Consider the following 72,089-nt stretch of genomic DNA (forward strand, 5'->3'; position numbering starts at 1 on the left):
ATTATGTTATTATTATATAGAGGAGAGAGCTCTGTATAGTGATATATGAGGAAGAATAAGACAGCTCCTAGCACACACTGTGTATTATATACATATTATATTATGTTATTATTATATAGAGAAGAGGCAGGGCCGGATTTACCGCTATGCAACCTAGGCAACTGCCTAGGGCCCAGAGGGCCCTCCCAGGGCCGGCGGTTAGTGGGATAGGCGCCCCTCCGCCTGCCATCCCCCTCTATCCGCTGGCATAATAAAACAAATTGCGGATGGAAATAAATGTTAAAAAAAACAGAAGAACAGACAGAGAGATGATGATGAACGGACAGAGAGGTGATGATGAAGGGGCACAGAGGTGATGAGAATGGGCACAGAGGTGATGATAAAGGGGCACAGAGGTGATGTGAATGGGCACAGAGTTGATGAGAATGGATACAGAGGTGATGTGAATGGGCACAGTGTTGATGAGAATGGACACAGGTGATGATGAAGGGGCACAGAGGTGATTGTGAAGAGGCACAGAGGTGATGTGAATGGGCACAGAGGTGATGATGAAGGGGTACAGAGGTGATGTGAAGGGGCACAGAGGCGATGTGAAGGGGCATAGAGTTGATGACAATGGACACAAAGGTGATGTGAAGGGGCACAGAGGTGATGATAAAGGGGCACAGAAGTGATGATGAAGGGGCACAGAGTTGATGACAATGGACACAGGTGATAATGAAGGGACACAGGTGATGATGAAGGGACACAGAGTTGATGAGAATGGACACAAAGGTGATGTGAATGGGCACAGAGGTGATGTGAAGGGGCACAGAGGTGATGTGAAGGGACACAGAGTTGATGAGAATGGACACAAAGGTGATGTGAATGGGCACAGAGGTGATGTGAAGGGGCACAGAGGTGATGTGAAGGGGCACAGAGGTGATGGTAAAGAGGCACAGAGGTGATGTGAATGGGCACAGAGGTGATAATGAAGGCGTACAGAGGTGATGTAAAGGGGCACAGAGGTGATGGTGAAGGTGCACAGAGGTGATGATGAAGGAGCACAGAGGTGATGTGAATGGGCACAGAAGTGATGATAAAGGGGCAGAGAGGTGATGATGAAGGGGCACAGAGGTGATGGTGAAGGGGCACAGAGGTGATGATGAAGGGGCACAGAGGTGATGAGAATGGGAACAGAAGTGATGATGAAGGGGCACAGAGGTGATGGTGAAGGGGCACAGAGGTGTTGTGAAGTTGCACAGAGGTGATGGTGAGGTGGCACAGAGGTGATGGTGAAGGAGCACAGAGGTGATGGTGAAGGAGCACAGAGGTGATGATGAAGGGGCACAGAGGTGATGGTGTAGGGGCACATAGGTGATGATGAAGAAGCACAGAGATGATGATGAAGGGGCACAGGTGATGTGAATGGGCACAGAGTTGATGGCAATGGACACAGAGGTGATAATGAAGGGGCACAGAGGTGATGGTGTAGGGGCACATAGGTGATGGTGAAGGGGCACAGAGGTAATCATTAAGTAGCACAGAGCTGATGATGAAGGAGCACAGAGGTGATGATGAAGGGGCACAGAGGGGATGTGAATGGGCACAGAGGTGATGATGAAGGGGCACGGAGGTGATGATGAAGGAGCACAGAGGTGATGATGAAGGGGCACAGAGGTGATTTCAATGTGCATAGAGTTGATAGCAATGGACACAGAGGTGATAATGAAGGGGCACAGATTAGATGACAATGGACACAGAGGTGATGTGAATGGACACAAAGTTGATGAGAATGGACACAGGTGATGATGAAGGGGCACAGAGGTGATGTGTATGGGCACAGAGGTGATGATGAAGGGGCACAGAGGTGATGTGAATGGGCACAGAGTTGATGAGAATGGATACAGAGGTGATGTGAATGGGCACAGTGTTGATGAGAATGGACACAGGTGATGATGAAGGGGCACAGAGGTGATTGTGAAGAGGCACAGAGGTGATGTGAATGGGCACAGAGGTGATGATGAAGGGGTACAGAGGTGATGTGAAGGGGCACAGAGGTGATGTAAAGGTGCACCGAGGCGATGTGAAGGGGCACAGAGTTGATGAGAATGGACACAAAGGTGATGTGAAGGGGCACAGAGGTGATGTGAAGGGGCACAGAGGTGATGATAAAGGGGCACAGAAGTGATGATGAAGGGGCACAGAGGTGATGTTAATGGGCACAGAGTTGATGACAATGGACACAGGTGATAATGAAGGGACACAGGTGATGATGAAGGGACACAGAGTTGATGAGAATGGACACAGAGTTGATGAGAATGGACACAGGTGATAATGAAGGGGCACAGAGGTGATGGTAAAGAGGCACAGAGGTGATGTGATTGGGCACAGAGGTGATAATGAAGGCGTACAGAGGTGATGTGAAGAGGCACAGAGGTGATGATAAAGGGGCACATAGGTGATGGTGAAGGGGCACATAGGTGATGGTGAAGGGGCACAGAGGTGATGATGAAGGAGCACAGAGGTGATGTGAATGGGCACAGAGGTGATGATAAAGGGGCACAGAGGTGATGGTGAAGGGGCAGAGAGGTGATGGTGAAGGGGCACAGAGGTGATGTGAATGGACACAGAGGTGATGATGAAGGGGCACAGAGGTGATGAAGGTGCACAGAGGTGATGAGAATGGGAACAGAAGTGATGATGAAGGGGCACAGAGGTGATGGTGAAGGGGCACAGAGGTGATGTGTATGGGCACAGAGGTGATGATGAAGGGGCACAGAGGTGATGTGAATGGGCACAGAGTTGATGAGAATGGATACAGAGGTGATGTGAATGGGCACAGTGTTGATGAGAATGGACACAGGTGATGATGAAGGGGCACAGAGGTGATTGTGAAGAGGCACAGAGGTGATGTGAATGGGCACAGAGGTGATGTGATTGGGCACAGAGGTGATAATGAAGGCGTACAGAGGTGATGTAAAGGGGCACAGAGGTGATGTGAAGAGGCACAGAGGTGATGATAAAGGGGCACATAGGTGATGGTGAAGGGGCACATAGGTGATGGTGAAGGGGCACATAGGTGATGGTGAAGGGGCACATAGGTGATGGTGAAGGGGCACATAGGTGATGGTGAAGGAGCACAGAGGTGATGTGAATGGGCAGAGAGGTGATGGTGAAGGGGCACAGAGGTGATGTGAATGGACACAGAGGTGATGATGAAGGGGCACAGAGGTGATGAAGGTGCACAGAGGTGATGAGAATGGGAACAGAAGTGATGATGAAGGGGCACAGAGGTGATGGTGAAGGGGCACAGAGGTGATGGTGAGGTGGCACAGAGGTGATGGTGAAGGAGCACAGAGGTGATGATGAAGGGGCACAGAGGTGATGATAAAGGGGCACAGAGGTGATGGTGTAGGGGCACATAGGTGATGATGAAGAAGCACAGAGCTGATGATGAAGGAGCACAGAGGTGATGTGAATGGGCACAGAGTTGATGGCAATGGACACAGAGGTGATAATGAAGGGGCACAGAGGTAATCATTAAGTAGCACAGAGCTGATGATGAAGGAGCACAGGTGATGATGAAGGGGCACAGAGGTGATGTGAATGGGCACAGAGGTGAGGATGAAGGGGCACAGAGGTGATGATGAAGGAGCACAGAGGTGATGATGAAGGGGCACAGAGGTGATTTCAATGTGCATAGAGTTGATAGCAATGGACACAAAGGTGATAATGAAGGGGCACAGATTAGATGACAATGGACACAGAGGTGATGTGAATGGACACAAAGTTGATGAGAATGGACACAGAGGTGATGTGTATGGGCACAGAGGTGATAATGAAGGGGTACAGAGGTGATGTGAAGGGGCACAGAGTTGATGAGAATGGACACAAAGGTGATGTGAAGGGGCACAGAGGTGATGTGAAGGGGCACAGAGGTGATGATGAAGGGGCACAGAGGTGATGTGAATGGGCACAGAGTTGATGACAATGGACACAGAGGTGATAATGAAGGCACAGAGGTGATGGTGAAGGGGCACAGAGTTGATGACAATGGACACAGAGGTGATAATGAAGGCACAGAGGTGATGTGAAGGGGCACAGAGGTGATGGTGAAGGTGCACAGAGGTGATGATGAAGGGGCACAGAGGTGATGGTGAAGGGGCACAGAGGTGATGGTGAAGGGGCACAGAGGTGATGATGAAGGGGCACAGAGGTGATTTGAATGGGGACAGAGTTTATGGCAATGGACACAGGTGATAATGAAGGGGCACAGAGGTGATGGTGAAGGGGCACAGATTAGATGACAATGGACACAGGTGATGTGAATGGACACAGAGGTGATGAGAATGGGCACAGAGGTGATGAAGGGGCACAGAGGTGATGAAGGGGCACAGAGGTGATGGTGAAGGGGCACAGAGGTGATGATGAAGGTGCACAGAGGTGATGATAAAGGGGCACAGAGGTGATGGTGTAGGGGCACATAGGTGATGGTGAAGGGGCACATAGGTGATGGTGAAGGGGCACAGAGGTGATGAAAATGGGCACAGAAGTGATGTGAATGTGCACAGAGGTGATGATGAAGGGGCACAGAGGTGATGATGAAGGGCACGGAGGTGATGATGAAGGGGCACAGAGTTGATGAGAATGGATCCAGAGGTGATGATGAAGGGGCACAGAGTTGATGAGAATGGATCCAGAGGTGATGATGAAGGGGCACATAGGTGATGATGAAGGGGCACAGAGTTGATGATGAAGGGGCACAGAGTTGATGATGAAGGAGCACAGAGGTGATGATGAAGCGACACAGAGATGATAATGAAGGGGCACAGAGGTGAAGATGAAGGTGCACAGAGGTGAAGATGAAGGGACACAGAGGTGATGATGAAGGGGCACAGAGGTGATGAAGCTTCACAGGTGATGATGAAGGGACACAGATGTGATGATGAAGGAACACAGAGGTGCTGATGAAGGGGCACAGAGGTGATGAAGGGACACAGGTGATGATGAAGGTACACAGGTGATGATGAAGGAACACAGGTGATGATGAAGGGGCACAGAGTTGATGAGAATGGACACAGAGGTGATGTAAATGGGCACATAGGTGATGATGAAGGGGCACAGAGTTGATGATGAAGGAGCACAGAGGTGATGAGAATGGGCACAGAGGTGATGTGAATGGGCACAGAGGTGATGATGAAGGGGCACAGAGGTGATGTGAATGGGCACATAGGTGATGATGAAGGGGCACAGAGTTGATGATGAAGGAGCACAGAGGTGATGATGAAGGGGCACAGAGGTGATGATGAAGGAGCATACAGGTGATGATGAGGGAGCACAGAGGTGATGAGAATGGGCACAGAGGTGATGATGAAGGGGCACAGAGGTGATGTGAATGGGCACAGAGGTGATGATGAAGGGGCACAGAGGTGATGATGAAGGGGCACAGAGTTGATGAGAATGGACACAGAGTTGATGTGAAGGGACACAGAGGTGATAATGAAGGGGCACAGAGTTGAAGATGAAGGGAGACAGAGGTGATGAAGCTTCACAGGTGATGATGAAGGGACACAGAGGTGATTATGAAGGGACACAGAGGTGATGATGAAGGGGCACAGAGGTGATGAAGGGATAAAGAGGTGATGATGAAGGGGCACAGAGGTGATGATGAAGGAGCACAGAGGTGATAATGAAGGGGCACAGAGGTGATGAAGGGGCACAGAGGTGATGATGAAGGGACACAGAGGTCATGATGAAGGGGCACAGAGGTGATGAAGGGACACAGAGGTGATGATGAAGGGGCACAGAGGTGATGAAGGGGCACAGAGGTGATGATGAAGGGACACAGAGGTCATGATGAAGGGGCACAGAGGTGATGAAGGGACACAGAGGTCATGATGAAGGGGCACAGAGGTGATGAAGGGACACAGAGGTGATGATGAAGGGGCACAGAGGTGAATGTGATATTGTGAAGGGGCAAAAGTGACAATGAACGGGCATAGTGTGATGATAGAGGGACAAAAGTGACAAGAGCACATTCTTGAATTTATGTGTACTATTTTTGCAAACAACTTAATAAGTATTTCTGCCGTGTTTTGTTTTGACCCAATTACTTAAAAAACAGGACTGCTCGGTATAGATTTAGGGGTGTCTTTTTCTGTATGAGGGTGGACTAGCTCTTTTCACATCTTAGGTACGCCCCCAATGACGCAAGCCACGCCCACAATGGTATGGCCACACCTCCTTTGGCAGCGCGCCGCCGCTGCACATACTTTCACTTCTGCTTAACTATAGGGGTATATGGTATGCTACAAAAATATAGTGCTATGGATTGTTTCAGGAAGGGGGGCCCCAAACCAGTATCCTAGGCAAGATATTGGTTTGGGGCCCCCCCCAGCCCCGCGCACACGCCCCCCCAGCCCCCCACATGCCCCCCGCCTCCCTGAAACAATCCATAGCACTATATTTTTTTAACACCGCATATACTCCTATAGTTAAGTAGAAGGGTAAGCTATGTGCCGCCGCACATCACGCTGCTCCTCCTGCATCACCATGCGGCCCCTCATTACTGTCCCTCTCATCACTCATGCCCCCTGTGCCCTGCATCTTCCATCACACATGCCCCCTGTGCCCTGCATCTTCCATCATAATACATGCCCCCTGTAGTAATATGGTAGAGTATTAGCGCTCAAAATTGTCTTATAACGAAAATAATTAGTTGTAATGCAATTAGGTAGGAATATGTAGAGAAGATGGGTGACAGCATGGGGGTAAAAACAAAAAACATTTAATGTTTACATACAAATAATACAAATGAATGTCCACAATTGCCATATGAATGGCAGTCTGACACTGCAATTGTTACAATAGTAATTGGTCAAACAGCCATGGTCTGCGAGTTCCAAGTAAAGGGGAACAGTGGAGGCTGCTAGAGAGAGCTCTGTTGGAAAGATGGTATATCCTTATTACAGTCCAACCAGGTCAAGGGAACATAGTATGGGGCAATGAGGTCCAATTAGAGAACAGTCATAGACCAACCTCATACAGTCCAGCAGTCAAATGGAGTCCAAGGAGTCCTATGGTGATGACAAGATCCAGGGATCCCCGTTATGATGAACAGCGCTAATCATGCTCACGAAGCAGATCCTCAGTGATGGTACAATGCTGATTTGCGGGAGAGAGACGGCGTGCGTTCCACAGTGGAACGCACGTCACTTCCGGATGGTGTCATACATTCTGACACCATCCGGAAGTGACGTGCGTTCCACTGTGGAACGCACGCTGTCTCTCTCCCGCGAATCGGCATTGTACCATCACTGTGGACCTGCTTTGTGAGCGCGATTAGCGTTGTTCATCGTAACGGGGATGCCTGCATCTTGTCGCGAGTCGGGGAAGGGGCCGAAAATTATTATTATTATTTTTTTCTGTTTTGTACCCCCCATTTGGGCCCCCAGAGAGCCGCTAGGCCCTAGGCATGTGCCTAGGTTGCGTAGCGGGAAATCCGGCCCTGATCCTGTCTAGGGCCCCATGAGTTCTAAATCCAGCTCTGGTTATATACACCCAAAGACAAGAGCTCCATTGCTACTTGTCATTGCTGAAATACAAATATGAGGGCTAGCAGGCTTGTCTTATGAATTTGAAGGCAAATTCTACTGCGCTATATAGGTAATAGACAAATTGGAGTGCTTTATTGCTAATAGTCATTGCTGAAATACAAAAAGAAGGGCTAGCAGGCTTGTCTTCTGAATTTGCAGGCAAATTCTACTGCGTTATATAGGTAACAGACAAAGAGGACAGGAGGGGTGACATTGTTGTTGTCACTCTCCAGTCTCACGCATGATGATACTAATCCCTCTACCTCATGTGCTAAAGTCTATGTTCAAGTGCATAGTAGTTTTAAGTCAGGGAAACAAAAATGTAAATAAAAAGCTTGTACCTTTTTAAAGAAAAAAAAGCCTCTCTAAAAAAGGTGAAAGTTTACTGTAGAAAAACATAAAATTGCCAAGATGCCATTCTACCCAAAATATTAACAGGCATACCAGCATTAGGTAGCTCCCTTCTCTTAGCTAGATTTCAGCACTTGCAATCTGCACTGTCATCATATTCACCCTCATCATTGTGTACATCTTACTCAAACAATACAAATTCATCCCCGCTGGAATCCACCATCACAGAAGTCTGTGTACTTTCATGTAATTGCCGATAGTGACCTTCCTCATGGAATGTGTAGTTCATTTTATGGCAGAGCTGTCACAATTTTTGGGCAATTCTTTTAGAGCAGAGAAAATGTCAAAATGTTGTGCTGACTCATCTGCATCACCACTGGGTGTCTTGTGAAAGCTAAGTTTTATCCTAGAACCAGTTGCCAGAGAAACTGAAGGAGGAGACGCATTACAAGATGTTGATAGGTCTTTGATCCTGGCGAAGTGAATTAAGTACTTAATCTACAATTACAAACAATATAGTTAGCGGATTTGTTTAGTTTAATTTCCTCTTTCAATTTCTATAGCTGCTTCTCAAAAACTATAATTAAGGCAATCACTTGACTCAAGCTAACTGTGTCTGCAGGTGACTACTTCGCTGGACTAAAGTACATTCCCCCTCAAATTCTAGTCGTCTTGCAGCTGCTGCATTCTACTACATGCTGTTGCACATTCCCGAAAATGACCCAAAATTTTTCAGGACACAAACAGCATCTCCTGCATGTCATTGTAATTTATTAAAAAGTTCTGTGCCACCAAGTTGATTGTGTGAGCAAAACAGGAAATGTGATGGAATTCCCCCCGCTGTAATGCTCTAACAATACTGGTAGTGTTATAAGAAATCATATATCCTCACGCGAGTCGAAGCAGGATAAACCATGTTGCAATGACATCCCTTAGTTTTTGTAACAGATTGTCAGCTATATGCCACTTAGTGAAGCCGGTGATACACAGAGTAGCCTGCCTCTGACAAATGTGACATACTTGGGTACTTGCTGCTGCTGTTCCTGCTGGTGAAGGCAAATCACCAACCCAGTGGGCTATCACAGTCATATAATCTTTAGTTTGCCCAGTTCCGCTTGTCCCCATATCTGTGGTTAAGTGTACAGTGGGTAGAATGGCATTTTGTAGCGCAATAATTACATTTTTAAGAACCTTCTGGTAGAGGTGAGGAATAGCTTTTCTAGTAAAATGGTGTGATGGAATTTGGTAACGGGGACAGAAGAACACAAGTAACTGTCTAAAAGCAGCTGCATTAATAGTGGATATTGGACGCTGATCTAATACTAGCATAGTCCCCATGGCGTCTGTGATCTGCTTTGCGACTGGGTGACAGCTTTCTTACTTTCTTCCTCTAGCAAAGGATTGTTTATCAGTCAATTGTTGTAAACTACTAGTAGTTCTTCTTCTGGGATGAAGATCCACCCCCAGCAGCAGCAGCAGTGGGACTAACGCTCAATAATTATTCAGAGGAATCATGGTTAGTGGAGGACTCATCTAGCCTTAGCAACTTGGATGCAGCACTAACTCCCATCACTTGTGAGGATATTGATGATGAAGATGTTGGGGGTGTAGATTGCAGGTGCTGGGATCTAGCTGAGAGAAGGGAGGTAGCTGATGCAGGACTGCTTGTTATTTTTTTAACCTAAGGTTCTGATTTTCCCATCAGCTTTCCATGAACTTGCTTCAAATTCCGTAACATGGATGAGGATCCTAGATGGTTAAGGTCCCTACCTCTACTGACTGTGGCTTTAAAAACGCTACAAATGGCTAGACAACTGTTGTCAGAATTTGTGTAAAAATAATTGCACACATAAGAGGTGGATTTTTGGTCTTATGCCCAGCCATGACAATGGCCTTCTTCTTATCACTGGCAAGAACTGCTGCAGTCTTAGTTTGAAAGTGTATGAAAATAATATTGTGACCTGTGAGGTGGTCAAAATTGACTGCAAATGACTTGAAATTAGTGTTATTGAGGTTAATAATAATGTAGGAACAAAAAAGAGCAAAATGATGTGATTTTAGCATATTTTTGCAATTTCTCTCAAAAATACAGATCCAAAACAAAAACACACGAGGGTGGTTTTGCCAAAACACGAAGCTAATCCAGATCCAAAACTAAAACCGCTTCACGGGGGTCAGTGAGCATCTCTAGTATAAGCCCAGAAGACCAGTGAGACACTGACAGGCTCATGACCTGCTATGTGAGGAGTGGCATAGCTGCAGCACTGCCGAGGGAAAGGATAGATTGGAAGGGTGGTAATTTATGGGCTGGAGAGGTATCGGTGATGGTTTGGGGCAGACAGCAGAATTTGGTTGGTCAGGCAGATGAGAGCAGGGGAACAGTGTGTGGAGAAACCACTGGACAGATGGGAGGAAACTGGATTGGAGAAACTTGCCTGTGGAAGAAGAGCATGAAAAGATGAGACAGATGGAGAGTCCGAGCCAGGCTGTATATTGTGATGCAGTCAGATGTATGAAGGGGAGATGCAGGAGAGGTCTTTGTAGGTGAGGTGGAGCACTGTGAATAGAATTCTGGAGGGAATGAGGAGCCAGTGAAGTGATTTGCAGAGTGGTGCGGCAAAAGAGGAAGATTAGACTCACCTCTTCACTTCATATTGAATGTAGTGGGGAAAGGCGGGTGATGCAGGGCCATCTTTCCACATTGCCACACTGGGCAAATGCCTGGGGGCCCCAGGAGCATACAGGCCCCATAGATGGGCCTGAAAGAAATAAGGAATTTTTTTTTTTATCCGTTCGCAGAAGCAATCCAGCTTTCTCTCTCTACCCCTCCTCCCTGCTTTGCCCGCTCTAAATATATGGCATGACGTCATCACACAGAGATTCCTACCATAATGACTGTAAAGTGGTGCATCTGAACATCGAGGCGTTGTTCAGCGACACCTCGTCCCGAATTGAATCTCCCCCTATGCAGGGTAATTCAATTAACCGCGTTACTTAAAAAAGTAACACGGCTTGCGCACTATTACCGTTATTACAGTACTTTTAACCCGAAATTTCAGCTCGCAGCTCTTGGAGCTGCGAGCAAAAAGCCGGCGTTGAAAGTACCGTAATAACGGTAATAGTGCGCAAGCCGTGTTACTTTTTTAAGTAACGCGGCTAATTGAATTCCCCCCTATGCGTTTGATTACCTCTTCAGGAAAAACAAGTCTGTTACAAATCTGTATCATCTACGAAGTCTTCAAAAACTTTCCAATCATGCTTCACTCAGACCACTCCCCTATCAAGAGAGCTAAATACCCCCACATGAACAACCTATGCTCCTTCATATTCCCCTACACATTATGTTTTAGGATACCTACCATCTCTCATTACAACTTCTGCTTCATTATCTATTCTAGGATTTGCCCTTGGTGTAAATTGTATGTTGTGAGAACTATGGTTGAAGTATGGATGAGAGATGACCTTACAAGGAAAAAGTAGGGATTATATACATAGTATAGCGGCAGATGAGAGCAGGGGTGAACGTGGACAGTCTGCATATAAATACAAGCTACACCCCCTGTCTCCATCTCTTATTGGTTGACTGGTATACAGTGTATTCTTCTAGACTGAGCTGTCTTCTGATTAGGATTCTACAATGGATCCATTTTTTATATATTAATGTACATTTGAAAAGAAATGCCTACTTTTAATATAATAATTGAATTTACTGGTACAAACACATTCAGAATTACTGTGTCCTTATTGTTAGGTTTACGTGTGTCTTTATTCTAATTTATTTGATTGATTAAGCTGCTGAAAGTTTACAGATAAGTTAAATCGAAGGGGACTATTGGGGAAACAGACCTGTAGATAGCCTATCATGGACAAGGTTAGAAATTAAGTTACCGAAGTTTATTACATTTCACCTTTGAGATCATCTGCCTACTGACTGGAGAAGTGAGGTATTCTGGGAATGTCACAGTGACATCACTCCTGTCTCTAGTAAGAAAGTAGGGATTTGAATGCAGAAGTCATTCATTCTGGGAATGTAACATCATGGATCTCTATTTCTTTATTTGAGTCAGAGATGAGGTGCTTCCAATGACCCACAGACTATGTATGCAAGGGACTTGGGTATTATACGCCCATCCCCCGAAGCCATAAGGCCTCTAAGGATAAGGATCTATAGGACCCCCACCCTTTGCTGAAGCTAGGGCGACTCCTTTAATCGCTAACCTCCGGAGCCAAAAGACCAGTGAGGGGGTCACAGGTTCTCAGGCCAACCTCTGCTGCAAGGCTTGCGTGCACCTCTCTCTCCCCGAATTCTACCAAAGCTGGAAGAAGGGAGCCTCTGAAAACTTGGGGAGAGGGCTGCCCTTAAGGGTTTCACCCAAACCGCTGAAAAACATGACATGTGCAGTGTCACGAACACCCAGCCTGTCCCAGATACACTTAGCAATGAATACACCTTTTCTGCCACCACAAAGGATTGATTATGGTGTCCTTACGTTCACCAAAACCACTTATGAACGTTTCACACTTAAATCACATACACATGTAGCGTGAGCCTCCCTGGACTTCGTAAGATCAAAGAGTCACGGAGAACATACTAGATTAAATGTATTTAATCTGAAAAATGGTTCCAAGGCTTCGTTACAAGAATTAACAATAAGACATACAATATATTTGCACAAATGAGTTTCAGAAAATAAGATAGAAAATAAAATCAGTCACTACTTACTAGTTAAGACCTGGTGTGTGAGGGAACACAATTGAGGCAAATGGGACATTTCAGTCTTGATAGACTCCCTCATGAAAATACACATGTTATTGTCTAAGTCATTAGACTTTAAACCTTTTTTTCCCTCATAGCTCTCATCCCACACCTTTGGAGTTTAGCTGTGAATAGGGACTGATTGATCTCCCATATGTCACAGGGCTTTCGAAGTGAGCTAGGGATGTCCTGAGATTGGAAATGTTCACAGGACCTTGAATTCTCACCTCTGCTCGGTCTGCTTGAGTGGCTATATGGTTTACAACTTTGGGACTTCAAACTCCTCCAAAATCCTCTCTCTCCCTGGTCTAGCTATTTTCAACAGATTAATGACACTTGCATAAGTTCAAACTCATGTCATCGTGTCACTCATGTCAAGCACACGTTGAGATTACATTACAAGGTTACATAAAATATTTACATTGTCATACATGAATTCAACAGAAAATAAAAATCAGTCATTAGATAAAAAAGATAATTTGGAACTAGAAAGGTTTCAGAGAAGGGCGACAAAATTGATAAAGGTTATGGAGTCATTAAGTTATTAGGAAAGGTTAGCCAGTTTAGGCATGTTTACTTTAGAAAAGAGGCATCTAAGAGGAGATAAGATACTATGTACAAATACATTAAGGGTCAATACAGAGAAGTTTTGTGGGAACTTTTTACCCCAAGGACTATACACAGGACATGCGGGCACCCACTAAGGTTAGAGGAGAGGAAATTTCACAACCAGCAAAGGAAGGAGTTCTCTATAGTAAGGTCAGTCAAGATATGGAATCCACTGCCAGGGAAGGTTGTGATGGCAGATTCGATAGATATGTTTAAGAAAGGGTTAGACAAATTTTTAGCAGAAAAGTATATGCAGGGATACGACCGTTAATTAAAATGAAGGATAGTAGTGGATATAGGGTAAAAATAGGACTGCAATATTGGGTCTGGGGGGATTTTCACAATTGAAACAGATTGGCGGTTGCTTAATCTGGATCAATTTCAAATATAAGTGAGGGATCGCAGGAGATCCAAAATAGGTTGAACTTGATGGACTGGTGTCTTTTTTCAGCCTCATCAACTATGTAAAGACATACTACATAATCATCACATTGTCAGGGTTTCCAAGGTAAGACCACAGAGAGAGGATAAGTGAATGAAGTGGTTTATTAGAAAACACAGATAAAACTGGTTCAAGATGCAGGCACAGATAGTGGAACGGATAACAGTAGTCAATGATGCGGGTAGATTAGATGACAAGTGTAGCATTTACCACGAGTAGTGGAACATCTCTGCAGAGAAAGGAAATCCAATACACAGCAGTAATGAATAACAGTTCACCACAGATTATGGAACAGGTATGTAGAGCTGAGGGAAATCCAATACACAGCAGAAATGATTAGCAGTTTACCACAGATAGTGGCACAGGTATGCAGAGATGAGAGGAATCCAATATACAGCAGTGTTGAACTCACAGCAAAGAGGAGTAGCACATACTTACCAACTTGACAAAGTTGGTTTCCAGGAGAGGTGGGCGTGATGGGGGCGGGGCTCCAAAATGAGTGTCATTTTGGACCCGCCCCTCCGTGACATAATGACGCAAACGCAACATTTGACAGCGGGGGCGGGGCCAAATGCCGCGATTCACCGGGAATTGCGGCGTTTGGGAGCTAATTCTGCCCACTTCACTAGGAAGTGGGCACTTCCTAGGGAAGTGGGCAGATCCGGGATATTGCCACACTCTCCCGGGAGTCCGGGAGACTCTCGCAAAATGCGGGAGTCTCCCGGACATTCCAGGAGAGTTGGCAAGTATGGAGTAGCAGTTTATCACGAATTATGGCACAGGTATGCAGAGATGGGAGGAATCCAATATACAGCAGAGATGACTACCCAGGAATAAAGAATAGCTTCTCGTCCGATAAAGTGACCTGATGATCTGGCAAAGGCTGCTTGGAACAGACAGGCTTATATAGGCCAGAAGCAGGTGTAAAGCTCCCAGCAATAATGAGGCAGGTAAGAGCAGTCCAATTAGCACAGTGACCACTTTGGTGGGCAGTGGTACTACAGGCAGGATAAATAGTCCAAGTAGCACAGTGGCCCCTTTGGTGGGCAGTGGTACTACAGGCAGGACAAATATATGCAAAAGATCCAACAAGGTACCTGCAGACGAGCTGCAGAATGCAAGTCGTGACACACATGCAGTATGTTAAATAAATAAATAAATATGTGCCATAAGGCCCCAGCCCTTTGGCCTGATGTATAAAAATTGACCTTGCCCCTGACAAAAGACTATGGCAAAGGAAGAATGTAGGTATCAAAAGCATATAAAATTACAAAATTCCTAGAGTCGTAATATTTCATACATTTCTATATAAAATCACAGGAACAATTATTTAAAATGAACCATTAAACATAAATCAGTTAATCAGGTTTGATTAGTCATAGGACTATGATGTATACAGAATGTAAGTGTCCAGTTGGTGTTTGACCACCGTGAATTGTGTAGCCGGCCGGCTTATTGATATATCTGATGTTATAATAGTCACAGGTAATTAGCAACTTAGCTCAATTTTATTCAAAGTATCTTTCTGGCTTGAAATAATACTGGGAATCCAATTAGCAGTAAAATGAAAGCATGAGTGTGATGAAGCTGCCCCAGTTCTCAATGTTTAAAGCACATTAAGTTCTGTACATAAGTCACTTAATAGTGGGCGATCACTAGCACATATGACCATAGAGTGATTTGATAATTACTATCCTCAGGAAGCGAAAGAATTACATTAACTCCGTCATTGGTGCAGTCTATTTAAACAATCACAACTTCCTTGACCCTCCGCTCGTTAATGACGTTGAATCCCAGAAGAATACAAAACAAATGATCCCTGAGGCTTCCCGATGTGTTTCTCCAGCAGTTAGTCTGGATTCCTCCGAGTAATGTCTGCAGTGTGCACAGATATTTATATATAGCCTACCCAAACTGTACATATATGGTGTTAAATACTTCAAATCATAATAATAAAAATAATTCAACTAAGATATACTTTCAACTGTCTTGGGAGGAAAAGTGTTAAAACATGATTTCATACTGACTTTATTAAAATTTATGCGTGGCTCAGCTTTTATGTGGGCAGCCTAACTAGTAGCTGCTAAAGTTCCACTGGCAGATAATTACATCTAGAGAGTATATGTATGTTCAACAAAGATGGGAGAAGAGGAGGGGGACTCGGAGGCCAAACACTTTATTAATATAGAGGGAAAAGGGCGAGTAGAGGTGAAAATAGTCATCGTCTTTATCGGGAATTTCCAGGAAAAACCAAGGCTTATTCCAGTTGTAAGGGAAGGAGCTGTTCCACTAGTCCAGCCGAGGCAACTCCAGAGGAGTAGAAGGAAAAGTGAGCACTTGTTCCTCTCACAAATAGTGCTGCGGATGCAGTTTGAAATGAAGAAGGCTTGCATTATGGTAGGGATATCTGGGATCAGGGTTGGACTGGCGGGGAGCCGGGCTATCACCCGGTAAGCCCCGACCCTGATCGCTCCCCTCTTTGTTGGTGGGGGGAGAGCGGACACTTTAAAACAAAAAAAAACATTCACGTAATTGCGGTGCCGGCACCCCTCCACCTTCCTCTCTGCTCCGACCGCACTGAATGTCGGACGTGACGTCATCATGCCCGACGTTCAGTGAAGAGCGACGCAGAGAGGAGTCACAAGAAGAAAGAACACAGTAGAAGAAAAGAGAAGAACGAAGCCAATAAATAAGGTAAAGCAGCATGCTGCTTTGAAGGTGGGCCAAAGCAGCATGGCAGAGTGTGAAGGGGAGCCAAAGCAGCATGGTAGAGTGTGAAGGGGGACCAAAGCAGCATGGCAGACTGTGAAGGGGGAGCAAAACAGCATGGCACAGGGTGGTGAAGGGCCAGGAGAAAGGGGGAGCAAAAGCAGCATGGCACAGGGTGATGAAGGGGGGCCCTGAGAACTGGGGAGCAAAAGCAGCATGGCACAGGGTGATGAAGGGGGGCCAAGGCAGCATGGCACAGTGTGATGAAGGGGGGCCAGGAGAAGGGGGGAGCAAAAGCAGCATGGAGGACACAGTGTGATCATAAGAGGGCACAGCATGGTGATGAAGGGGCACAGTAATGTGTGTCTGTGTGTGTGATGGCACAGTGAGCTTGTGGTAATGTAATGTGTGGTGGATAACTAATGGGTGCTATTTTGTTTGTGAGATGATGGTGGGGCAATTTGATTTTATAGTGTGGACTATTAATTTAAGATGGGGTGTTTTGGGGACTATTAATTGAATGTGGGGCTGAGTTTGAGGAGCATGAGGTCTATTTATTAAATGTGAATATGAATTATTTAATGGCAGTGACGGTTGCGGGAAATAGGTATATTTATTATTGGTAAATGCTATTAATCTATTGCTGGGGCTGTTTTGAGGGAGGGAAATAGGTTTATTTATTAAATGGGAATACTATTTGTTAATGTTGGGGCTGGAGAAAGGCCTAAGTATTAATCGTGGGTCCTATTTATTTAACGCCGGGGTTGGTTGGAATTTTTTAAATGCACCCATTTTTTTCCCAAATAGGGCCCCCAACATTCCAGGATCCAGACAAGCCACAACTAAAGAAACCAGCAGCCACAGGTGGTGAAAATGGCAAGAAAAGCTAGGACAGTCTGTCAAATGTTCTGATTCTAGTGTTATAATCTCGATGATGGCAGGCCACAACCCCCTCTGGTGGGCCCCTAGCGGTGCAGTCCCCCGGTGGGCCCTTCATGCCCCAGTCCGACAATGTCTGGGATCCCTTTCCCACCTTTAGGGGGCTCCTTATACATAACAGCCCCCATTACTCTGTCCATTTTAGAGCCCCAGATGAAGTGAAATACTACCTTTGTGATGCACCTGCAATCTGCAGTCAGAGGTGGCCAGACCTGGACTGTGTACTGCAGAAGTATGAACTCTGAGGCTCCATAGTCCAATCTTTTGTCATACCGTCACCATTCTATCACTTATGGGCCACAACCTATCCACTAAACCAGGTTCTCAAGATCTTAATAAGTTCAGCGTGATGGTGAAGGGTAATGGTGAAGTTGATGGATGCCACTGCCCAAAGAGCATTGTGTCTGACTTCTCATGGTTGACTATTGCCACAGAAGCTTGGCCAAAGTCCTTGCAGGTGACAAATGCTGTCACGAAATGCTGATCTGTGCAGAAGACAGTGATGTCATCCATGTAGAGCGGGCACTGTGTTTCGTAGGCCAGGTTTCTCTTTGGTCTCTGGATTCTGTCTGATGCACACAGTGAAGAACTGTATACAGAAAAACAAAATGCAGAGGTGAAAGGGGAGCCTTGTCTCACCCCAGACACAACAGGAAAGAGGTCAGTCTTACAGCCCTTCCCCAGCACTAAGCTGTAAATATCAAGTTATATCAGGTTAACATACGAACAAAACATTTCTCCCAACTCATGTTCTTTTAATCAAGGGTGACCAGGGCCACATGCATGTGATTCTTGATGTAATGGCCAATGAGATCCTACTGTGCTACATAGAGCTCACCTGGGAGACCATCACTGCCTGGCATCCTACTCTGCCTGAAGGATCTAGCGACTGTGTGCAGCTCCTCCAGTCCCAGGGGAGCGTCTGTGACTGCTTTATCTGTAGAATCAATAGTGTCATTGATACCTTACAAGAACATATCAAGACTATAGTTTGGATCAAGCTCCACAGTGGGTGGCAGAATTAAAACTTATGCAGAAAAATGGATGCTCACCACTAGTCATTTTGAGAATTATTATTTATTATTATTATCTTTGACTTATAAGGCGCCACAAAGGGTCCGCAGCGCCGTCCATTTCATATACAGAAAACAGAACCAAGACACAACATGATACAAATATATACAAACACAGGTGACGGTAAAGCAAATCAGATTATATCTGACAGATAGAGAAAGGGATAGTAGAAATCAGCAAGAAGAAGGCCGAAGATTAATAAAACAGGGAAAACAGGGCTAGCGAAGCAGGCCAAGAGGTACAGAGGGTGAAGGAACTGTAGAAGGAGCACACAAGGAAAGAGGGCCCTGCTCATGAGAGCTAACAACCTAGAGGGAGGGGGAGACACATAAATGGGGGTACTAACTAGGGGAGAGAGCCAGGACAAGAAAGTTAGGAGGACTGATAGACTTGAATAAAATAATGAGTCTTAAGGGCACGCTTGAAACCTTTGAGAGTAAATGCTAACCTGATGGAACGTGGAAGATCGTTCCACAGCAGGGGAGCAGCCCGGGCAAAGTCCTGAAGACGAGAGTGAGAGGAGGTGATCAGTGAAGTAGTGAGGCGGTGGTCAGAGGCAGAGCGGAGGGAGCGGGTAGGAGTGTAGGTAGAGATGAGATTGGAGATGTAGAGAGGGGAAGATTGACTAAGAGCTTTAAAGGTGAGAGGTTAGAATGACACAACTATTATTTTTCACAAAGTCTGCTGCCTCAGTTTTTATGATGCCAATTTTCATATACTCCAGAATTTCATAAAGAGTGACTAAATGAATTGCATTTAATTTCAAAGTTTCTCTTTGCCATGACAATGAACTTTATCCCTAAAACAACATTTCCACTGCATTTCAGCACTATCACAAAAGGACCAGCTGACATCAGGTCAGTGATTGTCTCGTTAACACAGGTGAGTGTTGTTGAGGACAAGGCTGGAGATCACTCTGTCATGCTGATTGAGTTAGAATAACAGACTGGAAGCTTTAAAAGGAGGGTGGTGCTTGAAATCATTGTTCTTTCTCTGTTAACCATGGTTACCTGCAAGGAAACACGTGCAGTCATCGTTGCTTTGCACAAAAAGAGCTTGACAGGCAATAATATTGCTGCTAGTAAGATTGCACCTAAATCAGCCATTTATTGGATCATCAAGAACTTCAAGGAGAGAGGTTCAATAGTTGTGAAGAAGGCTTCAGGGCACCCAAGAACGTCCAGCAAGTGACAGGAACTTCTCCTAAAGTTGATTCAGCTGCGGGATCAGGGCATCACCAGTGCAGAGTTTGCTCAGGAATGGCAGCAGGCAGGTGTGAGTGTATCTACATGCACAGTGAGGCGAAGACTATTTGTGGATGGCCTGGTGTCAAGAATGCCAGCAAAGAAGCCACTTCTCTCTAGGAAAATCATCAGGGACAGTCTGATATTCTGGAAATGGTACAGGGATTGGACTGGTAAGGACTGGGATAAAGTAATTTTCTCTGATGAATCCCCTTTCAGATTGTTTGGGGCTGCTTTTTCTTGGTAACAAGAAAGTCAAAACACATTGCTAGATACAAAAAAAGCATGAAGTGTCCCTCTTGGAATTAGAATGGTTTGTGAAGACCACAGACTTCATCTCCAGTGGGTGGGGTTCTCAAAGACATGCAAAAGTGGTACAAGGAGCCTGGCTACAGAACTAAAGACATCTGCATGCAAATATTCTACAATTGAGGGTAGTATGGCATAAAAATTCAGCATTTTCAATTCCTCTTAAGACACAAGCATCTCAAAGTATTCTTTGACAATCAGACATTGATTGATTTTTCTATGCCATCAAGATGGCATAAGAAACAGGACCCTGAAGGTGGAAGTATCCACAATTATGTTCTGGGCAACAAAATAATTGAATAACCCTCTCTGCATTGCAAGTAGCAGGCAAAGACAACATGATAGCAGTCAATATTAAGACCATCCAGGCGAACGGGCTTTACACAAGGAATTCTTTCAACTCCTAGTACAGAAGTATGGGATACCTTAAATAGGTCTGATGGCTACATCCTTAATGTCACGACTTAGTATAGCGTACCTACTATCGTTGGCACTACTCGAAGGAAGGTGCGGAATCTAACGTGCCCCTGGTGTTCACCAGGGACCACCGCAAGGAGGTTTGGACTCAGCTGCAGGAAACACGCAGGTCGCGGTCCTTCAACGAGTCAGATAGCGAAGCACGAGAAGAATTGTCAGACAGGCCGGTTCGGCAACGGTGCGGGCAAGGCAGGTACACAAGGAGAATCCAAAGGGATGGTGAGTCAAGCCGAGTCGGTAGCGTTCTGGCAGCGCGGTACAAAGGGAGATCCACAGGGGTAGTCAAAGGCAATCTGGGTCAAAAAGGTCACAGGCAGATAGGCAATAATCAGGAGACAGGCAATAAATCAAGAGACAGGCAGTAACAGGGACACTGAGGGAAAACGCTGGAGACAGGAATGGACCTGAAACTCTGGCACTGGTGATGGGACCAGGAGAGGTTTAAATACTACTGATTGCCAATAAGGATTCAGCGCCACCGCACTGTCATATTTTAGCGTCATGGCGCTTTCCAAGAGTAGCGTCCCGTTGCCTAGCAACGGGAACGCTTTTGAGACTTGTAGCTAGCGGCCGAGCCTAGCAACCAGACGCGCTACTGCAGAAGTACAGGCGGCCGCCCTAGGAGTTACGAGCGGCGCCTGACACTTAAACAGCAAGATAACTCAATTTTATTCCCATCACAGGGACATCAGAACCAGGGGAATATATGCACTATCAATTCCATAGACCTTCTAACTATAGTATGTGCTCCCTCCTTTTTCCTCTCTCTCTCTCTCTCTCTCTCTCTCTCTCTTCTCTGCGAAAGATAAAGAGAGAAGCAGTGAAAGTCACAGCAGTACTGCCACTTTGGCCATGCTACCTTTGGTTTGCTGTGGCTTGGAGAATGCTCCTGGAACAGCCTTGTCCTTGGTCAGATCTTCTACATCAAGGACTGATGCTACATCCAATCCAAATGCTCAGATAAAGTAATTGAAGTATTCCTCAAAGCTAGAAAGCAAAAATCTTAATTTACTTCATAAAGGATTTGGAATACATTCATTATCTGGTGCACAGCTAAGTTGTTGGATCCTGATTCTACTATCATTTCACAGATTCTGGACTTTCTTCAGGATGAACTGTACATAGGTCTTGCTCTCAAAACCCTTAACGTTCAAGTATTATCAAGTAGAATTTTTCTGGCATCAGATAAAGTTATTGGGGGGAATTCAGTTAGCCACGAAGTGTCTCAAGGGCATTCCAGAGACACTTTGCAGTGCAGATTTCACAGAAAGCTCGACTCTATGGGGTGCGAGCAAAAATGAGCGGAGATTTCTACCGTAATTGCAGACAATGTGTGCGGCGCATCGTCGCCAATTGAATTCCCCCCATTATGTTATTCTTTCAGGTAGTTAAAGGAATCAGACCTTGTATCAAACCTTTTGTGACACCTTGAGATCTTAATATAGCGTTAAAAGTGTCAGGTGCCGTCCCCGCACTGTGCATACGTGCCGGGCACGGACGCCTGCCTCTCTGATGCCGGGTACCACAGCATGCGCATGCGCAGTAGGTCCGCGTCCCGTTGTTAGGCAACAAGACTCCTCTCTCCTCCAACATGTCAGCAGTCAGGTACATCTTACCACCAAAATCTCCCTTCACCTGTCAGGGGACATGTTAGGGTATATCTGGCACCTCTTCCCAACAATCTGGTGCCAAAGTATTGGTTCTCCAGTCTTCAGCGTTCCAGTGTCCTGTTCCTGTTTGCTCATTTCCATTGCTGACTTTTGACTTGTTTGCTGACTATCCCTTGGCTTTGTGATTCTGTAACTCTAGTTCAACAAGTTCCTGACCTCGGCTTTCTCTGACCATTCTCCTTGCAATTTCCTTTTGTACCTCAAAAGGAAATTCCTTTTGCACTCGCTAACCTGCCATCATGTGTGTGCTCCATTGCACTGGTGACTAGTTGGGAGAGCCGCGACCTGGACACCTCACGCAGCCAATCCCATACCTCCTTGCGGGGGTGCCTGGTGAATACTGGAGGTGTTGTTAGACTCCATGCCTTCCAATCTAGTTGTGCCAATACCAGTCAGTCTTCAGTATTACTAACGTGACAAAAAGTTCAAATGTCTGAACCCATTAAAACAGGTTTCACTTAAGTGTTCTGCCTGTCTTCCCATTGAGATGGAGAATTACATGCCTTGTGGTGTAAAGAATCTTTTGTCTACAACCAACCAGTAATAGGAAAAGCAGTTACATACCCTAATCAGGCCATTTTCTGTATTTATTTCCAGAACAAAATAAATCAGGAAAACGGACCAACTGTTTGTTCTTCCTATAGGATAGACTATTGCAAGATATGATTGTGAAGGTCTACAAGGAGAATGAACATAAGGAGCCAGAAGTAATAATGACACATTCTACAAGATCATTGCCAACCTCCTGAACGTGCAGGGCCCAGGCTTCAACAGAGGATTTATGCAAAGCAGGATGGTCATCCTGCTTTGTATAAGACATTATCTTCTGCATATGTTCAGTTTAGAAAGGATATCCTTCATACAATTGTTCAATGAAGTCTTTCTCTTGTAACCATCTCCAACCCACCCTCTGTTCATATATTATTCGGGTACTTGGCCATGGAGTGAAAAGTAAAATAACAAATTATTACCACTGAGTTCTTTTTCTTGAATATTCCATAGCATCCATAATATCTTACCCATGAGAGGAAAGTAATGTATACTGTCCTGTATATAGAAAATGGTTACATAGGATAGGGCAGTGATTTCCAAACTGTGCGACTAGGCACCCTGGGGTGCCTTGGCAATCTCACAGGGGTGCCTTGGCCAGGGTCAGTGATAAGCAAAGCCAAGGACTACTTGGTAATTATTTTGGCTTAGGGGTGCCTTGAAAAATTATGGAGACCCTAAAGGTGCCTTGAACTGAAAAAGTTTGGGATCCACTGTAAAATACACTGTTGTAATATTTGCACAATTAACCCCTTAAAAAAACAACCAAAATGGTCAATTTACCTTTTTATTAATATCTCTCTCAGTACACAGTAGTGAAGAATACACCCGGAGAGCGTGTGACATACAGCAGCCATCCCCGTGTGTCAGGAGGATTTAGCAGGACCCAGATCCCCATCACGTCTCCACCTCACTCACTGATACATGACAGGAACGATGACCAGAAGATCCTGCGTCAACAAGATCATCCAGCCAGCAGTTGTAGCATTGTAGAAATCAATCAAAAGCAAAAACTCAGTGACTGTCTTTATAGCTAAAATCACCTCTGTACTCTGCTATGAATTATGTCACACAGACACATGTATCTCACAGTAATGTGTGGTAATTTAATCCTGTACTACAGCTTTATAGTACTAACTGATGATTTATTGTTATTATCGTAGATTTGTAAGGCGCCACAGTGCTCTGCAGCGCCGTACAGTAGGGAAAACAGTACATACATAAATAAGGACATACAAATTAGACATAATATGTGTAGAAGAGGCTGATCAACAGTATCAAAAGCAGCAGAGAGGTCTAGGAGAATGAGTATGGAAAAATTACCATTAGATTTTGCAGTAAGTAGATCATTGGTCACTTTTGTGAGAGCCAGAGCCGGATTTAGACCTCATAGGGCCCTAGGCAGGATACTGTTTTTGGGCCCCCTCCCTGAAACAATCCATAGCACTATATTTTTGCAGCCTACCATATACCCCTATAGTTACGTAGAAGTGAAAGCATGTGCCGCCGCGCAGCAAAAGGAGGTGAGGGCGTGGCTTGCATCTTTGGGGGCGTACCTAACATGTGAAAAGAGCAAGGCCACCCTGCTGCAGAAAAAGGCACCCCTAAATAATTACCAAGCAGTCCCGTTTTTTTAAGTAGTTGGGTCAAAACAACTTAATAAATAATGAAGTCAGGGCAGAAATACTTACTTTAAGTTGTTTGCAAAAATAATACGCATAAATCCAAATATGTGCTCTTGTCACTTTTGTCCCTCTATCATCACACTGTGCCCCTTCATTGTCACTTTTGCCCCTTCACAATATCACATGTGCCCTTTCACCATCAGCTCTGTGCCCATCACCATCACCACCTCTGTGCCAATCACCATCACCACCTCTGTGCCAATCACTATCTCTGTGCCCATCACCACCTCTGTGCCCTTCACCATCACCACTTCTGTGCCAATCACCATCACCACCTCTGTGCCTCTTCACCATCACCACCTCTGTGCCCTTCACCATCACCACTTCTGTGCCAATCACCATCACCACCTCTGTGCCCATCACCACCTCTGTGCCTCTTCACCATCACCACCTCTGTTCCCTTCACCATCACCACCTCTGTGCCAATCACCATCACCACCTCTGTGCCAATCACCATCACCAATTCTGTGCCCCTTCACCATCACTACCTCTGTGCCCTTCACCATCACCACTTCTCTGCCAATCACCATCACCACTTCTGTGCCAATCACCATCTCTGTGCCCTTCACCATCACCACCTCTGTGCCCTTCACCATCACCACCTCTGTGCCCTTCACCATCACCACCTCTGCGCCCTTCACCATCACCACCTCTGTGCCCTTCACCATCACCACCTCTGTGCCCTTCACCATCACCACCTCTGCGCCCACCACCACCTCTGTGCCCATCACCAATTCTGTGCCCCTTCACCATCACCACCTCTGTGCCCTTCACCATCACCACCTTTGTGCCAATCACTATCACCAATTCTGTGCCCCTTCACCATCACCACCTCTGTGCCCTTAACCATCACCACTTCTGTGCCAATCAGCATCTCTGTGCCCTTCACCATCACCACCTCTGTGTCCATCACCACCTCTGTGCCCATCACCATCACCACTTCTGTGCCCATCACCACTTCTGTGCCCCTTCACCATCACCACCTCTGTCCCTCCGTTGTTTTACTTACCTTTCTATTGCCTTTCTTCTCCGGCGCGCTGCTCCTCCTCGGTCAGTCCAGATTTTAAAAAAAAAGTCACGTGATCGCTGGTCGGGTCCCGGCAGCCTCTCCTCCTCTCTCTATCACTGAGACACTGAGAGGAGAAGAGGCTGCCGGGACCCGATTCGCGGCACCCGACCCCCCTCCCCCGACTCGCGGCATGCCCCCCCCCACACGAGTCGCGGGGGGGAGGGGGTGCCGCGAGTCGGGGGAGGGGGGGGTCGGGTGATGGAGTCTTTCGTCCTGCTCCTCTGGGCGGCAACTCCTCGTCCGTGGGCGGGTCTTCTTCCACGCGACACGTCCTTGCCGGCAACAACAATATGCAGAGAGACGCGTCTCGACTCTCTGTAAGTAAAATCACTTGGGACGAGCGGTCCACTGCTGCTCCGCAACACCAACGAATCCGGCGGGGCTATCAAGCGTCAGGGTCCACCAGGGAATACCCCGAGGGGCCAGTCCAACGCTGGGTAGTAGATAAAGTGGTGTCATGCCTGGATAATGCCATGTAGGGATAGTAAGAAAAACAATTTGTACAACATTGTAGTAAATTGAGAATAACTGACAGGAGACTAAAGGATATAGACAAAGGAAACAGAGAAAGAAACTAAAGATAACATTAGCAAGTTACTTCATCTTGAGATAAGAAGTGCAGTGTCAGGCTGCAGCAGAAGATTGTGTCTGGTTGTCCTTGGATGTTGTTAATTGTTCAACTGTGAAACACTGAGTGGGACATGGCTGGTGCTGGGGTCTCCAGTACCCCTTGCCGGAGTTTGCACATGCCGCACTCCCCCTACTGCTGCACTTATTCCAATCCCTGCTCTGCCCATGGGAGCACAGTGCCAGCGCCGGCAGGATGGGCTTATCATGTCCCGTCGGTGTTGTAGGTACTGAACATCGTCACGTGAGGGTCTGATGAAACATCTGCAGGAATCTAATTGGCCCCTTAGTGAGGCATACACCATGTCTGCCCCCTTAGACTGACTGCTAAGATATGGTGAGGCTGATTTAGATAAAAACTGCATCTGAGCTAAATGGTCGTCTAATGAAAAGGAATACACATGTGCTGTGTCAGGGATAACGAGAATCAGGCTAGAATGGTGTCTAAATATCTACTTCGCTAATCAATAGTTTTAACACCGGTAAAAACCATTGCTGACAAATTGCAGTTACATAATTTGACTAAAGCACCAATTTCACAGAGATGAGACAGAAATAGAGATGAGGATATAGTAATCAAGAATGTCTTATACGTGTTAGGAACCCCTCTAGCCGGTACAACACAACCCGGTGTCTGCTCTGGCAGTCGGGTGTTCACTGGAGCCCCTAGTGGTGGGGACAGAATTGCCCGCAGACTAGCAGAGGGTCGTGAAGTGCGTACCGACTAGGGAGAACCCGGGAAAGCGGAGTGAAGTCCAGGCAAGGGTCGAGGGCCGGCAGCAGACAGGGAATCCAATACACAAGCTGAGGTCAAGGGTCACAGGCACGGTAGCAAGGTCCAGATACAGGCAGGAAGGTCAGGGTCACAAGCAAACAGGCAGGGTCCAAATCCAGGCAAGGGGTCATACACAGGAAATCCAGTAGAGTGTCCACAGGACAGGGACAGGAACAAGGGCAGGTACAGGAAACAAGCAGGTCAGCAGGACTGTGGCAGCGAAACTATAACCGGCAGTGAGGCTGCAGACCTCACTGCCCTAAATACCCAGGCAGACCAATCAGGGCCAGAGTACACACGTGCAGGCTAATTGCCTGCCATGCTGCCAAACGAATCAGAGCTTGCCCCAGGACCTACACTCAGGTGTAGGTTAATGACATAATATGTCCTGGTAGTCAGCCCATAGGCTGCGGGGAGGTTCAGCGCACGCGCCCAGCTATACAGCCTGCCGGAGCGCATAGAGATCACTTTCGGCGTCCGGCCGTTACCCTGGCAAATGCCGGCCCGAATCCAGGAAGTGACGTCCCGGTCATCATGGTGACGGCTGGGACGTCGGAGGGAGCAGGAAGCGAGCCGCGGCGGCTGTGAGTACCGCCACGGCTCGTGACAATACGTCAACATTTGTCTGGTACATTTGACACCAGCTTCTCTCAAGATCCTTCAGCTCAGATGGAATTACAGAGGGTAGGTTAAGGGACATGTAAAATTATATAGTACATAATATATAAATGGTGTATAATATGGTTTATATTATATAATGGTGTATTATATGGTACATAATATATAACGATGTCTTATATGGTACATAATATATAATGGCGTATTGTATGGCACATAATATATAATGATGTATTTATATATTATATAATAGTCAGTGGCACACGCAGGGGGGTTTTCTGAGTCTCCAGAAACCCCCCCCCCCCGCGCTAACTAAGTGGCCGCCGTAGTGGCACTATCATATACAGCAGCCGCGGCGCTGTCAAAGAAGCGTCCGCGGCGGACGCTTCTTTGACAGCGCCGCGACTGCTGTATAGGACAGCACTGCCGATACGGAGTTGCTGCGCATGCGCAGCAGCTCGCACTCGTGTTTATTTTTTTTGGGGGGGGTCAGGGGGGGAAACTCCCCCCTGACTATCCTGCGTGCGCCCCTGAATAGTGTATTATATGGTAATACTATATAACAATGCCTTATATGATATATTATGGTGTATAAAATAAAGTACAGTACAGACATACATCATAGTTGCCTACTCTCCTGGAATGTCCAGGAGACTCCCAAATTTTTGGGAGTACTCCCAGACTCCAGAGAAAGCAGGCAAACATCCCAGATGCAGCTATCTCCGTTGTTGAAGAGGGTGGGGCTAAACGTGGCATCGTGGTCCCGCCCTCTGCTGCGATTGGCTGAAAATGTCTAAGATTGACAGGGGCGGGGCCTGACGGGGTGCAGCGCATGGCCACGCCCTCTCGACGACCCCCTCCCGGCCAGCAAGTATGATATACATACAAGTGTATAGGTAGGAACAGGGCCGTCTCTTCCATTGGGCACAATGGGAAGGTACCCGGGGGCCCTGCGGGCAAGGTGGCCCGTTCGAGGGAGCGCTAAAAAAAAAATCCTGCAAAAAAAGAAAAAAAAAGAAGAAAATACTTACCTTCATGTCAGCTGGCGATCCGGCTCCATCCCTGGTCCCCTCTTCCGTGCTGTGCTCGCAGTGAATGTTGGGCGTAAGGTTACGCCCAACATTCACTGCAAGCACAGCACGGAGGACCGCAGAAGAGACTCAAAATAAGAGAAGGGGATCGGACTTAAGGTAAGTTAAGGGGGCCTCTATATATGTATATAAAAAAAAGTGATTATATTATTATTATTATTATTATTAATAATTTTTATTTATGCTGCGCCACTAGGTGTCCGTAGCACCGAACAGGGATCAGTGGTGGATCCAGGGGGGGGGGGGGGTGATCGGGGCAATCGCCCCCCCTAGCAGGGACTTGCTGACGACGGCTGCACAGTATGTGCAGGTCCGTTTGGCAGTGACAGTGTGCTGCCCGGCTGCTCTGATTGTGTTTTAAACACACATAGTGTGCAGCCGCCGGCAGCCTTAGATGTCAGAAAGGGGGCGGGGCCTAAACCGCCCGGGGTATAGCAATTTTCTAGATCCGCCCCTGACAGGGACAAACGAAATTACAATACGAGGTGAGACAGCACAGTACAGTAAACAATAATCACAGTAACTCAGTGAGCTCAAGGCACAGCTACAGAGGCGGGGGAGGGGAGAGGGGAAGGTCCGCCAACAGCGTCACCTAAGAGGGAGGGCACGGACGAAAGGGAGACCCCCAGGGGGAAGAGGAGGGAGCGAGAGGGGACGGGGGGAAGAGGGTCCTCGAGGAGGAGGGCTAGGTAGCTGGCGAGCAGAGTTAAAAGTGGTGAAGACAAGAGGAGAGAAGACCCTGCTCAAAGGAGTGTACAATCTAAGGGGTGCGGTAGACAGACAGAGAGACACGGGGGAGAGAAGGAGGAATGGAGGATAAGGGTAAGGGAAGGGGAATGAAGGGGAAGAGTCAGAAGAAAAGGTAGAAAGTTAAGTTGGAGACTGGAAGGCTTTAAGAAAAATGTGGGTTTTTAAAGCCCGTTTGAAACTGGACAGATTAGGGGAACTTCTGATGGAGGAAGGGAGCTTGTTCCAGTGGAGGGGGGAAGCGAGGGCGAAGTCTTGGATACGCGCGTGGGAGGAGGTGATCAGGGGGGAAGAGAGGCGACGGTCATCGGCCGATCGGAGAGGGCGGTATGGAGCATGAATAGAGAGGAGGGAGAAGATGTAGGGTGCTGTGGAGTTGGCGAGGGCCTTGTATGTAAGAGTGAGGAGCTTAAACAGGATTCTGTAGGGGAAGGGGAGCCAGTGAAGGGATTGGTAGAGGGGGGAGACAGAAGAGGAGCAGCGAGAAAGGAGCATGTATTATATATATATATATATACAAGTTAACCCGTGCATGATACTCATGCATTCTAGTCAAATCAAGCTACTTAAGGTGTTAAAAAGGTTCTTGTCATGCATTTGGGCCATAGCCCAGGCCTCAACCACTCCCCACTGTCACCCTCGGCAACCACCAACCACTCCCCACTGTCACTTCTCCTTCAAGGAATATATATTTTTTTTTTTTAAATCTTTATAAACACTTTTAACAATTAACAAATTAAATTAACAAATTAAAAACATCTTAGTATACCAAATTTCAGCCCTTTCTTAAATTTTTTTTCCACACACACTAAGAATTTAGTAGGTCAGTGTATAACTCCGCCCAGCAGGTGGCGCTGCAGCTTGGTTTTATTTTTTCCACACACACACACACACACACACAGACAGACTAACACATGCCACTAGACATTTATATTATAGATATATATATATATATATACATGCCAACTCTCCCAGAATGCCCGGGAGACTCCCGAAATTAAGGTCAGTCTCACGGACTCCCGGGAGAGCTGGTAAATCTCCTGCATCCCACTACAGCCACCACTAAATGACGTGATTTGCGGTGAATCGTGTCATTTTGTCCCGACCCCCGTAACAAAACAACATATCCGTCACGGGGCCAAAATGACGCAATTCACCGCGCCCCACCCACTCCCGCCCCTTTCCAGGAAAAAGATTCTTCAAAGTAGGTAAGTATGATGTATATAATCACTTTTTTTACATACATTTTTTTTTTTTTTACACACGCACACACACACACTATATATATATATGTGTATATATTTTTATATATATACATTTACATGTATATTTATATATATATTTACATGTATATATATATATATTATATATATATTGTTATATATATTTATATATATATGCCCGGGAGCCCATAATGTAGTTAAGGTGGCCCTGGGTAGGAATTACCATGTATATATAATAGGAACACTATTCATTTAACATACATTACATAGGAAGAAGGATATACTGTGTATAAGACAGAGCTATGAGCTCAACGCTCCATAAATAATGTAAACAGTACAGGAAATATAACTTAAGACGTTATGTGTCCTCAGTATAGAAGAGCGGCGGCCATTTTGTTGTAGTACAGATTAGTTATCCGATAGTGGGAAAATACACACGACGTCTTGTAAACAGGAGAAACTATAATTAATGGGAAAAACGTAGAGTAAAATAGCATCTTAAAATGTGTCCTTACTTCTGATGCGCGGCGGCCATTTTGTCATAGTCTTCTAGACACCGGATAGTTTCACAACTTATCTTCTGGTTTTATCAGATGACTCTGAGGAAGGGCGTAGTCACTACAGTACTACAGTCCCCAGACGGCGTTATATCTTGTGATAACGGTAAATATTTGCAGATAATGTATAATATTCAAATTATACAGTGTTATTGTTATATAGAGCGGAGAAATAAGATCTCCCAGCACACACTGTGTATTATATCCATATTATATTATATTATTATTATTATATAGAGGAGAGGGGTCTGTACAGTGATATATGAGGAGGAATAAGACAGCTCCCAGCACACACTGTGTATTATATCCATATTATATTATTATATAGAGGAGAGGGGTCTGTACAGTGATATATGAGGAGGAATAAGACAGCTCCCAGCACACACTGTGTATTATATCCATATTATATTATATTATTATTATTATTATATAGAGGGGAGGGGTCTGTACAGTTATATATGAGGAGGAATAAGACAGATCCCAGCACACACTGCATATTATATCCATATTATATTATATTATTATTATTATTATATAGAGGGGAGGGGTCTGTACAGTTATATATGAGGAGGAATAAGACAGATCCCAGCACACACTGCATATTATAGCCATATGATATTATGTTACTATTATATAGAGAAGAGGGGTCTGTACAGTTATATATGAGGAGGAATAAGACAGATCCCAGCACACACTGCATATTATAGCCATATGATATTATGTTACTATTATATAGAGAAGAGGGGTCTGTACAGTGATATATGAGGAGGAATAAGACAGATCCCAGCACACACTGTGTATTATATCCATATTATATTATGTTATTATTATATAGAGGAGAGGGTTCTGTACAGTGATATATGCATACTTACCAACTTTACAATGTTGGTATCCGGGAGCCTGCGGGGGAGGTGGGCGTCATGGGGGGGCGGGCCTCCAAAATCCGTGTCATTTTGGACCCGCCCCCATGACGGCATGACGCAAAATGCGTCATTTGACAGAGGGGGCGGGGCCAAACGCCGCGATTCACCAGGAATCGCGGCGTTTGTGACCTAATTCTGCCCACTTCACTAGGAAGTGGGCAGATCCGGGATTTTGCCACACTCGCCCGGGAGTCCGGGAGACTCTCTCAAAATGCGGGAGTCTCCCGGACATTCCGGGAGAGTTGGCAAGTATGGATATATGAGGAGGAACAAGACAGCTCTCAGCACACACTGTGTATTATATTATGTTATTATTATATAGAGGGGTCTGTACAGTGATATATGAGGAGGAATAAGACAGATCCCAGCACACACTGTGTATTATATCCATGTTATATTATGTTATTATTATATAGAGGAGAGGGGTCTGTACAGTGATATATGAGGAGGAATAAGACAGCTCCCATCACACACTGTGTATTATATCCATATTATATTATGTTATTATTATATAGAGGAGAGGGGTCTGTACAGTAATATATGAGGTGGAATAAGACATCTCCCAGCACACACTGTGTATTATATCCATATTATATTATATTATTATTATATAGAGGAGAGGGGTCTGTACAGGGATATATGAGGAGGAATAATACAGCTCCCAGCACACACTGTGTATTATATCCATATCATATTATATTATTATTATTATTATTATTATTATATAGAGGAGATGGGTCTGTACAGTGATATATGAGGAGGAATAAGACAGCTCCCAGCACACATTGTGTATTATATCCATATTATTTTATGTTATTATTATATAGAGAAGAGGGGTCTGTACAGTGATATATGAGGAGGAATAAGACAGCTCCCAGCACACATTGTGTATTATATCCATATTATATTATGTTATTATTATATAGAGGAGAGGGGTCTGTACAGTGATATATGAGGAGGAATAAGACAGCTCCCAGCACTGTGTATTATATCCATATTATATTATGTTATTATTATTTAGAGGCGAGGGGTCTGTACAGTGATATATGAAGAGGAATAAGACAGCTCCCAGCACACATTGTGTATTATATCCATATTATTTTATGTTATTATTATTTAGAGGGGAGGGGTCTGTACAGTGATATTTGAGGAGGAATAAGACAGATCCCAGCACACACTGTGTATTATATCCATATTATATTATTTTATTATTATATAGAGGAGAGGGGTCTGTACAGTGATATATGAGGAGGAATAAGACAGATCCCAGCACACACTGTGTATTATATCCATATTATATTATTTTATTATTATATAGAGGAGAGGGGTCTGTACAGTGATATATGAGGAGGAATAAGACAGATTCCAGCACACACTGTGTATTATATCCATATTATATTATTTTATTATTATATAGAGGAGAGGGGTCTGTACAGTGATATATGAGGAGGAATAAGACAGATCCCAGCACACACTGTGTATTATATCCATATTATATTATGTTATTATTATATAGAGGAGAGGGTTCTGTACAGTGATATATGAGGAGGAACAAGACAGCTCTCAGCACACACTGTGTATTATATTATGTTATTATTATATAGAGGGGTCTGTACAGTGATATATGAGGAGGAATAAGACAGATCCCAGCACACACTGTGTATTATATCCATGTTATATTATGTTATTATTATATAGAGGAGAGGGGTCTGTACAGTGATATATGAGGAGGAATAAGACAGCTCCCATCACACACTGTGTATTATATCCATATTATATTATGTTATTATTATATAGAGGAGAGGGGTCTGTACAGTAATATATGAGGTGGAATAAGACATCTCCCAGCACACACTGTGTATTATATCCATATTATATTATATTATTATTATATAGAGGAGAGGGGTCTGTACAGGGATATATGAGGAGGAATAATACAGCTCCCAGCACACACTGTGTATTATATCCATATCATATTATATTATTATTATTATTATTATTATTATATAGAGGAGAGGGGTCTGTACAGTGATATATGAGGAGGAATAAGACAGCTCCCAGCACACATTGTGTATTATATCCATATTATTTTATGTTATTATTATATAGAGAAGAGGGGTCTGTACAGTGATATATGAGGAGGAATAAGACAGCTCCCAGCACACATTGTGTATTATATCCATATTATATTATGTTATTATTATATAGAGGAGAGGGGTCTGTACAGTGATATATGAGGAGGAATAAGACAGCTCCCAGCACTGTGTATTATATCCATATTATATTATGTTATTATTATTTAGAGGAGAGGGGTCTATACAGTGATATATGAAGAGGAATAAGACAGCTCCCAGCACACATTGTGTATTATATCCATATTATTTTATGTTATTATTATTTAGAGGGGAGGGGTCTGTACAGTGATATTTGAGGAGGAATAAGACAGCTCCCAGCACACACTGTGTATTATATCCATATTATATTATGTTATTATTATTATATAGAGGAGAGGGTTCTGTACAGTGATATATGAGGAGGAACAAGACAGCTCTCAGCACACACTGTATTATATACATATTATATTATGTTATTATTATTATATAGAGGAGGGGTCTGTACAGTGATATATGAGGAGGAATAAGACAGCTCCCAGCACACACTGTGTATTATATCCATATAATATTATTATATAGAGGAGAGGGGTCTGTACAGTGATATATGAGGAGGAATAAGACAGCTCCCAGCACACACTGTTTATTATATCCATATTCTATTATGTTATTATTATATAGAGGAGAGGGGTCTGTACAGTGATATATGAGGAGGAATAAGACAGCTCCCAGCACACACTGTGTATTATATACATATTATATTATGTTATTACTATATAGAGGGGTCTGTACAGTGATATATGAGGAGGAATAAGACAGCTCCCAGCACACACTGTATAATATCCATATTATATTATGTTATTATTATATAGAGGAGAGGGGTCTGTACAGTGATATATGAAGAGGAATAAGACAGCTCCCAGCACACATTGTGTATTATATCCATATTATTTTATGTTATTATTATATAGAGAAGAGGGGTCTGTACAGTGATATATGAGGAGGAATAAGACAGATCCCAGCACACACTGTGTATTATATCCATATTATATTATGTTATTATTATATAGAGGGGAGGGGTCTGTACAGTGATATATGAGGAGGAATAAGACAGCTCCCAGCACACACTGTGTATTATATTATATTATTATTATATAGAGGGGTCTGTACAGTGATATATGAGGAGGAATAAGACAGATCCCAGCACACACTGTGTATTATATCCATGTTATATTATGTTATTATTATATAGAGGAGAGGGGTCTGTACAGTGATATATGAAGAGGAATAAGACAGCTCCCAGCACACATTGTGTATTATATCCATATTATATTATGTTATTATAAAGAGGGGAGGGGTCTGTACAGTGATATATGAGGAGGAATAAGACAGCTCCCAGCACACACTGTGTATTATATCCATATTATATTATGTTATTATTATATAGAGGGGAGGGGTCTGTACAGTGATATATGAGGAGGAATAAGACAGCTCCCAGCACACACTGTGTATTATATTATATTATTATTATATAGAGGGGTCTGTACAGTGATATATGAGGAGGAATAAGACAGATCCCAGCACACACTGTGTATTATATCCATGTTATATTATGTTATTATTATATAGAGGAGAGGGGTCTGTACAGTGATATATGAGGAGGAATAAGACAGCTCCCAGCACACACTGTGTATTATATCCATATTATATGATGTTATTATTATATAGAGGGGAGGGGTCTGTACAGTGATATATGAGGAGGAATAAGACAGCTCCCAGCACACACTGTGTATTGTATTATGTTATTATTATATAGAGGGGTCTGTACAGTGATATATGAGGAGGAATAAGACAGATCCCAGCACACACTGTGTATTATATCCATGTTATATTATGTTATTATTATATAGAGGAGAGGGGTCTGTACAGTGATATATGAGGAGGAATAAGACAACTCCCAACACACACTGTGTATTATATCCATATTATATTATATTATTATTACATAGAGGAGAGGGGTCTGTACAGTGATATATGAGGAGGAATAAGACAGCTCCCAGCACACACTGTATTATATCCATATTATATTATATTATTATTATTATATAGAGGAGAGGGGTCTGTACAGTGATATATGAGGAGGAATAAGACAGCTCCCAGCACACACTGTATTATATCCATATTATATTATGTTATTATTATATAGAGGAGAGGGGTCTGTACAGTGATATATGAGGAGGAATAAGACAGCTCCCAGCACACACTGTGTATTATATACATATTATATTATATTATTATTATATAGAGGAGAGGGGTCTGTACAGTGATATATGAGGAGGAATAAGACAGCTCCCAGCACACACTGTGTATTATATCCATATTATATTATGTTAGTATTATATAGAGGAGAGGAGTCTGTACAGTGATATATGAGGAGGAATAAGACAGATCCCAGCACACACTGTGTATTATATCCAAGTTATATTATGTTATTATTATATAGAGGAGAGGGGTCTGTACAGTGATATATGAGGAGGAATAAGACAACTCCCAACACACACTGTATTATATCCATATTATATTATATTATTATTATTATATAGAGGAGAGGGGTCTGTACAGTGATATATGAGGAGGAATAAGACAGCTCCCAGCACACACTGTGTATTATATCCATATTATATTATGTTAGTATTATATAGAGGAGAGGAGTCTGTACAGTGATATATGAGGAGGAATAAGACAGAGCCCACCTCACACTGTGTATTATATCTGTGACTGGATGGTCCTCTTAAATAACCCTGTATGTGTTGCTGGGGATGGGCTGAACTTGCTTTGCCAGTATCTCCCTTCTCTCAATTGCTCCCCCTAACCACAGTAGGAGGGGCTTGCTGCTGCCACTATTAGGCACCTTCTCTGGCACCTAGGGCCGCTTCCTCTTGCTGCTAGTGAACCCACTTGCTGGGCACTTGGGCTCTTGGCTTCAGATCAGGGTTGCTGTGGATGGCCCCTGGCCTATCACACTGGCCAGTGCTGCAGGGTAGCGAACAAAGTATTGATACTGGATGCTGGAATCCAACCTCAGAACAGCCAGATAATGGATTTGATTTGTCTAATCTGTAGGTCACAAAAATTGTCACAGTTTAGTAGTCGTCAAAGCAGGATCTTAAAGCAGTGTTGTTTTATTAGCGCAAGTAGCCCCTGTATGAACAGGTGCACACCAGTTTGTGGTACTAGCGGTCTCCAGAAGTTAGTACATTACATGGTAAAACAGTGCTCTCTTTTATACAGTTTTGGACACAGCCTAACTGTCACGGGCACTAGGAGTCTTTACCCAGGTATCACCAGATGATGGACTTACCAGAGCAGTATAGTTGGTAATATGGTACTCTGGTAGTGGGGTGACCACGGAACAGGAGACAGCAGATGGTAAGAGAATGCTCGAGAAAAGTCTATGACTAGCAGCACTGGTAATAAGTAGATAACAGTACACAAGGAACTAGATAGACAAGGAAACGTGAGGGTAGTCAGTGGTCTGCTGATAGCAAGTTGTACCACTGCTATAGTGAGGAGGAATGTCCAGGAGTAACAAGGAGGTGGTGAGAGTCAGCGGTCTGCGTATAGCAAGTTGTACCGCTGTCTAGGTGAAGGAATGGAATCCAGGTGAAGGTATCAGGGAAGTCAGTGGTCTGCGTTAGCAAGTTGTACCACTGCTATGTGAGAGGATACTTGAAACTGGTGTCACAGGGAACAGGAGACAGTGGTCTGCATCTAGCAAGTTGTACCACTGCAATATATATGTGAGGAGGAGCACGAGGAGATGAATGCAATGCAGAGTATACACGGGCACACAGAACTTGATCCCACGATGATATGCACAATATAATAATAACTGAGCAGCACTGCACAAATATACAGGCAAATAGGAAACACAGTCAAATGATAGCAATAGTCTCAGTGGATAGGAACTCCGGAGGAGAATAAACTCAGTCCAGCTAGATATGCAATACACAAGCACAGTCAATGAGAAGTATGCATACCGCGGTTCAGGAGAGCAGGCTGTCAGAGAGACGTGCAGGGATACCTGAGCGGCTGAAGGCCGGCAGGAGGAGAGACCACTGGAAGATGGAAGCGGTAACCAAGTTGGTGCAGCGCACGGTAGGTAGACCAGCAGGAACAAGGCAATACTCAGGAAGCGGTAGTATATGGAACTGGACACCTGGAGAACACGGGAGAGTTGAGGCGGTCTGATAACCAGTAGCTGAGATGAAAGCAGCGGAGCGCTGACCCGATGAAGACAGGCGAGTTGAAATGAGCAGGAACACTGTAGAAGCACGGAGACAGCGGATAGGAATCAGCTGGCTGCAGACACGATGAACACTGGAGAGTTGAGGTGAGCAGGACTCTGTAGAAGCACGGAGACAGCGGATAGGAATCAGCTGGTGCAGCCACGATGGACACAGGAGAGTTGAAGTGAACAGGATACTGTAGAAGCACGGAGGCAGCGGATAGGAATCAGCTGGTGCAGTCACGATGAACACAGGAGAGTTGAAGTGAGCAGGATACTGTAGAAGCACGGAGGCAGCGGATAGGAATCAGCTGGTGCAGTCACGATGAACACAGGAGAGTTGAAGTGAACAGGATACTGTAGAAGCACGGAGGCAGCGGATAGGAATCAGCTGGTGCAGTCACGATGAACACAGGAGAGTAGAAGTGGTCTGGAAACCACAAACGAACAACAGGAATCAGCAGGAGCTGAATACACGAGGAAACAGGAACACCTTCAGAGGCTCATGGGGAATGAGACTCCAAGATCAGGCAACGAGGTATTGACCACAGGTGCTTTAAATAGGGAGTGTTGCCTGATCAGCCAATTAACTAAAAGCAACAGGTACTGAAGGTTTGAAAGGGCTGCACATGCGCAGACCCTCAGGATGGTGGACGGCCACGGTTCCTAAACACACGAGAAGCGGCACTCACAGTCCGGTGAGTGACACTAACAGGGGGTAAACCAGCCCCCTTTTCCAGCCAGGCACCAAAAAGTCTGAAGTATTTCATTCAAAGATTAACATCAGGATGTAAGATGTTCCCTAAACTTGGATTTTAAATGCAATTTATACTTAACAAAATTTACCCCAATTTGTGACTTCCTGCATCCTTTCTTAGAGACATAGGATGTCTAACAGCAAGTCTAATTACCCCTTTTTGTGCTTTGAAGCTAAACAGATGTATCTGTCACTGAGAAGAAAAGGTCTAATTAACATGAGATTTCCTGCTTTCAGACAGTTGTAGAAAATAATTTCCTCCAAAATATGCCCATTCATCAGAAATCAGTACATTTCTACTACCAAATAGTACATCTGCAATGGTATGAAATGGCGCCTGCGCCACTAATTGAAATAAGTTTCTACAATAAGTTATTTCTGCGTGATCCAGCCACAATATCCATATTATGGTATTATTATATAAATGAGAAGGGTCTGTACAGTGATATATGAAGAGGAATAAGACAGATCCCAGCACACACTGTATATTATATCCATATGATATTATGTTATTATTATATAGAGGAGGGGTCTGTACAGTGATATATGAGGAGGAATAAGACAGATCCCAGCACACACTGTGTATTATATCCATATTATATTATGTTATTATTATATAGAGGAGAGGGATCTGTACAGTGATATATGAGGAGGAATAAGACAGCTCCCAGCACACATTGTGTATTATAGCCATATTATATTATTATTATATAGGGGAGAGGGGTCTGTACATTGATATATGAGGAGGAATAAAACAGATCCCATCACAGACTGTGTATTATATCCATATGATATTATGTTATTATTATATAGAGGAGAGGGGTCTGTACAGTGATATATGAGGAGGAATAAGACAGATCCCAGCACACACTGTGTATTATATTCATATTATATTATGTTATTATTATATAGAGGAGAGGGGTCTGTACAGCTATATATGAAGAGGAATAAGACAGATCTCCAGCACACACTGTGTATTATATCCATATGATATTATGTTATTATTATATAGAGGAGGGGTCTGTACAGTGATATATGAGGAGGAATAAGACAGCTCCCAGCACACACTGTGTATTATATCCATATTATATTATGTTATTATTATATAGAGGAGAGGGTTCTGTACAGTGATATATGAGGAGGAATAAGACAGCTCCCAGCACACAGTGTGTATTATATCCATATTATATTATGCTAATATTATATAGAGGAGAGGGGTCTGTACAGTGATATATGAGGAGGAATAAGACAGCTCCCAGCACACAGTGTGTATTATATCCATATTATATTATGTTAATATTATATAGAGGGGAGGGGTCTGTACAGTGATATATGAAGAGGAATAAGACAGCTCCCAGCACACATTGTGTATTATATCCATATTATATTATGTTATTATTATATAGAGGAGAGGGGTCTGTACAGTGATATATGAGGAGGAATAAGACAGCTCCCAGCACTGTGTATTATATCCATATTATATTATGTTATTATTATTTAGAGGAGAGGGGTCTATACAGTGATATATGAAGAGGAATAAGACAGCTCCCAGCACACATTGTGTATTATATCCATATTATTTTATGTTATTATTATTTAGAGGGGAGGGGTCTGTACAGTGATATTTGAGGAGGAATAAGACAGCTCCCAGCACACACTGTGTATTATATCCATATTATATTATGTTATTATTATTATATAGAGGAGAGGGTTCTGTACAGTGATATATGAGGAGGAACAAGACAGCTCTCAGCACACACTGTATTATATACATATTATATTATGTTATTATTATTATATAGAGGAGGGGTCTGTACAGTGATATATGAGGAGGAATAAGACAGCTCCCAGCACACACTGTGTATTATATCCATATAATATTATTATATAGAGGAGAGGGGTCTGTACAGTGATATATGAGGAGGAATAAGACAGCTCCCAGCACACACTGTTTATTATATCCATATTCTATTATGTTATTATTATATAGAGGAGAGGGGTCTGTACAGTGATATATGAGGAGGAATAAGACAGCTCCCAGCACACACTGTGTATTATATACATATTATATTATGTTATTACTATATAGAGGGGTCTGTACAGTGATATATGAGGAGGAATAAGACAGCTCCCAGCACACACTGTATAATATCCATATTATATTATGTTATTATTATATAGAGGAGAGGGGTCTGTACAGTGATATATGAAGAGGAATAAGACAGCTCCCAGCACACATTGTGTATTATATCCATATTATTTTATGTTATTATTATATAGAGAAGAGGGGTCTGTACAGTGATATATGAGGAGGAATAAGACAGATCCCAGCACACACTGTGTATTATATCCATATTATATTATGTTATTATTATATAGAGGGGAGGGGTCTGTACAGTGATATATGAGGAGGAATAAGACAGCTCCCAGCACACACTGTGTATTATATTATATTATTATTATATAGAGGGGTCTGTACAGTGATATATGAGGAGGAATAAGACAGATCCCAGCACACACTGTGTATTATATCCATGTTATATTATGTTATTATTATATAGAGGAGAGGGGTCTGTACAGTGATATATGAAGAGGAATAAGACAGCTCCCAGCACACATTGTGTATTATATCCATATTATATTATGTTATTATAAAGAGGGGAGGGGTCTGTACAGTGATATATGAGGAGGAATAAGACAGCTCCCAGCACACACTGTGTATTATATCCATATTATATTATGTTATTATTATATAGAGGGGAGGGGTCTGTACAGTGATATATGAGGAGGAATAAGACAGCTCCCAGCACACACTGTGTATTATATTATATTATTATTATATAGAGGGGTCTGTACAGTGATATATGAGGAGGAATAAGACAGATCCCAGCACACACTGTGTATTATATCCATGTTATATTATGTTATTATTATATAGAGGAGAGGGGTCTGTACAGTGATATATGAGGAGGAATAAGACAGCTCCCAGCACACACTGTGTATTATATCCATATTATATGATGTTATTATTATATAGAGGGGAGGGGTCTGTACAGTGATATATGAGGAGGAATAAGACAGCTCCCAGCACACACTGTGTATTGTATTATGTTATTATTATATAGAGGGGTCTGTACAGTGATATATGAGGAGGAATAAGACAGATCCCAGCACACACTGTGTATTATATCCATGTTATATTATGTTATTATTATATAGAGGAGAGGGGTCTGTACAGTGATATATGAGGAGGAATAAGACAACTCCCAACACACACTGTGTATTATATCCATATTATATTATATTATTATTACATAGAGGAGAGGGGTCTGTACAGTGATATATGAGGAGGAATAAGACAGCTCCCAGCACACACTGTATTATATCCATATTATATTATATTATTATTATTATATAGAGGAGAGGGGTCTGTACAGTGATATATGAGGAGGAATAAGACAGCTCCCAGCACACACTGTATTATATCCATATTATATTATGTTATTATTATATAGAGGAGAGGGGTCTGTACAGTGATATATGAGGAGGAATAAGACAGCTCCCAGCACACACTGTGTATTATATACATATTATATTATATTATTATTATATAGAGGAGAGGGGTCTGTACAGTGATATATGAGGAGGAATAAGACAGCTCCCAGCACACACTGTGTATTATATCCATATTATATTATGTTAGTATTATATAGAGGAGAGGAGTCTGTACAGTGATATATGAGGAGGAATAAGACAGATCCCAGCACACACTGTGTATTATATCCAAGTTATATTATGTTATTATTATATAGAGGAGAGGGGTCTGTACAGTGATATATGAGGAGGAATAAGACAACTCCCAACACACACTGTATTATATCCATATTATATTATATTATTATTATTATATAGAGGAGAGGGGTCTGTACAGTGATATATGAGGAGGAATAAGACAGCTCCCAGCACACACTGTGTATTATATCCATATTATATTATGTTAGTATTATATAGAGGAGAGGAGTCTGTACAGTGATATATGAGGAGGAATAAGACAGAGCCCACCTCACACTGTGTATTATATCTGTGACTGGATGGTCCTCTTAAATAACCCTGTATGTGTTGCTGGGGATGGGCTGAACTTGCTTTGCCAGTATCTCCCTTCTCTCAATTGCTCCCCCTAACCACAGTAGGAGGGGCTTGCTGCTGCCACTATTAGGCACCTTCTCTGGCACCTAGGGCCGCTTCCTCTTGCTGCTAGTGAACCCACTTGCTGGGCACTTGGGCTCTTGGCTTCAGATCAGGGTTGCTGTGGATGGCCCCTGGCCTATCACACTGGCCAGTGCTGCAGGGTAGCGAACAAAGTATTGATACTGGATGCTGGAATCCAACCTCAGAACAGCCAGATAATGGATTTGATTTGTCTAATCTGTAGGTCACAAAAATTGTCACAGTTTAGTAGTCGTCAAAGCAGGATCTTAAAGCAGTGTTGTTTTATTAGCGCAAGTAGCCCCTGTATGAACAGGTGCACACCAGTTTGTGGTACTAGCGGTCTCCAGAAGTTAGTACATTACATGGTAAAACAGTGCTCTCTTTTATACAGTTTTGGACACAGCCTAACTGTCACGGGCACTAGGAGTCTTTACCCAGGTATCACCAGATGATGGACTTACCAGAGCAGTATAGTTGGTAATATGGTACTCTGGTAGTGGGGTGACCACGGAACAGGAGACAGCAGATGGTAAGAGAATGCTCGAGAAAAGTCTATGACTAGCAGCACTGGTAATAAGTAGATAACAGTACACAAGGAACTAGATAGACAAGGAAACGTGAGGGTAGTCAGTGGTCTGCTGATAGCAAGTTGTACCACTGCTATAGTGAGGAGGAATGTCCAGGAGTAACAAGGAGGTGGTGAGAGTCAGCGGTCTGCGTATAGCAAGTTGTACCGCTGTCTAGGTGAAGGAATGGAATCCAGGTGAAGGTATCAGGGAAGTCAGTGGTCTGCGTTAGCAAGTTGTACCACTGCTATGTGAGAGGATACTTGAAACTGGTGTCACAGGGAACAGGAGACAGTGGTCTGCATCTAGCAAGTTGTACCACTGCAATATATATGTGAGGAGGAGCACGAGGAGATGAATGCAATGCAGAGTATACACGGGCACACAGAACTTGATCCCACGATGATATGCACAATATAATAATAACTGAGCAGCACTGCACAAATATACAGGCAAATAGGAAACACAGTCAAATGATAGCAATAGTCTCAGTGGATAGGAACTCCGGAGGAGAATAAACTCAGTCCAGCTAGATATGCAATACACAAGCACAGTCAATGAGAAGTATGCATACCGCGGTTCAGGAGAGCAGGCTGTCAGAGAGACGTGCAGGGATACCTGAGCGGCTGAAGGCCGGCAGGAGGAGAGACCACTGGAAGATGGAAGCGGTAACCAAGTTGGTGCAGCGCACGGTAGGTAGACCAGCAGGAACAAGGCAATACTCAGGAAGCGGTAGTATATGGAACTGGACACCTGGAGAACACGGGAGAGTTGAGGCGGTCTGATAACCAGTAGCTGAGATGAAAGCAGCGGAGCGCTGACCCGATGAAGACAGGCGAGTTGAAATGAGCAGGAACACTGTAGAAGCACGGAGACAGCGGATAGGAATCAGCTGGCTGCAGACACGATGAACACTGGAGAGTTGAGGTGAGCAGGACTCTGTAGAAGCACGGAGACAGCGGATAGGAATCAGCTGGTGCAGCCACGATGGACACAGGAGAGTTGAAGTGAACAGGATACTGTAGAAGCACGGAGGCAGCGGATAGGAATCAGCTGGTGCAGTCACGATGAACACAGGAGAGTTGAAGTGAGCAGGATACTGTAGAAGCACGGAGGCAGCGGATAGGAATCAGCTGGTGCAGTCACGATGAACACAGGAGAGTTGAAGTGAACAGGATACTGTAGAAGCACGGAGGCAGCGGATAGGAATCAGCTGGTGCAGTCACGATGAACACAGGAGAGTAGAAGTGGTCTGGAAACCACAAACGAACAACAGGAATCAGCAGGAGCTGAATACACGAGGAAACAGGAACACCTTCAGAGGCTCATGGGGAATGAGACTCCAAGATCAGGCAACGAGGTATTGACCACAGGTGCTTTAAATAGGGAGTGTTGCCTGATCAGCCAATTAACTAAAAGCAACAGGTACTGAAGGTTTGAAAGGGCTGCACATGCGCAGACCCTCAGGATGGTGGACGGCCACGGTTCCTAAACACACGAGAAGCGGCACTCACAGTCCGGTGAGTGACACTAACAGGGGGTAAACCAGCCCCCTTTTCCAGCCAGGCACCAAAAAGTCTGAAGTATTTCATTCAAAGATTAACATCAGGATGTAAGATGTTCCCTAAACTTGGATTTTAAATGCAATTTATACTTAACAAAATTTACCCCAATTTGTGACTTCCTGCATCCTTTCTTAGAGACATAGGATGTCTAACAGCAAGTCTAATTACCCCTTTTTGTGCTTTGAAGCTAAACAGATGTATCTGTCACTGAGAAGAAAAGGTCTAATTAACATGAGATTTCCTGCTTTCAGACAGTTGTAGAAAATAATTTCCTCCAAAATATGCCCATTCATCAGAAATCAGTACATTTCTACTACCAAATAGTACATCTGCAATGGTATGAAATGGCGCCTGCGCCACTAATTGAAATAAGTTTCTACAATAAGTTATTTCTGCGTGATCCAGCCACAATATCCATATTATGGTATTATTATATAAATGAGAAGGGTCTGTACAGTGATATATGAAGAGGAATAAGACAGATCCCAGCACACACTGTATATTATATCCATATGATATTATGTTATTATTATATAGAGGAGGGGTCTGTACAGTGATATATGAGGAGGAATAAGACAGATCCCAGCACACACTGTGTATTATATCCATATTATATTATGTTATTATTATATAGAGGAGAGGGATCTGTACAGTGATATATGAGGAGGAATAAGACAGCTCCCAGCACACATTGTGTATTATAGCCATATTATATTATTATTATATAGGGGAGAGGGGTCTGTACATTGATATATGAGGAGGAATAAAACAGATCCCATCACAGACTGTGTATTATATCCATATGATATTATGTTATTATTATATAGAGGAGAGGGGTCTGTACAGTGATATATGAGGAGGAATAAGACAGATCCCAGCACACACTGTGTATTATATTCATATTATATTATGTTATTATTATATAGAGGAGAGGGGTCTGTACAGCTATATATGAAGAGGAATAAGACAGATCTCCAGCACACACTGTGTATTATATCCATATGATATTATGTTATTATTATATAGAGGAGGGGTCTGTACAGTGATATATGAGGAGGAATAAGACAGCTCCCAGCACACACTGTGTATTATATCCATATTATATTATGTTATTATTATATAGAGGAGAGGGTTCTGTACAGTGATATATGAGGAGGAATAAGACAGCTCCCAGCACACAGTGTGTATTATATCCATATTATATTATGCTAATATTATATAGAGGAGAGGGGTCTGTACAGTGATATATGAGGAGGAATAAGACAGCTCCCAGCACACAGTGTGTATTATATCCATATTATATTATGTTAATATTATATAGAGGGGAGGGGTCTGTACAGTGATATATGAAGAGGAATAAGACAGATCCCAGCACACACTGTGTATTATATCCATATTATATTATGTTATTATTATTATATACAGGAGAGGGGTCTCTACAGTGATATATGTAGAGGGATAAGACAGGTTCCGGTTCACAATGGGTATTATATCCATATTATATATATATATATATATATAGATATAGATATATATATATATATATATATATATATATATATATATATATATATATATATATAGATAGGGAGTGTCACAAACACCCCAGCCTGTCTCGGATACAGCAGTCTGAACAGCTGGTTATGACTGGTATTACATTAGTTAGTTGACAATAAATACACCTTTTCTGCCACCATGAAAGATTTATTATGGTGTCCTTATGTTCACCAATACCACTTATTAAAGTTTCACATTGTAATCACATACACATGTAGCATGAGCCTCCCTGGACTTCGTAAGTTCATAAAGAATCACGGAGACATACGCTAGATTAAATATCTTTAATCTGAAAAATATTTCCAAGGCTTATTTACAAAAGATAATAAACAGATATATAATAGGTTGCATATACATTTCAGAAAATAAATTAGGAAATAAAACCAGAATCCCTATTTACAAGTTCAGGAATTGGCATGTGAGGAGTACACTCTGAGAAGTATGGCACATTTCAGTCGTGGTAGACCCGTACGTAAGAAGGTTTTAAATCCTTCTTACAAGCTTTGATTCCCAAAATGACACAGAGTTTTCCCAAAGTAAATTATCTATCACTAAGATATATGTTTGGGTACCTCAGAGAATCTCTTACCTCTGATCTTTCTGCCTGACTAAGTCTAACTCCTTTGCATACACAAACTACTCAGACATCTATCTCTGGGCCTGGCTACTTTCAAAAGACCATTGACACTTGCCTAGGTCAGACTCAGGTCAGTCAACTAAATACACTTTGAATGGTTACATAAAATATTCACAGTGTTATACATAGATTCAACAGAAAATAACAATTAGATATACCACATAATCGCCACAGGTAACTGAACAAGTCGATGAAGTAGTTGTGAGGCAAAGGGGAGGACAGAAATAGGGAAGTAGCTGGACGGAGAGGCTGGGTCCAGAAATTATTGAATTTTGTCTTTGAGAAGTGAGGGATTCGGGGGATGCCACAATGACATTACTCATCTCTATTAATAAAAGAGAGACCTGTAGAGGTGAGAGATTATGGGACACTGGCTCAACCCCTTGTGATCCTGGTCTCTGAGATGCACCCACATGATTTCAGTCAAACACATTTAAGATACATTCCTTTAATACTCTGCATGTTAAGGAGCGTTGGCTCCACAGGTAGTCTATCTCAGTTAAAAGTATTAGTTGCACAGTCTTTCACAAAAGTTGGGATATATTGAATTGCCCGCAGTATGTAGTTTTTTTCTGTCACCGATACGTTCATGAGACTTTGTTTTGTATAGCTTTTGCTGTATTTTTTGATGTAATGAAGTTTATACTATTGGGAATGAATTTAAATTTTGTGGACTTTTTTTTAAATGTGCAAATTTGACAGGAAGGACTTAATTTACAATTACTGTCCCTATCCTAGATGTGACTGTTTCCTATATGTCCTGTCTAGTAGAGTGTATATAGCATTTACAGCAACTTCCATTTTTAGTGGACTAGACTCTCGTAGTCTTCTGACTACAGCTGACCCGCACAGCTTTTCTCTAGATGTAATCATTCTCTAGATGTAATCATCTCTAGAAGTTAATGCATCAATTGGAGCCAGCTGCAGAGGACACATAACGGTGGGCCCACTTAAGATGGCAGTTCAATCCATATGGCGTGGTCCTGCCTTGGTTGCTTGACCGTTTTAAAAAAAATAAAATATTTTTTGTGTGTGATGACCCCTGTAAGTTAGTAGTTAGAAACCACCATTACTTTAATCATCAGTTATTTATATAGTGCCATTAATTAAGCAGCGCTGTACAGAGAACTCGCTCACATCAGTCCCTGCCCCATTGGAGCTTACAGTCTAAATTCCCAACACATCAATTTTGATAGCAGCCAATTAACCTACTAGTATGTTTTTGGAGTGTGGGAGGAAACCGGAGCACCCGGAGGAAACCCACGTAAACACGGGGAGAACATACAAACTCCTCACAGATAAGGCCATGTTCGGGAATTGAACTCATGACCCCAGTTCTGTGATGCAGAAGTGCTAACCACTAGGCCACTGTGTGTGTGTGTGCGCGCCATATGAAGATGGCGGCCATTTTTGTATCATGACGTATGACATTTTTTCGCTGTTGCTGACGTTTGGGGTAAGGGCAATTCCAAAGTTATGGATGTAACTCTCAGATACAACGTTTGGGATAAACATCTGGATTTCTTCAAATTTAAAATGCACATAAAGAAGCAAATTTTACCACAATTGTATCGACCACTGGTGACTAAAAAACATGAAGTGTGAGCAAGCCTCACCATTGTTGTCAGGCTGTGAATAATAATACATTGTTTAAATGTAACGGATGGAACCGGGATAAGGACGTGGTAATTTCTGAAATAAAATACATGTCTGATTTCTCTGAAACTACAGCAGATATTTATTACATACTTTTTTACAATAAAGTATAAACCACACAGATTGTTTTAGTACAATTTTCAGGAAAGTCATTCTTATTACCGTAACAATATTTAATGGAATGTATGTGTAACGGCCGTACCCTCCCACAGAACTCTCCATTCTCATTTATATCAGTGACAGTCCCATAAAATTCGTCATGGTCATACTTTACTACAACAAGGTCATCTTTCTTAGCAATAGATCACCAGAGGGCACAATCAGTGTATGTCTGATGCCTGGTAGCCATTACTGAAATAAGACAAAATGGCAGGATGTCATGTGACACACTGTTACCAAACCATTTTTTAAACTACTATAGACTATGACTGATGCACTGGGAAATTAATTTTATGAATATCTCAACTTTTTTTTTTTTCATGGCCCATGTCCACTTTTTGTTGTAATTGCCCATAAATGCAATTTCTCAGCTCAGAAAAGTCGGAGAAAGCTGGGATAAAAACCATTATTTCCAGCACATTTCAACATGTTTTGTCATAACTATTTCCTACCTCTCTTTCCTTATGACTGAAATTTACGCCCAAAGTTAATTGTCAGATTTTAAAAAAAGTTAATTACTTGGATTTTATTTCATTGAGAAGGAATAAAATTTCAGAGCTGTAATTGTTTTAGGGAATAGCTATATACTCAAAGATTTGACAAACAAATTTTGCATTATCTTGCTTGTCTACTATTTTTATTGGAGCGCTTTGAAATTGCTCGTTCTTCACTAAAATTGACCCCTTATATCTCTGGTGGGTGACATGATAAAATGATAAAATTTGGAGTTTGATATTCCATAGGGAACAAAATTACACTAAGAGCAAATGTGTTAAAAGTGCATTATAATAAGTATACTTTTTTGACTCTTTTAAGTAACGGTGTTAAATAAAGCAGCATTTAAATTACACAATTTTTACACACTCCTTAAGGAAACTATTACTTACAATTTTGTTAAGCTCAATGTTGATTAAGCAGTTGAAATATTTCTTCACACAGCTTCCCAGAAATAACATGCGAGCGGTCTGTTACTGTTGTGAGTTCCAAAGCAGAAATTTTCCTAAGAACATTTTTGTATGGCACCCAAACTCTGTCAGCAGCTGACTTTTCGAAGGAGGTTCTTGGTCCTGCTGGATGATAAAATTGCACATAAACATCATTGTGTCCTAAACTGATGTCCTCGATTTCCTCAATCCACCTCTGTCCTTCGTAGATGCAAGCAACAGTATCACTTTGTTGTATTTCTCTGAATTTGATGTCAGGTAACATCTAGCGGTATTCTAGATTTCAGTCATAAGGAACAGAGGTAGGGAAATAGTTATATTGACAAAACATGTAGCTTGAAATTTGCTGAAAATAATGTTTTTTATCCCAGCTCTCTCTGACTTTTCTGACCTGAGATATTGCATTTACCCCAAACATCAGCAAGAGCGAAAAATGTAATACGCCATGATACAAAAATGGCCGCCATCTTCATATGAAGGTAAATAAAAGTAAAGTAATAGTGGTTTCTAACTACTAACTTACAAAAGTCATCACATACAAAAAATAAACATGTTTAAAAATGGTCAAGCAACCAATTAATTTAATTTTGGCCCATTTGATATGGATTGACCCTGGCAGGAGCTGCATATCCTCAACATTCCTGTATACAGAAAATTGTTACATATAGGATAGGGATTGTATTTTTTAAAATAGACTGTTGTATTTTTTGTACAATTAACCCCTTAAAGAACAACTAACAATGGGCAATCTACCTTTGTATTGATACTTCGGTTTGTACACAGTGTTATACAGTAGTGGAGGATACATTCGGTTAGAGTGTAAAAACCAGGAGCCATCCCAGTGAGTCAGAAGGATTGAGCAGGACCAAGAGTCCATCACTGTCTCCACTGATACATGACAGGAACAATGACTAGAAGATCCTGGGACTCACCAACAAGATAATCCATCTGGTGACTGGAGAGGTGACTGCTGGGAATGGGACATTATACAGTAACACCAGGAGATGTATTTGGATGATGACTGTATGATTGTGTGTGTCAGGATATTACTGTCTTTTTTTTGTCCATGCAGGAGTGGGAGAATTTAGAAGGGTCTGTACAAGGACGTGGTGATGGAGAATCACCTTACATTACTTGGTAAGAGGTGACTTTCCTTTATTATAAAGGGGAGAGCGGGTTTTAGGGCCACCTATAAAGACACACAATCTGATCATCATTCATTGTTTTTCCACTGGACACTTCCACCATTTCAAGTTCATCCTCTCATTCTACAGTTCCGCCCTCTCGCTAAACAGTCATTCTTCAAGTCTCTCATATTTTCACAGTCCTCCAATCCCTGCCGCCTTTTTTGCCACTTTTAACACAATCCTTTGCCCCCCCTTTTCCCCTACCATCCTCCCTTACTGCCACTGACTTTTTCCCCAAAATTGAGGCAATCGGACGAAAAACCTCCTCCTCCCATCACGCTTCTGCCACCCCTACCACTCCACCGTTCACTCTCTCCAGCCATGACCTCTTGTGCTCCTTCTGCCCCATCACGGGTGATGAAGTCCATTCTTATATATTATCCTCTCCACCCTCAACCTGCCCCCTTTATCCCATCTCCTCTTACTCCCTATGCTCCATCTCCCTCACTCCCTGCTCCCAGCTTTAAATGGTCATCGAAAACCCACCTGTTTAGAAAAGCTTACCAGTCCTCCACTTAACCATTTCACCATGTAGTATCACCATGTACCATCTTTCATCTTCCTTCTCTCCCATTCTTGCTTCTTGCCCTCCGATCCCCTTACATTGGCTCACCCCCATGTGTCAACCATTTGTCTTCTCCATTCCATTCAGATTGTAAGCTCTAATGAGCAGGGCCCTCTTACCTCCTGTTCTCATTACCTATAACTTTTGCTCACCAGCTACACTGCGCCCCTCTTCCTTGGTCTCTGCCCATTGACTCTACTCCTTCATTTTTTTTGCACCTCTTTCAGTGACTGTAAACCGGTTAGTTGCGCCCATACTAATGGGCACAGGTTTCAGCTTGAGCTAAATATACCCCTTGCACCTCAGTAACTGTATTGAGAGTTGTAGTTTTATTTGTTTGCTGTATTGTACTGTTATACCATGTGCTGTCTTGTTGTTTTCCCTTTGTACGTCGCTGCATACCTCTTGTGGCGCCCTATAAATAAAGTTTAATTATTATAATAATAATAATAATAATAATAATAATAATATTCATACACTGTGTGTCATCTACAGCTGGATCCAGTAACAGAAATATTCCAAAGAGATGTCCCTGTCCTCTTTATTTACAAGATTATACAGAGGAAAAGCACAGTATACCACAGCAGTGTCAGGTAGATGGAATTGAAGGTCTCACCAAATACCAAAGTGACTTTTTACTATATGCTCTGTAGAGCAGGTGTGGGGGTCTAATACTGACTGATATTCTTCTTTTTAATCTAAATCAATGAAATCAAATATGATTAAGGTGTTAATTTATTGTTTTGGGGTTATATAGGGTGATGACCTGACTGATATTAAAGTAGAAGATATAAAGGAAGAAGAAGAGAAGTGTCTGAGGGGTGATCAGCAGTGTAAGGAGGAGGAAATCCCTACAGATATCAGCATGAGTAAGTAATACCCAATAATTATAGTAGAGTCACATATTCTCTTTGTTCAGTCACTAGAACAATTTCTTGTTCAGTCACTAGAACAATCTTTTATTCTACACTGTCATCTGTCTGTACAAACTAATGAGTCAAAAGTATTTTCCCAATGGGGAGTTAGGAGCCATCAGCCACTATTAGAATTCTGTTGTCCTTCCCACATCATATAATTGTGTGCTAACAGCCAAGAGATCTGATCAGTCTCCTTCCCACACACTCTGATGATCCTCTTACATCAGTAGAAGGGACGTCGCCATAGTGATTCAATTAATCAATCAATGTGATGAGACACTGTGTGACATTATCCATGAACCTCCCTGTGTAATAACACTCAAAGTTTGTTTCTCAGTGTGTGCATACTGTTCCGTCTACCCATTATTGACATAAGCTTTTAGAACAGACATAAGAGGCCTTCACCTTTAGCAGCCTCCTTTCCCGTAGAGTTCGATGCACTCACAGGATGCCCCCAGGACTTAACTCAGAGTAGTAAAAGCTCATAACCAGAAACTGGCAGGGCGTAGATAGGAGGCAGAGAGAGAGAGATAACTCCCAGCAAAGAATAACTAGTGACAAGCCATAGGTCGAGGGTCAGAAGCGAACTTGGATAATTGTAAATGAGGCCAATAGGTCAGGGCTAACAGCAAGCAAGTAAAGTCCAGAAGTAGAAGCCAAGTGGTTAAGGGCAATCTGCAAACAAGCGAGATTCAGGAAACAAGCCAAAGGTCAGAACTGGTAGTCATTCAGAGGTTCACAGAACAAGAAGCAGGTACAGCAATTTGCTGGGCACGTACAGGCAGGGAGGCTAAGCCTGCATTAAGTACTAACGGGAGCCAATCAGATGGAGAGGGGAACAGACACCCCCTACGCCAACACAGGAGGCACACTCATATGATTATAGACCCCAGCTGCCTGTCAAACAGCCGGGGCGGATGAGTGGACGGCATCCCGGTTGCCCTGCAAAGGCTGGGACGCGAAGGACCGGAAGTGACGACCTGGCTGCCAGGGCACCAGCTGGGACATGGTGGCTAGTGCGGCGGCTCGTGACACATACTAACACTGCAGTACTAAAACCAAATAAAATTATGCATGTTCCTGTGGGTGACTCTATTTCATTTGTTTGGTAATGAAGTTGTGTTATATTTTAAGCCAATGTTTTACCTGTTCAAGAAAGACTCATGTATGTTGTTTGTAGTACATTTATAATTGTAATAAAATAGTCTTGGTTTGCAAATTGAAAATCTTTAACTAATGAATATATGATTTGTTGCTCTATACATTTTTCTCCAGCAGATGGATGCAAAACCAGGAATGACTCAGAGGGACATCTCATTTTGTCTGCAGATTTTCAAATAGAAGATAACAACATCATACAAAATTCTCCAGGAGCAAATCGCATTAACCAAAATATACATCCAGTACTTTACAGTTCAGAAATATCATCTGATCCCTCTAATCTTGAGGAATGCTCTCCAGATAACTCAGATACTGCTGCACATAGTACAGTTCATGGAAGTGATAAAATCTCCTCTGATTGTGGTACATTTTTTATACACCAATCACTCTTTGTTAGACCCCAGAGAACTCCTACAGGTGAGAAAACTTTCCCTTGTTCTGAGTGTGACAAATGTTTTAGACATAAATCAAGTCTTAGTACACATATGAAAATTCACACAGGTCTGCAACCATTTGCATGTTCTGAGTGTGGGAAATCCTTTACATTTAAATCGTACCTTGATGTACATCAGAGAAGTCACACAGGTGAGAAACCATTTCAATGTTCTGAGTGTGGGAAATGGTTTAGACAAAAATCATCTCTTATTGTACATCAGAGAAGTCACACAGGTGAGAAACCATTTACATGTTCTGAGTGTGGGAAATGTTTTACAAAAAAATCATCTCTTGTTGGACATTGGAAAATTCACACACTTGAGAAACCATTCCCATGTTCTGAATGTGGGAAATGTTTTCCTTACAAGTCACATCTTATTAGACATCAGATAACTCACACAGGTGAGGGACCATTTTCATGTTCTGAGTGTGGGGAATGTTATGAAAGTAAATCATCTCTTGTTCTACATCAGAGAACTCACACAGGTGAGAAACCATTTTCATGTTCTGAGTGTGGGAAATGTTTTGCCCAAAAAACATTTCTTACTCAACATCAGAGAACTCACACTGGTGAAAAACCATTTTCATGTTCTGATTGTGGGAAATGTTTTACGCATAGATCACATCTTTGTGGGCATCGGAAAATTCACACACAAGGGAAACCATTTTCATGTTCTGAGTGTGGGAAATGTTTTGTCAGTAAACCAGGTCTTGTTCAGCATCAGAGAACTCACACAGGTGAAAGACCATTTCCATGTTCTGAGTGTGAGAAATGTTTTGTCAGTAAATCCGTTCTTGTTCAACATCAGAGAAATCACACATTTGATAAACCATTTACATGTTCCGAGTGTGGGAGATGTTTTGGCTATAAATCAGTTCTTGTTCTACATCAGAGAAGTCACACTGGTGAGAAACCATATCCATGTTCTGAGTGTGGGAAATGTTTTACACAAAAATCAGCTCTTGTTGGACATTTGAAAATTCACACAGGTGAGAAACCATTTTCATGTTCTGAGTGTGGGACATGTTTTGCACAAAAATCATCTCTTGTTGTACATTGGAAAATTCACACCGGTGAAAAACCATTTCCATGTTCTGAGTGTGGGAAATGGTTTACACAGAAATCAAATCTTGTTGCACATCAGAAACTTCACAGTAGAGATAAGTGATTTTTATGAGCTGACAAACATGAAACAGGTTTGCAGCAGTCCTCTAAATTTTGTAATAGTCGTTTATTTTTATTAGTGTAAGTTATAGAAACAGGCATGAACACATTTACAGAGAGAATACTTAAAAGTATATTGACAACTGAGTAATAAAGGGCAAATCAAAACCAGTCACATAGTATATTAACATGTTATACTTTCGTTGCCATCCTCAGATATAGATGGAATGTGTGTAATAAAACATTAGACTGGAACAGATCTATTATGTGAAACTAATTGCAGTTTCCTTAATGACAAGAACATGTGGTCGGAACTAATATATAATCCCGGCAATGGGCTGGTGGGATCTGGGACTCTATTTGTTTTATGTTTGGTTATACTCTGTAATTTATGATGTGACATGGTTTATATAATTAGCTCTGTAATCTCTGTTACTATCTTGCTTGGCATCAGTTACAAAGATAAGAAAAGGCCCACAGTGCAAATGTAATTATGTAATGCCACGTGGCTCTTTTTGTATCAACGCAGCCATTTAAATAGGTACATTTGGGGCTTAGTAGCTCAATGTGTGTGCTGAGGTGTTCATTATGAGAGAAGCAAATACTTCCTTTTGTTTTTTTATACTTTAATCAACATTAATTTATATAGCTCCAGCAAATTCTGTAGCACTTTACAATTGCTTGTTTAACATCAAACAAACCGATACAACTCCACACAATTCCATAAACATTTGTCTTTTGTTGTAACAGTGGCCTGAGAAGTGTGGCAGAGAATAATGTCTATTAAAACTGGGAAGAGGAACAGGGTAGAAGGGATGGGGAAAGGCAGGGGATAGGTCCCATAGAGAGAGACATACTGCTAAAAGGTTGTTCTGGTTCTGAGTGGTGTGAGATGCAGGAAAACTATAATATGTAGCTCTATTCAAGGGTCGGGTTGAAACAAGCACTATTTAGAAGTAGTTCAAACTATTGTGAAGAAAGTATTGGATTTTGATGGGAGAGAAGTACTAAATACTAGCGGTAGACATCAGTTTCTTTAAACAATAGTCAACCTAATGCAACTGAATTTGGTGAACTTATCTTAGCCTAGAGAAAGCCTGGTCTTCCATGCCCAATAGATTTATAATCTATTCTGCTGAACCACTCTGATATAGAGGGGGGTCTGTCAGATTTCCAGTGCAACAGTAATTTGACTTTTGGCGCATTAAGTTCTTCAGCGTTGACTACTTATATGTGGAGATAGGGATTGTGGTGTGTAGAAGAAGCCAGAACCTGGGTCTTCTGGAACTTCGGTACAGAGTATCTATGTGCAAACCTAAATGATCTTTTGCCAAAAGGGTGCTATACTGGGGCTCTCCCATCATATATGAAATGTGGTACCAATTGCAGTGTTGCATCTCCAACTGATGGATGAAATATTTTGTAATAAGGCCTAGGGCACCTGTACCACTTTGTCATAATCTTGAATTGTGTTTCTACAACAAAAAGACTAGAAGAACATATCTTTGCTATTGTAAAAAATTTTAACCAATGATCCTCCTCCAGAGATATATTTAAGTATTTTTGCCAAGCCTGACTATACTTAGGCAATACATTTGTCAGCGAGGACAAGAATAAACGTCTCCTTCACTATTATTAATGTCACCAGATAGAGTTGTCCGCTTTCACCATTAAGTTTTTGTTATATGTATGGAGGGGCTGGCTATGGCTATATGGAGGAATCCAGACAACAATGGCATAGCTACAGGCGACAGTGTATAATTTAGCACTGATCGTAGACGACCTCCAAGTATCATTATCGAAACCCAGTTATTTCTCTCCCTATACAAGTGGGGCATGTTGATTAAGGAGGGGTTGGAGTTATGTGGACTTTTCAGTGTTATAACCTGGATGGAGGCTGTGACAGGATGGACCTCCTATGCCACCTAGTCATGTTGCTGGGGACCTGCTGGGCTTGCCTTGTCACCGTCCCCTTTCTTTATCACAATTGTGTCCCTCTAAATGCAGTAGGTGAGCCACCACTACGCTCCTTCAACGGCACTTCCTTCTGGGTAACTCTTGCTGCTAGTGCACCCCTTTGCTGGGCATCTGGGCTGATACACCTGACCTCTTCCTTTAGATCAGGGTCGATGTGAATGGTTCCCCCCCAGCCTCTCATAATGGCCAGAGCTGCTGGGTAGTGGGCAGAACGTTGTTTTTAAATACTGGGCAGAACAGCCAAATAACAGATTAGAATGGTCTAAGCTGTAAGTCACAGGAATTACAGCAGATAAGTAGGAGTCAATGCAGGATCTTGAAGCAGTGATGTTTTATTTGCTCAAGCAGTCCTAATAAGGTCAGTTACATGCTAGTTTGAGGTACTAGTGATCTCCAGAAGCGCTCAGATGGTATAATACAATACATTGTCAATCAGAGCTCCTTATATGCTGATTCCGACACTCATGTTGGCAGGGAGTAACCCAGCCCTCTCCCTAGCTGGCACCACAAGTCTGAGATATTTAACATCAGGATATAATATATTCTGTAATCTTGGATTTAACAAAATTCATATCAATTTGTGACTTCCTAAATTACTTGCTGGTTGCATTGTTCATGTAGTTCGTCTATCTTTTTAATAAGACACGATAAAGATAATGACCCTCTCCTGTGCATTTAGGCTAATGGATGTGTTGGTCACTCATAAATGAAAAGACTAATTAGATGAGACTAACATGGGATTGCCTGTCTTCAGAAGTCACAAAAACAAATTTCCTCCTACATGGCATACAGCCGCAAATATCTATACATTTCCAATACAGAAATACAACACAATATCAAAGATCAGTACATTTGAATTGACATACTGCTGTGCACTGCGCTGCTAATTGAAATACATTTCTACAATAAGTTGCAGAGGCTCTTTGGCATCATATGAATTAAGATAGGTACATGACAAGATGCCCAAAAACAAAGACCTTCATGAACAAGAAAGCAATTGTAACATTATTGAAAACAATAGAAAGCAAAATTTCAGTGAGTATCTATAAAGCTAAAATTGCCAGTATTGTGTGGTAATTTAGTCTTGTACTACAGTTTTATAATACTAATTGAAGAATGGTTCTAATTACAGCATAACACACAGGAAGGCAACCATTTAGTGTCCTGAATTCATTAGCCACTAGAGACACTCTAAAGAGAGGACACAAAATGGCAGCCTGCACTGTGTGTCGGCATCTGTATTTCAATTGATGTGACATTGGAATATATGTAACACTTTAAACACTGGATTTCTTTAGTCTTATAGATTCCACTCTTACTATGCAGCATGTGCATATGTTTTCTATGCACATCCTATGTTTTCTTTCAATGTATTGTGTACAGTGACTAATGGAATATTTTAGGTGTCTTTTTTATCTGTACTTTTTATAGTTGACGTAGTGGATAAATAGCTTAAAAAACAGCACTGGACATGCAATTATGTAATCAGTACAAAATAAATGTAATAAAATCTGTAATTGTCATCCAAGTTGACTTCTTGTTTTTATTGCAATTATTAAAAAGGTTAACGCTTGATGATCTCACATTTAAACAGTCCTCCTCTCTACCTTCCTTATTACCAATCTACTAATAAAAAATGACACCACAAATCGCCTGGCAAATAAAGGAGTTTATTAAAACAAAACATTTTATGGTGGAGGAGAAAGCGATATGCCGTTTGGCGAGGACCAATGCTCCTAATAGCACAGTGAGGGTCATTTACTGTCTCGATATCAATACTTGGGGAACCATTTCACCCATGCACACCCTTATCCTTCAGCTTTGTTATCCCATATCCCAAGCATCCGAGAACCCACGTCCCTTCTGGGTTGATGGAACTCAACTGACAAGCCCGCCCCCGAGGGGCGGTGCCCGTACCGAGACCAAAACTAACTCTTCGAAGTAGGCGGATTCTGCATAAATAAAACTAACGTGCGCCCGCCCACCAAGCATAGGCCACCAACTGTTCAATGTTTTCCGGCCACTATTAGTTTACACGAGAACCTAAACTTGCTAAACTCCCACATATCTGTCTGGTGAACAAATATAACCTGTTCCGTCAAATAAACTCCATCCGATCTATAAAGGCAAGCACAATGGAATTTAATTAAAGGATGCTCAATGCGAGCCACCTATAGAGAGTAGAAAGCTAGCTACCACATCATTTATTTTTTATGCATCCTTTCCAATATCCCATCTGTAAAATTCCTCCATATCTTCTGGGGAACTATATCGGACCAGTAGAGGACAAAGTCAGGCCATAAAGAATGTATCCACACCAGGTCAGATTGTATGTGCAAAAGTTGCCCGATGGACTTAACAAGACCAAAATCATTTCCCCTAAGATATGGGGCATCCCCCAACAAACAATTTTCCTTGACAGCAGTGCTCTCAGACCAGTCCAGCGTAAACCCTGTTGACCCAACCAAGAAACCACGCCAGGCTTGGGAAAGGAGGAAGTGTCCGATGCTGCCCAGTTTAAAGCAGCCCAGTGCACAAATGAGTGGCCAGCCACCCAGATCCTAAACAAAAGGAATACAAACTAAACAAAAAGAATAAATAATATACAAATAAATATAAAATAGATCTGAAAACAAAAATGAGATATATAAAGATAAGAATTGTTATGCCTTCAGCTATTATATCTAACATGTGAATTCAGAGATGCAGTCTATCTCCTTATCACAGCATCGATGGTAAGATTTCTGTCAAGTTATTCAGTTAAGCCTTTTCATATTGTGATTTCATTCTACTACCTATTACAGTTTTACCACTTGATCTCACATGTTCTTTACTACTTAAATAAACCCCATTCTTCAGATCTTCACATCTATACTGTATTATTAAAGTAGGAGTGATTATGCTGTCTGTCTGATTATATTCAGGCCAAAAGGAAATTTATAGTAAGGACAGGATAGTAAAACGTTGCCTGTCAGCAAATAGGACATATATATTCTGATTAACAGACCTGCTACTTTGCCAACTGAATTATCTGCATAAGCCAACATAGCACTTTCTGCAACCGTGGCCACTCAGCAATTAGATTGCTGCCATTTGACCTCACGGAAACCTACACATTGTCAGCGCAGCCATCTAGGGCCTGATTCATTAAGGATCTTAACTTGAGAAACTTCTTATTTCAGTCTCCTGGACAAAACCATGTTGCAATGCAAGGGGTGCAAATTAGTTTTCTGTTTTGTACATAAGTTAAATACTGACTGTTTTTTCATGTAGCACACAAATATCAACTTTAAATTTCAGTGTACAAATAAGCTATCAAGTATTTGTGTCAACGTGGTTGGCAATTATAGATTTTATTACCATATTGTGTAGTGACTACATCATTACATGTCATGTCTGTAAAGGGACAGTACTGTTTTTTCATCTACTTGGGCCATATATCTATACAAATTATTGTTAACATAGTGAATGCGTCATTAAGGAAAGTAAGGCAAAAAAAAAAGGACTAAATATTCTCCAGGACAAACCATGTTACAATACAAGGGATGCAAATTAGTAATCTGTTTTGCACATAAGTTAAATACAGGCTATTTTTTCATCTAGCATACAAATACTTAATAGCTTTATTTCTACACCTAAATTTAAAATTGATCTAGGACATGCCCTACCCCAACTATAAATCTCTCCCCACATTTTAAATTTACCTCCCCCTCCAAAGCAACATGGTTTTGCCCAGATGCAAAGTTACTCCTTTTTTACGCTTTACTTTCCTTAATGACTCAGGCTCATAAAGTATACCTACATTAGCCACCGTGCCAACTAAAGTACACAATATATAAGGTATAAGAGAACATGGGATAGCAATATACTTCACCTTACATAGTAAGAGTGGCAACTATAAGAATCAAAATATATTCTGATGTTTAAGGTGTTACATATATTACAATGTCACATCAATTAAAACACAGATGTCGCAACTCCCATCAGTGGGGATTTGTCCTCCATAATCCCCAACACCGGGCAACTGATCTCTCCAACACTTACCCTTCTGTTATTGAACCTGTTCCAGGCCCTAGCAATGCGCCAACCAGCTTGGCGATTTTGGAGTGAGTGTTACTTTCGCCAAACGCTCCACACCCAGGACACAGGGATTGTTAACCGCTATATCCCAGGCAAGGGGACAGTGCACACACACACACCTGTCAGCTGCTGTGAATGCCATGCTTTGCTTAGCAGCTCTGCAACCTGATCTTCCGTTCCTCCACCCGGTGTATCACCAAGCACACAAGGCAGCCTCACCTCACAACCCCCAGGAGACCCTGAACTTTTATCATCCAGGACAGCTACCTCGGTATCAAGATGCCAGGAGACAGCTCTGTGCAAAGTGCCAAGATATTGAGATACTATTTCTGGGTGAATCCTTATTCCCTCCTACTTATTTCCCATTATGCAATTCTCTATTCATATCTATGGGACTCGCAGGACTAGGCGCCTGACACATAAATAGGACACAAGTGAGGAGATTTTGGGGGGCAAGTGATTTTGCAGCCTAAGATAGCAGACATGAGAAGGAGCAGCTCCGTCTGAGCAACAACTATATCCAGAAACATTGGAGCTACAGAGTGCAAATTTCAAGTGTATCTAGCAAAGTTATACTTCTCAAATATCCCTCTCATATCCTGGATCAAATTTGCTAAGATTAATTAGTTAATTTCCCGGAGAGCAGAGAAGTGCTGTCTACTCTTGTGGAGCAATCTGGCTCTGCCACAGTGAATATCGACCATGCTCCAGGTCATTGAGCAGCAAGCCAGGATAACCCTCTTCAAGTGGCAGAAACTCCATGGCTAAGCCCAGACTAAGCCCCCTTGGAGCAAATAATTATACTACTTAGGGGCCATTGGTTTCACTTCTCCATGGCCCTACAAAGATTAAACTTGAAAGCTGGTCTGGGAGGGGTATGACCCTGATAGGCCCCACAGGTATAATCGCACATTGCTGAACTGCAGAAATTTTCTAGGGGTAATGTTTGGGGGTAATGTTTGGTGTGTCGGCCATAGGTCATGTCTGCCAGGATGGTGTCTTTAAGTCTTTTGCCCAGCTGCAGTTATAATTTGGTCTTCCTAATTCTGTTTTTTGCTAATTGCAGATTTGACATGCTATTAGTTCCCAATTTGGCAACTCTCCCCTAAACTTTTTTTTTACTATGGGTCAGAGGCGAGTGATTTCCATGCTTTACGCTGTACCTAATTCTGAACTTGCTCCTACTGGACTGTTCCCCCTTAAATCTGAATATGAGATCAATTTGGGCCCGCTGTCTGATGAGGACTGGGCTCAGGTGCTACTTCCTGCATTAGATTTCTGCAAATACACTTATATTGTCACAGCAATAGAGTTTCTGGGATCCATCTTGGGACTCTTGGGACTAGCTGTGGAAGGGATGTAGTGGAAACTGGGAGACCGGGTGAATGTCTTGCTCATAGGGGTAACTCCATTCCCGTGTACCAGACGTTAGGAGGAGGAATGCTGGACTGGACTCCGTACTGGAATAAACGACTGGAATCTGGACCTCATGGACTGGAACATGGATGTGGGAACAGGGAGGACCTGACCCCATGACCAGAGACTCAGTACCGCCAAGAAGTCAGAAACTCAGAGGAATATAATACCACAAATGGGACTGGGAAGACTCAGAACTCAGGCAGAGAAATACAGGGGTGGCAACCTCCTGATCAGAATAAGCCTGGAACTGGCCCTGGACAACTCAGAACAAGGAACCTGAGGTAGGTCTAGAACTGGAAGTCTATATCCCAAGACAGAGACCTACTACCCCAGATAGCCTTTCACTTAGCCTGTCAGACTTCAAATGCTCCCTTAAAACCCACTTGTTCAGGTTAGCCTACCCTTCCTTTGCCTATCCCTGTCCTCCTCCAATCCTCTTCTCTCTCACGCTAACCTTTCTATTCCTCGCCCCTCTTTCGTACACATTGCTCCTGTCCCCTCAGTGTTCTCGTCACTCACCTCATCTTCCCACTCTGTGTCTCCTGTCAGTTTCCCCCTCACCTTTAGATTGTAAGCTCCCTTGAGCAGGGCCCTCTTTTCTCATGTCCTCCTCCTCTTGTTTTCCTTTGCCCTTAGCCCTCCGCCTCCTCTCTCTATTTTGTCACTTGACTCCTGCCCCCACCTTTCCTCTTCCCCCGTGCCTCCTCTTCTCCATCTCTGTCCTGATTCTGTAAGTGTTGCCCACTTTACTGGACACAGAGCACAGGCACATCCCTTTATTCACCCCCAAACCTCTCTCCTTCCTTTCCTATCTGTACATTGGAATTCACTTTTACCTCTTTGCCCTGTGCACTTCTTTCTGCTAAATTGGTACTTGTTTATACATATTGCACTTTGTCTATATTTATTGCACTTTGCTTTTACTGCACTTTGTTTTGTACTACCTTGTATGCCATGTATCGTTACCCTGTACTGTTATCCCAAGCTCTATGTACGGCACTGCGGACCCTTTGTCGCGCCTCATAAATAAAAGATAATAATAATAATCATCAGATCTGTTCTCACTGGTACAATTTGAGGTATAGAATACATTCTGGTCACCAGGAAGTTTGTCCATCTTCTGACTGAGCTGGTAGTCTGTTTACGTTTCTGTTTTTATTTCTGGCTCCCTGGTCAGTCTAGTCCTGTGCATTCACGTGTCTATTATTACTAGACCTGTTATAATGTTTGCGAGGTGTTTTATGTCTAATAGTGATATATAATAATAGTCACGATTTCTTAATACTTAACATTGCCTAAACTGAAATCAGTCTTCCCTCCTAGATGTTCACCCCACCTTGACCTATCACTGTTAACAATACCACAATCTCATCTGTTCCCCAACTCTGCTGCTTGGGCGTCACCCTCGATTCCTCTCTCTCCTTTGCCCCCCACATTCAATTTCTTGCCCAATTCTGTTGCTTCAAAAAGGCAACATTGCCGGCATCCAGCCCTTCCTATTCCAGAATGCCAAAACTATTATTCATGCTCTTATCATTCCCCACCTTGATTACTGTAACCTTCTCCTCACCAGCCTCCCCCACTCCCACTTTGCTCCCCTTCGTTCTGTACTTAATGCGGCTGCTAGATTAATCTTCCTCTCACGCCGCTCTTCTTCTGCCTCCCCTCTCTGCCTTGCTTTACACTGGTTCCCCCTCCCCTACAGAATCCTCTTGAAACTTCTCATCCTCACCTACAAGGCCCTCTCCCACTCCACTCCACTATACATCTCCAATCTCCTCTCTATACACTCCCTTCTGTTCCCTGCAATAGTCCCCTCTCCTCCACCCTGATCACCTCATCCCACTCCAGAATCCAAGATTTCTCCCAGGCTGCCCCTCTCCACTGGAACGACCTCCCACACTATATCTGACGGCCACTAATTTGTGCACCTTCAAACGGACACTCAAAACTCATCTATTTCTAAAAACCTACCAGCCATCCACCTAACCTTCTCTCCATGCTTGATCTCCTCACCTCTCTCTTCCTCTGTCCCGCTACTCACTCCTCTTGCACCTGATCTGCTCCTCTGGCTCCCTTTGTGCCTCCTGTCTGTTTGCCCTCTCTTTAGGATGTAAGCTCTTATGAGCAGGTCTCTCTTGCCTCCTGTCTCTCCACCTATACTTCTGCTCCAACTTCACTTTACTAGATTTGTTTGGAGTTTTGGAGTCTAGGTATTATTTGTTTATTGTTCTGTAGTGTTTTCCCTGTATGGTCTACTGTTTGTACTTGTACGGCGGTGCAGAAATCTTGTGGCTAAAGACACATGTGATAGAGGGAAACATGCTTAAGCAATTTAATATTAGTCTGGATATGTAAATCAGTACTTAGTGCGGTGGTATATATCTTTCTTTATAGAAATCTTGTGGCACCCTATAAATAAAGGATAATAATACCAATAATAATAATAGCGGTCAGTTTGCTCAGATTACTATATTCTGCTTTGATTTCATATACTTGATCTAATATTTTCTTGCTTACTTGGCTGAGTGATTGCATATGTTTCTTCTAAACTAAATATATCATACCCTTTTGCATGAGACCTTGGCTACCTTAGTCTGTTAAGTTTTCTGATTTCTTTTTTGTTATTTTTATTTCTGCTGTTTACTTTATGTATGTTTGTGTTTTGTCTGAATATATCTTCTCAATAAACAATACTTGATTATATAAAAACTTGAAAGCTGTTCAGCTGACTCGGCATGCGGCTAGCAGGAGCGCTCATCATGGTCAGGCCTGTGTTGTAGTCACACTTTTTGGGACATACCACAGCTCTAAAGCATATAACCAACTGCTCTATGTTCATCAATAACTTTCACACCAAGGGGTATATTTATTAAACTGCGGGTTTGAAAAAGTGGAGATGTTGCCTATAGCAACCAATCAAATTCTAGTTATCATTTATTTAGTACATTCTACATAATTACAGCTAGAATCTGATTGGTTGCTATAGGCTACATCTCCACTTTTTCAAACCCACAGTTTAGTAAATATACCCCAAGTCTTACAGCTCAGTAACAGGTTGGAGAAGCTCTTATAGTTTATTACTTAAAAGTTAATTACTTTTCTATCCTCGCAGCTGACACATATTAATTGAGGCAGTGCCTGACCAAACAGAAATCTCCTGTAATTATTCTTCCCATATCATCTCCAGTATATAACTCATATTCTAACACATCATATATTCTCTAATTGTAGGAAGTAGAGGAATGTGGGCAGCAGTTGGAGATGGCTGCACTATAGATCAGCTCTGTGTTATACTTCCCACATAATCATCTTCCACATTTCCCTTCTAAAACCCCTGGTGTTGAACAGATTTTATTCTCCTAAAGCAGGTTCACCCCCCATTCTGACTGAATAAAGAGAGGAATACGAAATAAAGACCATTGTGTACTCTCACTTTCGACATAATCAACTGCAATAGCTGGTCGATTGGAAGGTATATGGCCCTGAGGAGTGGTCTTGGATCAAAGCTTCTGATGTTTATGCTCCCGCCATAGTCAGAAAATTCCATCAGAAATTTCCCGCTAAGCCCCATCTTAGGTGTCCAGTGGCCACCCTTTGAGGCATGTGTAGTGTCATGAATCGGGGTCTTAGTTCTGTTTACACCACTCGGTGGTATCACATCACCGTGCATCTACCTCCTGTCAGAATGCAGCATTCTCAATCCTGGGACAAAGCGTGACTTCTGTCTGCTGTACTGGAGGATGCCATCTTGGGTGAGACATTTGCTAAACATCCGGCTGAGTCTGAACACCTGAGGATAAATGTATCAATCTGAGAGTTTTCCGGCAGGTTTGAAAAACCAATCAGATTCTAGCTATCATTTATTTAGTACATTCTACAAAATGATAGTTAGAATCTGATTGGTTGCTGTACTCAACATCTCCACTTTTCAGACCCACCGGAAAACTCTCAGCTTGATACATTTACCCCCATACCTCCCACATAATCATCTTCCCACAAATATAAAACATCTACAAATTGTGAAAGCAATAAGAAATTGTTGCAGTGGTGCCAGGGAGTGTCATCACACCAAGGACAAGGCTGTTTAGAAGATCTACTGGAATACCATCGCAGTTCAGCTCCTTGACCCAGTGGGCCTGATTCATTAAGGAAAGTAAAGCAAAAAAAGGAGTAACTTTGCACCTTGGCAAAACCATGTTGCATTGGAGGGGGGAGGTAAATTTAAAATGTGGGGACAGATTTATAGTTGTGGTAAGGCATATTCTAGATCAACTTTAAATTTAAGTGTACAAATAACGCTATCAAGTATTTGTGTACTACATGAAAAAACAGCCAGTATTTTCCTTATGTGCAAAATAATAAACTATTTCGCACCCCCTTGGATTGTAACATGGTTTTGTCCAGGAGAAAACCTACTTATTATTTGCCTTACTTTCCTTAATGAAGCAGGCCCAATGTGTTTCACTGTCAGGGCTGTTACCATCTCCTTTGGTGGTCTCCTTGGTGACAGCAGCAGCCATTGAACGTGAGATACAACTGTCCTGGCTCCTTTTTCCAGCAACAAACAGGACTCTATGGAAAACCACTGAGCTATGCACAGATACGCCAAAGTGACACACAACTGGTAGAGTGTCTGTGCAGCATTGTGAGGAAACAAAAGGATCCTTATCACCTTCCATACTGCTGCATTCAGATTTTTGTTTAAATAACACTTATTAAAAGATGATTGTGTTCAAGATGTTTCCTTAATGTTTAGCAATATACAGTATATTTAGTAAATTAAGTGTATTTTTGCTAAGTCCCCTATGTGTGTATGCAGACATGTGAATACAATGTGTCTGCTACAATAACTAGCAAACCTGCTATCTCCAGATCTGCTGTTAATCTGATCACACGCCCCATTGTGTGCAGAGAGACAGAAATCACAGGCCCATATCAGACTGCATAACACCTTCTATATGGACAATAGTGGGATTAGGGTAAAATATATGATGGAGGATGGCTGAGAGAGACACCTGGATTGCAAACACTGAACAGGATCTGAGGATTCGTTATTGAATAGAGTTCATGGCGCAGGATGATGTGTGAGCCGATATACCGGGTCAGGAGACATAGGACTGCTGTCGGCGATGACTCGCAATAGGACCGCGTACCTTCCAAATTCACTGTCAGCGGAGAGTCTCAGGCTGGAGACTAAGCACCATACATGGATGGTGTGGGACAATTGAGGTTATTAGCAGCTTTAGAATTTCTGCAGTGACTGGTTCATGCTTTGTGTCGCTGCTGTCTCTCCTTGTTCCAGTAGCTGCACAGAAATGCTGTTTGCCAACTGACTGCTAACAAAAGCCATTCACACTGTCCCCTCTAGTTGTTATTCTGCTACCTTCTGTATCATGTGGTACCCACACCTTACATTGTAAGCTCATTTGGGCAGGGCTATCTATACCGTCTGTTTAATGTTATTGTATTTATTTTGTGTCATATCATGTACTTTATAAATAAAAAATAAGATAATAGTACATGACTTTATACATTCAGACTTATGAATGTCATTGCTGGGAACATCTCAGCATAGCAGAAGAAAGTGAGTGTCAGATAATTTCATTAATCAGCTTCATAAAAATATGTCTTTACTAAATTAGAGGATTTATGCCTGAAATCAGACATTGCAGTAAGAGGACCTCTTTGCCACAAGAGGTCGTCGTTATCTCTAAAAATCAAACCAGAGATATTTTCAAGCTGGTCTTTGAAGCAAGTGATGTTTATTTGCAGTCACACTGATTGGAGGTACCAGTGCTAAGGTCAGATGAAATCAGAAGAACAACTTTTAATACAAAACAGTGCTGTTTTTATACATATTTGAGCATAGCCTCACTGGATAAGCCAGTCCCCTTGAGGTTTGAGTTATTTTTAGAACCAAGATGCAATTTGTTTATCCAAGCATGGATTTACATGCAATTCAAAGATAACAATATTATCTTATCTGTGGTATCCTATAACACTGTGATTTCCTGCATCACCTGCTGTTAACAATGTTCAGAAAGATTTGAACACTCTGGACAAAAGGGCACACAGTAACGACCCCCTACTGGGCCTTTGGCCAGAGCAAGCGTCTGACACTTCATCAAAAAAATTAGTTAGCTTTTCCTGCTATCAGACTCCCTCCCCACATATGCATAATTGTAGATTTCCTTTAGCAACAGTACAAACCCAAACAATGACACTTCCATATAAAACACATCCCAATGTAACACGATAAGTGCATTTCAAATTACACATTGGTGCCTGCACCTCTGATTGAAATACATTTCTACAATAAATTATTTCCACATGATCCAGCCACAAATAAGTTATTTATCAGTGATTCAGTCACAAGCCTGAAAAAACAATTCAGCATAAGACAAAACAGGGACAAAGGAGGACGGAGAGTGAGCAGACATGAGATAACAGATATAGAGCCCTGACCATGAGAGCTTACATTCTAAAGGGAGGGGGTAGGGAGATACAAAGGAAGAAAATGATACAATAAGCATAGTGGGGTTCACTATGGTGCAGAGGTCTGCAAGGTACTGAGGTTGTGATGTAGAGAGGCCTAGATTGGGTCATGATGGTACAGGGGCCTATTTGGGCAATGTCCAGGATAGTGCAGGGGCCATGATAGTCCCTATGCCTAGGTAGTATAAAAGCCCGGATGGTGTTGAGGTATGACTGTGGCTATAAAAAAATCAAAGTGGTAAAACAATAGTAAGGCAAGATATTTCTTCTATGCATTCTGTTGGTGTCCTTCCTCAAGAAAAGGGGAGGTACACAGGGATGCACTTCTTCAAGCGATAAAACAATTGGAATCTGGCCACAAGTTCTCCATATATTTTAAATTGGTGGCGGAAAATACGGCCTTGAATAAACTATTGAATACTAACATACTATTTAGCAGCGCTTCTTCAAATGGGGTATAAGACAGGTAGAATGCTGGATAGAGCTTTCAGTTCACAAAGGATCATATCCTCATTTATCCACTCGATTAAGGATAGGATGGGCAGGAAACGTTCTGAACCGGATGGTAGAGCTAAGAAGTTTCTATTATACTACTCCAAACTTTATAACATCAAAAAATCCTCAACACAGGATGGGTTGGGGTGTTTACAGGATGAGATCGTCAACTACTTACAATTGATTGACTTTCCATGGCTCTCCGATAGGGACAAAGATTTATTAGAGCAATCTTTCACATTACAAGACGTTGAGCAAACAGTAGCTTCATCCCCCTCAGACAAAAACCTGGGCCAGATAGAGACAGCCTAGCTCCTCTTTTACAGACATTTAATCTCAGAGAAAACAAAATTCTTGAAACAATTACTAGAGGCCCATATAACAGTTTTACAAAAATAGGGAAAGAATCATTCCTTGTGTCCGAGCTATAGGCCAATCTTGCTTCCAAACATCAATGTAAGAATTTATGCCAAGTTAATCGCTAATCTCCTTATAACTGTGCTCCCTCAGATAATACACGGAGACCAGGTGGGGTTCATTCTATGGCGTGAAGCCAGAGTCAAGACAACTAAGGTGATTCATCTGGTACACCTCACTACCCAGAGCAATAGCCAAACAATTCTTTCCTCTACTGGTGATAAAAAGGCCTTCAACAAGTGTATTGGGATATATAACTGGCTTGTTAAGACCCATGGAAATAGGTCCTATAGTCTTCCACAAGTTTTTACCTTATACAATTCTCACTCAGCCAATGTTAAACAGGATATCCTATTTAGGTCAAAAGCACCCAGGGGGTGTTGACTAAGTTACTACCTGATAACTTACTACCATGCTAAAATACTAAACAGAATTCAGGAGTGGAGCAATTCGAGACACACGCAGCAATTGGTTTCAGTAGAGAAACAATGCTTACAGTCCACTTCAGAAAAAGCACCTTGGTTACCACATATATCCTTATTCCCTCATGCAACAATAGCTCCCACCATAACCTGCTGGAAAAAAAGTGAGATCCTTACAATAAGTTTCATCCCATAGCTCCCCATTAATTTTTTTCTTGGAGAACTCAGTTTTTCCCCTGGGGATTAATCATTAATGACTGAGGCAGAATCTTTACGGTCAGTAAGCTGGTGTCTGTGTCAGTTTTCAGACCTACAAGCTAAATGGGAAATGGAACATTCAGAATTCTGGAGATACTTTCAAGTTCAATATTATCTACCCAGCTAAAAGAGCATTCACTCTCTTTGAGAAGTTATGTGTAGCACCCCAAAACCCCTCTCAGACTGTCAACAGTATATAAGCGATTACAAAAACCTAAGTCAGTTCTTCACCTCATTACACAAAAACATGGGAAAGGGTCTTGAATGTAATTATAAGGGACAAAGATAGATGGAACATTTTCCTAAGCATGGATGTAATCTCAACAGGTGTCTTAGTTAAGGAAAGTCAGGTGGAAATGCCTAAAAAAAAAAATCACCTTTCTGGTCAGAAGTAATTCATATAAATTTTGAAGTGTGAGGTTCTGGGGGATCCGGTTTTCTTGCTTCTGATGATGACCAAAATCCCTGTCCACAACTATAAAGTCTATATTACACCTAAATAAATTCAACAGGGCACTGACCTAACCACTGGAAATCCTCCTCTCCAACTTCACTAAAAGACTGGTATACAAGAATCAACTATTTGCCATAGAAGACATAATACCATCAGCAAATAACAAACA

The 72,089-nt window shown here is 42.5% G+C and overlaps 1 protein-coding gene across 2 annotated transcripts; it reads left to right on the plus strand.

Annotated features, from left to right (window-relative positions):
• The first annotated feature begins 31,108 nt into the window (after positions 1 to 31,108).
• LOC142151058 (uncharacterized) lies at positions 31,109 to 56,514 on the plus strand. 2 transcript variants are annotated; one of them, XM_075206349.1, is made up of 6 exons: positions 31,109 to 31,204; positions 51,254 to 51,433; positions 51,543 to 51,607; positions 52,718 to 52,815; positions 52,980 to 53,091; positions 54,415 to 56,514. In XM_075206349.1, exons 3-6 carry the CDS (start codon positions 51,583 to 51,585, stop codon positions 55,902 to 55,904), a joined length of 1,725 nt encoding a protein of 574 aa, XP_075062450.1. In that variant the 5' UTR covers positions 31,109 to 31,204; positions 51,254 to 51,433; positions 51,543 to 51,582; the 3' UTR covers positions 55,905 to 56,514. The 2 variants fall into 2 exon arrangements, with proteins under 2 accessions (XP_075062450.1, XP_075062451.1); XM_075206350.1 differs by having other exon boundaries at positions 54,418 to 56,514.
• Positions 56,515 to 72,089: the final 15,575 nt, after the last annotated feature.

The sequence above is a fragment of the Mixophyes fleayi genome, chromosome 4, assembly GCF_038048845.1.
Source record: "Mixophyes fleayi isolate aMixFle1 chromosome 4, aMixFle1.hap1, whole genome shotgun sequence".
Lineage (NCBI taxonomy): Eukaryota > Metazoa > Chordata > Amphibia > Anura > Limnodynastidae > Mixophyes > Mixophyes fleayi.

What these genes read in the sequence shown, in the direction of transcription:
- LOC142151058 (XM_075206349.1), top strand. Translation starts at nt 51,583, where the DNA reads ATGGAGAATCACCTTACATTACTTG. An exon ending in GAATCACCTTACATTACTTG is followed by an intron (nt 51,608 to 52,717) that starts GTAAGAGGTGAC and finishes TGTCATCTACAG; the next exon opens with CTGGATCCAGTAACAGAAAT. An exon ending in CCCTACAGATATCAGCATGA is followed by an intron (nt 53,092 to 54,414) that starts GTAAGTAATACC and finishes ATTTTTCTCCAG; the next exon opens with CAGATGGATGCAAAACCAGG.